At 36.1% G+C, this 65414-nt stretch overlaps 1 protein-coding gene, 2 long non-coding RNA genes and 1 pseudogene across 6 annotated transcripts; 2 read left to right on the top strand and 2 right to left on the bottom strand.

Annotated features, from left to right (window-relative positions):
• NDUFAF4P2 (NADH:ubiquinone oxidoreductase complex assembly factor 4 pseudogene 2) lies at positions 6227 to 7014 on the top strand (annotated as a pseudogene).
• A 7634-nt stretch (positions 7015 to 14648) lies between these two features.
• LOC124901811 (uncharacterized) lies at positions 14649 to 24235 on the bottom strand. 2 transcript variants are annotated; one of them, XR_007060640.1, is made up of 2 exons: positions 24017 to 24235; positions 14649 to 19120 (listed from the first exon to the last, which is right to left on the bottom strand). It is a non-coding gene; the product is annotated as an uncharacterized LOC124901811 (long non-coding RNA). The 2 variants fall into 2 exon arrangements; XR_007060639.1 differs by having other exon boundaries at positions 14649 to 20414.
• Positions 46898 to 52255, bottom strand: TFPI2 (tissue factor pathway inhibitor 2). Of its 3 annotated transcripts, none has more exons than NM_001271003.2 (5): positions 52093 to 52255; positions 51639 to 51788; positions 50537 to 50725; positions 48763 to 48933; positions 46898 to 48398 (listed from the first exon to the last, which is right to left on the bottom strand). In NM_001271003.2, exons 1-5 carry the CDS (start codon positions 52178 to 52180, stop codon positions 48322 to 48324), a joined length of 675 nt encoding a protein of 224 aa, NP_001257932.1. In that variant the 5' UTR covers positions 52181 to 52255; the 3' UTR covers positions 46898 to 48321. The 3 variants fall into 3 exon arrangements, with proteins under 3 accessions (NP_001257932.1, NP_001257933.1, NP_006519.1); NM_001271004.2 differs by having other exon boundaries at positions 48763 to 48857; positions 51639 to 51821; NM_006528.4 differs by having other exon boundaries at positions 51639 to 51821.
• Positions 52396 to 55090, top strand: TFPI2-DT (TFPI2 divergent transcript). Its single transcript, NR_134235.1, has 2 exons — positions 52396 to 52581; positions 54744 to 55090. It is a non-coding gene; the product is annotated as a TFPI2 divergent transcript (long non-coding RNA).

Below are 65414 nucleotides of genomic sequence, written 5' to 3' on the forward strand. Positions count from 1 at the left end.
CCTCAGTCAAGCAGGTTGCTGTTCATTGCCTCATATGAGCGGATGTACCCAAAGAGGAGAAAAACATACAATCTCTCCCCTATCATGCTGTGTCAAATGTATTATCAGTGCCTTCTGCATTTTCCTAAATTCAAGATTGCAGGTTGCATTACAACTCCTGTTATACTGTTTGACTTTAGTTAATTTTTTATAATTTGTAAGTAAGTTTTGGAAATGCTGATTTTGATCATTGAAATTTTCCCTTTGCATTTTTATGTATGGGCATGATATGGATTCAATCATAAAATTATTTTGCTTTGCTTGAGGGAAGTAGTATTATATGTATATATCTATATAATAATTTCAACAGAGAATTTTGCTTTGAATACTGTATAGACCAGCTTGGAGATATGGAAATAATACCTAAGAATTGAGATGTGTGAGTATCTTTTTTGATTGGATACTAAAGCCTCTGCCTACCAGTCATCTACTGTGACTACTAGATGTTTGGAGAAAGCCAAGCAAGTATGCAAGCAAACTTTGTTTTCACCTGTAAGCCATGTAAACCAGGGGGATGGCTTCTCCTGGGATTGTCTCTTCAAGGACTACTTTGCAGATGCAATAATGTTTGCCAGACAACTGCTCCTGAGAGCTAAGTTTTAAAATCTTTTCTACTTTCTATTTTTGTTTTGTGGAAAAGATCCAGACAGCCAAATATTTGTGCTGGAATTATTTCCTTGTCCTGCTCCGGCTGAACACAAAAGCCAAGAAAACATTCTATTTGCTTGCTCCAAAGGAAACATATATAGATGACTAAATGGCAGGCACTGAGCTATATGAAAAACAAAGCAGTTTATGTGACAAAGGAGAGAGTGAGACAAAGAAAAGAGTAAGAAAATAAATCTTTGTCTCACTATTTCACTTGAAGACAATATTAAATACTCAACATTTTTAAACCTTCCTATTAGTTTTAGGTGACCACCTTTGCAAGAAAATATAATATTTCTGTGTTCTCCAATACACATTTCTATTTTAGTTTGAGATGGTAGAAAATACAACCACGAGCTAGTAGAACACCCTCCCATTCCCCCAACCCCCACCCAACAAACCAGCAACAACAATAACAAGAAACGATTTTCATATACACAATGTTCAGAACTGTTAGATAAATATTCCAATTTTGAGCTCTAAGTACACAGATGCTATTATCCTCTGATTTGAAGAGTAAATATTTTTCCAAACTGTCTTATTTGAGAAAGAAAATTACGATATAGATGCAATTTTGTGCTTACATCATTCTACACTGTTTGAAAATAATAAAAATAGCCTGTGTTAGGAATTTTTTAACCTTCTACATCAAGTTCGATGCCTTTCTTTGTAAGTACCTTATTAAATAAAATAAAAGCCTCTGAGATCCAGGGAATGACTGATCTAGGCTTGGGGAAGGAGGATCATGAGGGTTGCTGATGAGATTGCTTATCAAGAATACTCTCCCTATTTGGAAACTGCCAACATAACTATTGGTAGGACATCTCCAACTACATGCTCAAGATTTTAACGAGTGAGGTCGGTGTGAAGAAGTGTGAAAAGCACCTCCCAGATAAAATTGAAAATGGAGGAAATCCTTCAGGATGAAAGACAGAACATTACAAAAAAAAATGAAGAATTCTCTCCTTCCTCTAAACAACTAAGGCACTACATTAGATAGGAGTGGTGCAGGGACAAAGAAATGCTATGTAGGATTTTATATGGGAAAAAGGAATTTCAGCTATAGTAATTGGGAAACCACTGGATTAGATAGTATATGTGGTCTCTTTCAACTGTACAGTTCTGTGATGTAGGTATTATATGAGCAGAATGTTTACTGCAGTATTATTCATTATAGTGAAAACTATTGTGCCCTAGGCAGAACATCATGATTGTCAGAATAATATGAACATGTACATGCTTATCGTCTAGGCTTTTCATATGGTTAGACATAAGTGTCCTCTTCATTGGCCCTTGTCAGCCTCAAGCCCTTTGCCTGGGAGGTGTCTGGTTTTGCTGAGAGCCCAGTAATTTTCCAATGGGAAATTTTCCTCTTGGGTAAGCAGCCCCTGATTGATATCACCAAGTCACATCATCTCTCAGAAACATTGTTTCAATGGGAAAGAATTTGCAGGAAGGAGAGAAATTAAACAAATGACTAGCCTAATAATATTAAAATCTTAAAAGCCCACAGAAAAGGAAAATAGACCAATCAAGAAAATGCCATGATGGTACTGTTTGAGATTACACGGAAGTCTGATGGCCTGATGTCCTAACATCCTAACCCAGGCAATCACCCAAAGCAGCAGTTAATTAATAGTTGTCAATATGAAGTGAAAATCTAGCGACAGAATTTTGTCTATTTTAATGGACACCTTACATTTCCTTTTCTTCAACCAGGCATGGTTCCTGTTTTTTGCAGGGGGAAATTTGGTCATCCACAGACTAATACTTCGTGAAATTATACCCGTCAGACTTTATTTGGAAACAGGATCTGTCAATCTTGCTTGTGATTTTTATGCTTACAGAGAATCTTCTGCAGAACCACACTCTTCATTCTATTAATGACAGATTCTAACAGGTGTTATTTTCTTGTCAAACTTTTCATTCCTCTCGTGACTGTTAGACAGAGACCACTTCCAAACTCAATTCTGAAGATTCACAGTTTGTCTTCTATTTTTCCACCCTCTCCTCTCCCTACTCCCACATGAATCTTCAGATTCCTTTCTGAAGTGGATATTCCGACCTTAAACCTTCATTCTATGTCTTTCTATTGTCCCAACTTCCTACAGACATTTTGCAGTTTGTATTCTTTCTGTCTCCATGTTAAAAATTTCTTTTCCTTCATAACCCTAAACATGATGTATTAGGTGACACCCTTCTGATAGTAGTTAATTCTTTATAAAATATTAATGTCTTTCTTTTCCCAGGCTATAAACATTTTCTAACCTAGACTCGTGACTTTAATTATGGGAATGACAGCCTCAGTGGCATTCAGGTAGGAAAATACTTTCAAAAAATCACTAAAACTATTCACCCAAAGTTGTGATGGACCTTCTTAAGGTTATATTTGAGATTTTTCTCCCCTGTAGGAATCTATCATGTAGAATAACTTTTCTACTAAACCATTTTTATAATTTATAGAGTGTTTCTTCCCAAATTGAATAAGTTATTTGGCAAATATCTGGTTTATATATAATGATGATAAAATATTGATTTGGGTGACCCTTCCTAAAATGGACTTTTGTCCCAAATTATCCAACTTGGTTGTACTCACACCTGAATTTTTTACCCAAAGTGCAAGACTTTTCTTCACTTTTAGCATTATAATGTGGCTTGTGCAGTTTTGTTATTTTTTTTTTTTTTTGGAATTTAGGCTGCTACATATTTGCTAATATGCCTTATAAGAATGTGGTCATGCAAAGTAATAAGTCTACTGAAAGATTTCCAGGTTGCCATGAACAAGAGGCATTGCCTGTGTATGTACACAGGCAACACAGCTTGATCTAATCTCATTAAATCCACTCTGTAAGGAGGAGTTGTTGCATCACTGCCTATTAGCCTCTCTTAATTTTCATCAGACACACACTGGTAACAATTGTTGGCATAAAAAATTCCCCAAAGCAAAAAGTCTATTCTGTAGGTATAATTTCATTAGGAAGTTACATGTAAAACAACAAAATCGTAACATATGTTCTATTATTTACTAACATCCATTTGAATATTTCATCCGAATAGTTCAAAGTGTTTAAACAGTTTTAAAATAGATAGAAGTCAAATTTCCCTTAAGAAATCTATTTTAAAATATTATGAGCACATGTCTGGTGTGTTTACAAGGAAACTAAGTTATAGTATCTACTAGTTAATTGATCTTAAATTTGATGTATATCTTATCATATCAAAGGTAAATTGAAAAATGAATATATAACTAGTTCATCTTTTTATCTTTGGATAAATTTTTCTCTAGACTCGTGACTAAAAAATAATTTTCATGATTTTTGCTCAGTCTGTTTATTAGGGGACTTAGTACCCTTACAAGTGATTTACTCAACATGGACAATTATGTATATCTTAAGCATTCCTATTCACATATGTTCTGGGACTTTCTGAAAGATAACCTCATGCCATGTTAATTAGACCAAAATTTAAAATCCCACCAGAAACATAATGTCATGTTCCCAAAATTCATCTCATTTTCTTTCTTGGAGTATGTACAAAAAGACTTACCATGCTTCTACATGCAGTAATGAGACTTTTAGACAAACTAATCTTCAGTTGTTTGTTCTTGGTGTCTAAGGCAGCTTTTGTCTAGAAAACTATTAACCTCTTTCAGCAGTCCCAGTAATGCTTCAATCACTCTTGGAAGGCTTAATATGAACATAACTCTGTGTGTGTGTGTGTGTGTGTGTGTGTGTGTGTGTGTGTGTGTGTGTGTTTGTGTGTGACTGATTCCTTCAAAAATATTAAAAAATCATTAAGTTGCTTTGTAGGAAGTTGGATGAGAAGCAGCTCCATGAGCCTCCGGAAAGCACAGTGATCTCTTCAGAGGGGATTATAGTGTACTCCCTTCTGATATTACGTAGCAATTTATATCTCTTTCTCTTTGGCACTGCTATGTAATTTCCACTGGAATTAGATTTACAAGTTAGTTATTTAGATTATTTTGGTGGTATACAATTAATTTTTTTTATGTTCTCTTGTTTTTGGTAATTTTTGTTCTTTGATTTTTTTGGATTTGTGGATGCTGATCTAAGTTAACTCCTATAGTTATCAAAATTCCTTAGGATAATGTGGTAATCTCCTTGCTGCATTTTGCATTCCTCTTCTTCAATTTAGGGTAACTGGCCCTTGAGAATAAATGGACACGAAGCTTTTAGGTATTTTTCCACCTCCTTGCATTTTCTTTAGCCTTGAGTTCAACCCAAATTTTGCATTTGGTTTGGTCTTTAAAGTATTTTGCATTCTTGGGTTAGGAAGACTGTGAATGCTGAATAATGACTCACTCTCCTATATTCAGGCTTAAAGTATTCCAATTAACTTCATCTTGAAAAGACAGAAAGTGCACAGCAAGGAGATTTCTAGATCTCCAGAAAAATCTTCAACCTCTGCATTGACTCAGTATAGCCATCTGTAATGAACTAAGGTTCAGAATTTTAAAAAACATGGCAAGGCCAATTCTAGTTACTGGGTAAAGCATATAACTTTCTGGAAATATAAAGGCATGACTCCATGGCTATATCTTAGGGTGATACGTACACTTATGAGATTTGTCATTATAGCTATTAGAGAACTCCCAAAGGAAATCTCTATAATGAGTTGTTTTCTATGCTGTGAGTGTATTCAGAGAAGAATAATTTACTCCTTTGGGATGTTTCTGGAAACTTTCCTACACTTTACTATTATGGCAACCACAACAGTTATTATAATTTTGTTCTTTCTTTTCTTTGGGGCTGCCATCTTTTGCTCACCCAATATTGTCAGAAATAGCAATTGCACTTTTATGTCTTTGTTTCATAATTTTGTCTTCAAAGCAGATTCAAAGAAAAAATAGACGTAGAATTTTCTCTTGCCCAATAAGTCTTTCCCATCCAATAAAATAAATAATGCTACTACTCCCTTGATATGCTGTGTAAATCAACTTCAGAAAATTATATTATCATCTTAGACATGAAATTATGAAGCACAAAACAAGACCTGTTTTAAGGAAGAGGAACTAATTATATACAAGGATGTGCTTGAAAGTAAGCAGCAATCATGAAAAGTTGTTTGTGTGTTGCAATCGAATCCTTCTCAGTTTCAATGAATTTAGAGTTTATTGGCACCCACATAATTTACTCTGGAGATAATGATATAACAAGCAAACCATTTTATTTTCTCTTTCTTAGCTGAGTGAATATAGTTAACAAAAAAATTTTATCTTAACCATAGAAAGAGTCTGAGAATGAAATTTCTCTTTTCCCCAAAAGATGTTCAAAACCTGAGATATTGAAAGAGAAAACCCGATTATTTCAAATTAGTTGTTTTCCAAAAATTAAATAATGGGTGAATGGTTGATTTTAGGATACACAAGATGGTATGTTACAAGGATTAGTCGTTTTTGTCAGCTTTGCTATTTTTAGAGTGGCTTAAATTAAGGTATTGAATATAATTCTTACAAATGATGGCACAATATTAAAAGACCAGTTAATTTCATAAGATATTATAAGAATTCTCAGTTTCGCCGGAGGTTTACTGTGTCGGTGTTCCCTTGCGCGGCGTGAATCTGAGGGCATCGTGTTGAGGAGATGGGGGCTGCGGTGACTCGCGGGATCAGGAATTTCAACCTAGAGAACCCAGCGGAACGGGAAATCAGCAAGATGAAGCCCTCTCCCACTCCCGGTTACCCCTCTACCAACAGCCTCCTGCAAGAGCAGATTAGTCTCTATCCAGAAATTAAGGTAGAGATTGCTCGTAAAGATGACAAGATGCTGCCATTTCTAAAAGATGTATATGTTGATTCCAAAGATCCTGTGTCTTCCGTGCAGGTAAAAGCTGCTGAAACACGTCAAGAGCCAGAGGAATTCAGATTGCCCAAAGGCTATCACTTTGATATAATAAATATTAAGAGCATTCCCAAAGGCAAAATTTCCATTATAGAAGCATTGACTTTTCTCAATAATCATAAACTTTATCAAGAAACATGGACCGCTGAGAAAATAGCGCAAGAATACCATTTAGAACAGAAAGATGTGAGTTCCCCTCTTATTTTGTTACTTTTGAACTCAAAATCTTCCCTCATGAAGACAAGAAAGCAATACAATCAAAATGAAGAAAATCGCAAAAATTTCCTATGTGTACTCCTCATCCCTCATCCTGTATATTATCTCATTTTTTGCATGTTAAATTATGTTAACTACCAAATGTTTAATTCTCTCATTGTGAGAGCATATTCTTAATATTTATTGAGCTTCCTGACTTTTCAAGATTGCCATAGAATGTATTTTGTTTTCTTTTAATTTGGTTTGGGCATATTTCATATGTACATGTCAGCATGACTAATCAGCACATCTGTACATTTATTATAAGTAAAAGAATTAATTTGTTATTTTAGGCACATCATACCAACTTTTAAATTGATCATATGACCCCTTGGGAAACGTCCCTGAATCCCTCATTTAAGTTTTACTTTCCAAGTTAGGTGTTTAGTTCATTCTTCATATGTGATAGTGAAAGTAAAAGCTTTCCTGACTCTTAAGACTGACATTTTCTTGTTAGGGAAAGAGATACAATAGAAAGGTAGACTAACAGTATTTCCCAAATAAAGGCACACAGTAGAAAGCAATGAATCTATAGAATCTAGTTAAAATTACTACTCCAGGGAATAAGAAGTACTGAGGATTTATTTTATTTTGAATTGGTTTTAAGTATAGAATAATTGTCTTTACAGTTATAAAAGGTAATTAGCGATATTTGCAAAATGTTGAAAATTTCTGCTTCAACAAACAAATAGGTAAGTCCCATGGCCTTCAGAGAGGCAGGCAACAGCAGAAATTTTCGAAAAAGTAACATTTTTCTGGATTTAACATGGAAATAGAAAAATTTAAAGAATAATTAAATCCAAAAACCATGGTAAATGAAATTTGGTGATTATATATAGTTTCGGATGTTAATGCTAGTTGAGAGAAGAGAGAACAAATAGCAAGTAGAAGCAGAGAAGAGGATCACTGGAAGGGACCTGAGAAATTGCCACTTCATCCATTTTAGCAAACTTATTAGCACGGCATGTATCAGTCCTGGGATCTGCGTGAGAGTGTGTGAGTTTAGCTCCGCCTATGACATTACTACTTGTGGGATCTTTGGCAGACTATATCCTCTTTAATATTGAATTTCTTCTTTAAAACAAGAATAATGCTACCTTACTTAAATTTAAGGGTTATCACGAAGATAAATGAAATAGTAAAGGACTACAAAGGACCAAGCAAATATGAATTTTTTTTTTGCAGTGGAGAAACAAGCACCTGGGGAGAATATATGACATAAGGTTTCTGTAGTTTATGACCTAACCAGGCCCAAAACTTAGTTTCTCAAATCCTGGTAGTGTGTTTTTTTCTTTTGTGCCTAAAAGCAGCACACCTCAGAGAAGGGAAAAGGTATAAATTGTGGTATATTGGGGTTGTCAGTGCTTCTGAGGGAAGATAGGCATCATTACTTCCCAGAGATGCCCCTGGAAATGATATAGAAGATGCTGAGGAATTCAACATGATGACGGAATGAGGCATTTGTAGTAATGCTGAGAACAGAAAAATAGACTAAGTGGAAAATGTGTAAGCATGTCTTTGAATGTAGATTTGTTATGTGAACAAACTACTAGTTAATTTTTAGTTCAATACAATAATTGTTTTAAGAAAGCATGACATAAATTCTCAATATAAAATGCATTTTAAAACTCCTGTAAATCAGTCAAAACTTTATTCCTTTTATCATAATGGTCACTAACTGAGTCACTAACACTAGTAAACTATTTCTGAGCCATCTTTTCTACTCATATCTGCATTGTATGGTTAGGCAGCTGTTATGTGGCGTCACATGATAAAATAAAGGACTTCTTCCCATACCATTAAAAAAAAAAAAAGAATTCTTAGTTTCACAAGAGACTTCTGAGAGACTAATTAAGAAATTATCTCAAATGTATTATTGAACAAAATAATTATTTATCATAAGTGTTACCACAAAGACTCTAACCATTAGGTATAGATGCACTTTTCTGAATGTTGAAAGATTGATTGTATTAACAAATGAAAAAAATCATTTATTTCATTTTATTTCTGAAGAGGAAGTAGTCTCTCCTTTGGCATTTCTTTTTTGCTTCCTAGTCAGATTTAACTTGAAGTCAAATTAATTCAAATAAATGAAAATAGTTAATAGTTAAACGTCATACAATTAAAGCATAAGGGAAGATAGCATGAACAATGGATACATGAAGGATTTGTCAATGGAACTTTTGTTTTTTTTTTTTGGAGACAGAGTCTCACCCTGTCACCCAGGTTGGAGTGAAGTGGAAGCATTACAGATCACTGCAGCCTTGAACTCCTGGGCTAAAGCAATCCTCCTGCTTCAGCCTTCTGAGTAGCTGGGACCACAGGCATGCAGCACCATGCCGGCTGATTTTGTCTATTTTTTTGTAGAGACAGGGCTTCACTTTGCTGCCCAGGAGTTTGCCTGGTCTCAAACTCCTGGGCTCAAGTGATCCTTCCACGTTGGCCTCCCAAAATGCTAGTATTATAGGTATGAGCCACCGTGCATAGCCAGTGGAATTTTTTAAAAGGCTATTGGAAAATACAAATTTAAAAATTGGTACAAATGAAGAAAGACTTTCTTGGCTAAATTTACATGAATCTATATACTATGGAAGCACATGTGATTTAATGATTTCAAGGTAAAATGTACCATTTAATTACACACATTTGGAACTGGAACTTTCTAACACCCTACCACCTCTGTAGCTATGTAAACTTGCTATGATGACTAAAACAGTTTGAATCAATACAGGTGAATAGCATCTACGTTTTTATTTGCTTATCTATTTATATTCTGTCTCATCCATTTGACATAAACTTATTGAGCATGTGCCATATGTCATACTAATCCTTTTTGGTTTCAATTAACTTTGAGAGTGTATTGGTACTCACATAATTTACTCTGGAGATAATGATATAACAAGCAAACCATTTTATTTTCTCTTGCTTAGCTGAGTGAATATAGTCCTCCTGTATTAGGCGCTAGGGGAGAGACAAAGATCAATAAAACACAAACTTACCCTTCATTAGCTCACAGAGTCACTGGAGAAAGTAACATGTAAATAGTATCATAAGAGCAATAACAGAAGTATGTATAAAAATCAGTGTTCTTACAGAATAGGGGTTGATTTGCTCTAAACAAGACCAGGAAAGAATTAATCTGAGCTGGGCTTTTTCTTTTTTAGTTTTAGTTTATTGACAATAATTGCATATATTTATGGGGTACAATGTGATGCTTTAATAAATATATACATTTTGGAATGAGCAAATCAAGCTAATTAACATCTCTATCGCCTCCTATACCTATTGTTTCTTTGTGGTGAGAACACCTAAATCAATTTTTAGCAATTTTAAATATACAATATATTATTATTAACTATAGTCATCTTGCTGTACGATAGATTACCAGAACTCATTCTTGGTGTCTAACTAAAGCTTTGCACCTTTTGACCAACATTTCCCCTTTTCACACCCATTCCCTGTGCTCAGCCTCTGGTAATCACCATTCTACCCTCTATTTCTATGAGTTCAAATTTTTATATATTTTTACTTTTATTTTTTTCATTTTTAATTTTTGTGGGTACATGGTAGGTATATATATTTATGGGGTACATGAGATGTTTTGATACAGGCATGCAAGGCATAATAATCACATCATGGAGAACGGGGTATCTATCCCTTCAAGCATTTATCCTTGGAATTACAAACAACCCAATTACACTCTTTCAGTTCTTTTTAAATGTACAATTAAGTTATTATTGACTATAGTCACCCTGTTGTGCTATCAAATTCTAAGTCTAATCCATTCTTTCTATTATTTTTGTACCCATTAGCCATCCCCGCCTGCCCCCTACTTCTCCCATCCTTCCCAGCTTTTGGTAACCATCGAGTTCAATTTTTTAGATTCTACATATAAGTGAGATCATGCTTCAAAGCATCATTAACAGGAACTGACAGCCAACTGAATCTTGAAAGGCCTATGTGAGTGTGACAGACAAAACTTCAAGAAGGTGTAGGATGAAAAAATGCATAGAAACATGGAAATAAATTGGTTTATTCAGTGAGAGAGAAAACATAAGAAAAGAGTGTCAAGAATAGACCCCTGGGAATCACCAGTATCTCAGGGAACTAAGCAAATAGAGAAAGAGGCGTCAGAGAAACAGAAAACCAGGATAGAGCCATGTCTGAAGCCAAGGGAGGAGAAAATGGTCAGAACGAAGTAGGCAATATCTCAATGCTGGCGAAATGGCAAATAAGATAAGCTTAAAAATTATCTGTTATGCACAGCATTAGGAGACCAGCAGTGTTTTTCCAAGGGCAGTTTTAGGAGAGTGAAGAGGGCCAGGTCGCTAACTTCATTTCCTGTTTTTAAAGAAAACTGAAGATAAAGATAAGACATCCACCATTAGAAATTTACTCAACTTCTATTTAGGGACCTAAAATATAAGTACATTTATTATATGAGTTAGCCCTGTGCTACTACACAGTTAGCATTATGCAGTGGTAACTATAAATAGAAAGGATAAGTTTTGACGGAGGCTGGCAGAGGGGTAATGACAATATGGGGCTCTCTACAGATAAGAGGCCCCAAGACTGAGAAAGGGACACTGTGGAAACTGTATGAACGAGTATAATATGAACTTTACAATTTCACTAAGTGTAATCGAGCATAAGCACAATCTTTATAAATGAAAGCACTTGGGGATTACTCTATTTCGAGGGTGACATTCTATCACCTCTAAACAGGGAGAATGCTTTTCCATCAGGGCAGTTCCATGAAAGTTGAAACAACTGACATGACAGAAAAGAGAAAATTTGGAAAATCAAGGATGTTGAGAATATTTAGATGCATTTAAGTATTTAGCATTCTGTGATGTTGGTTTTTTTTTAACATTACTTTCTCCTTAGAAATCAAAAAATTATATACATTCAATGAGATGTCATTCTATAATACTATTTGCAAATATGTCATGCAGCCAATTTTATTTTCTGGATATCAGCAGAAATTACTGGTCCTGAGAGTGATTCTCTTTTGTTAAACTTGGTCTTAAGTATGTTTCTAATAAGATGGATGTTGTTATCAAGGAAACCATTGTATTCTTACTATTTTACTCACTGCATCCCTACTCAGGTCCCTGCATTCTTTGACTTCCACAACAGAAATAAGTGTGGGCTCACACATTATTTTCTATAATTTAAAAGACCCAATAAAAGTTATATATTTAGCTGTCATAGGACAACACAAACTACTGTCTAGCAAATGCAGTTTGTTGTGCCAAAAAAAACCCCTCTTAAAGCACAAGTTTATGAGAGAAACAAATAATGGTAAAAGGGTACTTTTTTGGAGGAAAAGCTTGGGAAAACAACATTTTATGCTATTTAAAATTCATGCTAACAAACAAAAATCAATAGCTTGACAGACTCAAAGTTCAAATCAACAGGAGAGGTGATTTAAGTTACATCTATCTACATTTAGGGCATTTGGCAATTTAGTATCTCTGTTTCCAATAAAGGTCAGTAAAATTCCTTTTCCAAATTAAAAAACAAGATTAGGAAAGAAAAGAGACTATTGACTGAACTATAAACTCTTGCACATGTTTCTAAGAAATGGGGAATTAATAAAACCTTCTTAAAATTTAATGAAATATTATATTTAATAGAGAAAAGGGCACTAACTCAAAATTCAACCAGTCTCTTTTCCTGAATTCAATTCACACATAGAAACTAAATAATATGAGACTGTGCATTAAGGAAAGATCATGTGAAATGCTTTGAAAAGGTACATTGCCCGATGTATACATTTTTTACACTATTTATCTATATTTCTTGTCTTCCATTAGCAAGCAGGACAGGATGTACAAACATAAAGATATATTAATATGTTCTGATCACCATCAGTGCAGGTAACTAATAACTATCTGTCCTTGGACAAAAAATGACTCTGATTATACATCAAAGATAACTGAATATCTGTTGATCTAACAGTAGATCTCTCAATTGTATTCCACTCCTGGTGAAAGGTGAGATTTACCTAAACAGAAATAACCATAAAAGCTGAATTTGGTCTATTCTTCCTAATGTTCTTTGCATCCTTTAACACTTTCTGCAGTCGCCACTGGAGCTGTATAGCAGCAAATCAAATTCAATGGACTGTATACGAAAAAAAATCAGCAGATCAGAAATTTATATAGAATTCTCCACTTCTACTTTGTAATATATTACTCATTGCTCTTTCAACTTGGTTTCACCTTGGTTTCCAGTCTTCATCCCATATCCATAGAAAGGTAACGTAATTTGAATGTTTACCCTGCCTCTTATGGTACATTCCTAAAAAAACACTGCATTGGCTCCTTGTGTGTGGACAATGTGTACCTCAATCCACAGGAACTCAGACATGAAATTTCCAGCACAAACAACATTATTTAGTAGGTTAATTCCAGTTCCAGATGAGTACCCAGCCCAGGAATGGAATGGTTTTAATTTGTAAGAGGAAAATACCAAACCGGCTATAACTCTTCTCCATTCAGTTTCAGGTACTCACTGCCACTAATCTGAGTCAACTTTGGTTATTTTGATAACTAGTCTTGCATGAGCTGTTCAATCTTAAAAGTTTTGGCATGGGCATATAGAAGTTTTCTTATTTTAATAGAGGAGTAGTTTGTATCAGCATAACCACCCCGCAGATACTAACTATAAACTCTGGACAAAACAGGAAAAAAAATCACTAATTTTGACTTTTCTTCACAGGTCAGGTCATTAAACCCTGTGGGAGTCAAACTATAGAGTTTGTGGCAGTCATTATAACTGGAAAGTAAGGGACAAACCCCCAGATGAGAAAGCCACAAGAGGAAAGCACAAAAACATAAAGTGGACACCTGAACCATGTGCATAGGAGAGATTGCAGGAAGCCCTCTGTAAATACCAGTTGAAAATCTGAAAGAAATAAGTGGATATTTTAACTCCTGCCCTCCACAGAGGAGACAAAAATGGAGACTGAGGCCAGCTAAGTTGTCTTTCTGTTAGAACAAAATCAATATTTTTTTTCAGAAATAAATAACCTAAGGTCTCTATAGCATATCATACATACTACTAACATTAAAAAGACGGACAATGCCAAGTCTTGGTGAGAATGTTGTGCAGCTAGAAGTCTCATACACTGATAAATGGATTATAAAGTGAAGCAACCACTTTGGAGAACAGTTTTGTAGTTTCCTAAAAAGTTGAACATACAACTACCATATGACTCAGCCACTCCCTTGCTATGTATTTACAGAAGAGAAAAATATATATGTGTACATACAAAATTTGTAAACAAATGTCCATAGAAGTTTTACCGTAATAACCCCCAAATCAGAAATGTTCCAAATGTCTATCAACAGGTGAATGGATAAATTGTGGCATATCCATACACACAAAAACATAGATGAACATCAAGATAAAAATGCTGAGTGAAAAAAGATAAAGAATAATATACTGTATGATTTTATATATACATGTGTACACACACATACACACTCACGCACACATTTCATATATTTCTAGATAATACAAAACAACCCATAGTGGGGGAAAAAAGCAGATTTGTAATTCCTTGGGGAAGCAGAGCAGTGGATGGATGGATAGACTGATAGATTACAAAGAATCATATAGAAAGAAAACAAAGGTAGTAGATATGATGAGTAGATATTATGTTGATTGTGGTGATAGTTTTATATGTGTTTATATGTATATATTAGAATACCATAAATATGTGCAGTTTATTGAATGTCAATTACACTTCAATAAAGTTATAAACGATTACTACAAACATCATAAAAAATATATAAGGACTGAAATTAATTAAGTATAAAACAGAGAAACAATGGATACAATTAAGAAAGCCAGAAATTTATTCCTTGAAAATATTTATAACATGTCTAAATATATAGGAAGTTTGATTTTAAAAGAAAGAGAGCAAATACAAATAACCATTATCAGGAATAACAAACAAGATTCTGCAGGCACTCTAAGGATGGTAAGAAAATATTATAAACAGTTTTATGCCAATAAATTCTACCATTTATATGAAATAGAACATGTTTTAAACACCATTTACCAAAACTCTTTCAAAAAGGAATAACCAAAAAAGGTCTCAACAAAACATAGGAGATGGTCTTTACCATCAAGGAGTATGAAAAGATTTTTTAGTCTGGAAACAGAAAATTAAAAAAAATAAAAGAAAAAATGATAAATTAGACTTAATTGACAATAAAACTTACACTTATCAAAAGACATTATTAAGAAAATGAGTAGTCAAGCCACAGACTGGGAGAAAATACTTGCATAACATATATCTGACAATGGATTTATATCCAGGATATATTTTAAAACTCCTGCAACTCAATAATAGAAAGACAAACAACTTAATTTAAAAGGGAAAAAGACTTGAACAAGCATTTCATATAAGAAGATATAAAAATGGCCCAAAAGCCCATGGAAAATTGCTCAATAACATTGATCATTAGGGAAATGCCAATTAAAAGCATAGTGAGATAGTGCTACTAGAATGACCAAAATTAAAAAGATTAACAACTTTAAGTGTTGGCAAAAATGTAAAGTAATCAAAATTTTTGTATGTTGCTGAGGGTATAAAAAAATAAAGCCATGCTGGAGTACTGTTTGGCAGTTTTTGAAATAATTTTGAACATTCACCAATAACCCAACAATTCTCTTCCTAAAGTTTTCCCAAAAGAAATAAAACTTACCCTTTAAATACTGGCACAGATTATTCACAGCAGATTTATTCAAAGTAGCCAAACACAGGAAATAATATAAATGTCCATCAACAAGGGAGCGGAAAAATAAATTGTAGAATATTCATATGATGGAATAGTACTCAACAATGAAAAATGACTCATATACACTATCTCACAGATACTATGTTAAGTAAAAGAAGCTGGACACAAAAGAGTGCATACTGTATGGCTCCATTTCATGAAGTTCTAGAAAAAGGAAACTAGAGGGGAAAATATCACATCACTGGTATACTAGGGAGGGTGTAATCATGTGGTAAGGTCTAGAAAAATAACATTTTTGGATGATAAAAATATTTTCATCTTCATAGAGGTATGAATTACATGATTCAACTGATTTATCAAAACTTATTACATTATACTCTATAGAGTTATGCATTTCATTTTATATGAACCTTACCTGAAAAAAACTGGAAACAAAAATAAATGAATAAATACAAGAGTAGGTCTTACATCGTGAAGACAATAAATATACATCTGTGAATGATTAAAACTGTCATGATGCTATGCAAATGGATACCTGTAGCTTAGGATAAGCTATTCAATGACCACACTACCCATGGATTAACTGTGCTACTTCTCAAACTGGACAGAAGTGGAAATGATGCAATATGACCAATGTAATTGATTCAAAACATGCTTCCTAGAAAGACACCAATTTTGTAGATGTGAAGAGTTTGAAGAATTGTTTCATGAGATATAAGTAGAAAAAAATATTTGCAAGCATCTATATAAACTTATTCACCCTGCATCTTCTTAAATAAGAAAATAATTCAAATGTTTCTAGAAAGGGTAAGGCTGTGTGCTGCAATTATCCAATTTTATGACAGGTCAACCTTGAGTATTCATTTTCCTAAGAATCTATCTTTAGAGACATTTCCCAGGAGAAAAATTTTAAAAGTGGGATTTTTTTTTCTCTGATCTTCAGTCTCTTTCTTCTCCAGTCATACTGGCATGAGAGATGGAGGCAGAGCTCATCCCTTCCCCACTTCTGATGTTTTCCCTTCCTGCTAGAGCAATGATGTTTCAGCATGTTTCACACCTGAGTCCCTGCGGACTGCGCATCACTCAGGGAAAGCTCTGGCCCAAGAGGTAAGCATCACCCCAGAAGTCTGTCTGAACTGAATAAAGCATATCCTGATGCTCTAGCTGGAGGTTTACAAGTGGTCCCTCCCAGTGGACATGCTTCTTACATTCACCACCACTCTCAGGGCAATTTTCTATTTGGCATTAGTCTGCTACATGACGAAAGGTACTAATCTGCATAATTACCTAAAATTCTTTGGCACCACTGGATAACTGCTGTTACCATCCTCCTGACACACTAATGCTGCATCCAAACATAAATGGGACCTGCGTCTGTCATATGCCTCTGGTAGAGGCAGGAGGAGGCCCTAGGTGAGATGCTTTTCAGACTCCCTTGCTTAGCAGGAATTTGGTGATACCTGTGCTGTCTATGATGGTCTCCTACCCAAGTAGTAGATGGAGCATTAAAGGCTTTCCCCCTTTCCTTATATGAGAATGCAAACTAATCCCTTCACCAAGAATTGGCTAATAAATATTAACTCATGTTCATTCATACCTACATGCCTTCAGTGTCTGACCTCCCTGAATCTATGCCAGCACCAGGTGCATTTGTTTCCAAAGTACCACCTTTATCAGGAAGACATATATCCATTCCTGTGAAATTGCACAAATATACCACCCTAAAACACTGGAGAATCTTGTCCCAGGGCTTCATAAAATCTTGTCCCAGAACTTCTCACTCCACCTGAAAGTGCCCCTCATCATGCCTTCTCATTGCCCTTCTCTCTGGGAGGGTGGATGCATCAGCCACTCCCCTTCAGTCCAACCCATTTCAGGCTTGTTTTACAACTAAGAAAAGCTGACTGCTCCGTAACATCTGAACCCATGGCCTTGCAAGCTGAACAAACTGATCTAAGATGATTATGCTACCACACCATTAAATAATGCAAAACTCACTGATCTACAAAACATGATTTATGCATTGGGAAGTAGGAGCCTCAGCATGAGCAATCTAAATCTCTCTTTAATTATACTTGATATTACAAAGAAAGAAAAGATATTTTTCCCTTTTTAACATAAGAAAAAATGTTATTCTAAAAGAACAAAGTTGATTTTTTCTCCTAACAAATGTAGTTTTGCAATTTCTATAGAAAATCAAAGTAACTATTTGTAATCATCCACTATTCATAGTCTAGGAAAAGCTTTAATAAGAAAAGGCAAAAAGCAATCATTATTACATGCTAACTTGTACTTCCTAACTCCCTTTCCCTTTGAACCTTCATTATAAACCTAACAAATCTGAAACTCTATAGAATTTATACTGATCTCTCTCCTTCTGTGTGATTGATGGTCATGAACTTGACATTTCCTGTTCTGATTTCTCTCAGGAAGAAAGAATGTTTGTAGCATTTGATTCATAAGTTTCATAGAGAACAAGCACTATCTGTGCAAGCTTCTGTGGTTCAGGTAGTGATGATTAATCTCTAGATAAGAATGAAAACATGGCACATAGAGGAAGCCAAACTAGTTATTTCTTGCTCAAAATAAGTAACTATAATGAATAAGCAAGAAGCAACACACTTTGACATAAATAAGCTTCTGCTTTTTATTCCCCCAAAAGGAATATTTGGCCATTTACATGACGAGGTAATTGTCCCTTAAATATATGATTTTCAATTCTTATTTACAAACCAATGAATTCGACCTGAAATAAAACAGACTATAATATAACCAGATGATGAAGATTTGAAATGTGACTGCTTCATAGAAATTCATTTATTTATTCATTCAAAGAATAGGTATTGATTGCTAATAATTTATATGGCACTATTCTAAGCACTTAAATTTACAGGGAAAAACAGAAACAATAAGAAAGCTTTCAGTGCATATGATGGAAATTTCTAAAACCCTCAGAAAAGACGGCTAGGTTATGAAGAATAAAGTCTAGGCCCTACTGGCCAAACTTTAATAGATTATGTAATCTATACTTTAATTCCTTCATCACAAAATGGTTTAATAATTTATTTGATATACACCTCTGAGGAATTTACATATTTCAAAAAGAAATACAAATCTGTATAATTATACAATGAAGTGACTTACAAGATATCATAATAAATGAGATACAGAGCAACTAGAATTCTTACACTGCTAATGGTGGTGCAAATTGTTACCACCTCTTAGAAAACAAATGGTAATTATCTTGCAAAATTGAACATAAGCAGTCTGTACAACCTAGCTGCAGCAGAACTCACTAACAGAACCAATAAATATTTATGCTCCATTTCTATAGTGTACATGTGTGGTTGGGAAACTGCTGTCCAGCCAGAAACTAGGTTTCCCAGCTTTCTCACATCTAGTCAGGATCATGAGATTACTTCCAGCCAATTGAGTGTGAACAGAATCTGTAAGTGTCATTTCTGAGCCAAAGTGGTGATCTTCTGTGTCTTCTTCAGGATGTCTTCCAAGGTTACTATAACACCAAGTGCTGAGGATTTTAGCAGCACAATTTGTGGCAATCTGTCCAAGAGAATCAATTAACCAGGAATATTCACATGGGGTTTGCAGTGAGTTAGAAGCAATGTTTGTAGCGTTAAGTTAGTGAGATTTTGCAATAGTTTCTATCAGCAGCTGATCTACCCTAAGATACACTGAGCAATTCCATTCTTAGCTTTGCCTCTGAGAAGCTCTTGTGTATGTGAAGGAGAAGACATGTTGAAGAATATTTATAGTAATATTGTTTGTAATAGCCAAAATATGAAAAAAATTTAAATGCTCTTTATAAGAAAATAGATAAATAATTGTCATGTATTTATATAAAATTCTATACGGTAGTGGAAATACATGAATTCATTCAAATGCATCACCTTGGATGAAAAAAGAAGATAAATGTTGAGCGAAAAACTTTGTTGAAGAATAGATACAGTATAATTCCATTTAAAAAACATTCAAAAACATGCAAAACTAAACAAAATTTAGAGGTACATCCAAATGTAGTGAATTATAAAGAAAAAAGGTAGAATAATGAACACAACATTATGAAAGTAGTTATAACTGAGAGGAGAGAAAATGAACAGAATTGGGAAGAGGCACACAAAGGACTTGGGAGTCAATGGTAACATTCTTTCTGAATTCCCTCTGTAATCAGGTCATAGAACTTAATCTTAGCATCTTGGAGTTCACCTAACTTTTTCTCAGGTTGTATCCAAGCTGCTGGAGGCTCATATCATCCCAGAGTCTTAGAAGGGGCACCTCTGATCTCCATGGTTATGAACAGCTATGCATTGCCCTGCTGAGATTTCCTTATTCTTCGGTGGTTCCCAACTGCCAGCCACATGGATCCCTTTGAATCATTCCTCATTGCTACTGCAAGGTGTCAGATTGGGCTCTGTTCCTCACATTTTAGTCCCATTCCTCGGTGCAGTGAAATCATTAGCTGTTCCCGTAAGATATGAGGCTATCTAAAGTTTTGTGTTTCTTTTAGGAGTTGGAAGTCTAACTCTGCCTCACTGCATTCTTTTTCTATAGTTATGAGTTATCTCAGGGCCCAGACTTTTGAAACAATAAAACTCTTTTTCTCATTTTTTGTTGTAACACCTATTCCTGAAAATGTCACACAATCTAGCTCCTGTGAATGGGGAGAAAGATCAAGGTAAAAGAATGTGTGAATATTTCCAAATAGTATCCCATCAGAGTTGTTTCGATGGTGTGATTGTATTAATGAGACAATACTCCTTGTGAGGAACAAACATTTCCCCAAGCCACATTCTGGAGATGAACGGTGAAGGGCCATGTGAAGACACATTGACAGTAACTGAAAAGGAAAAGATGTTTAAGTTTCTAAGCAGCTCTGCAGATGGGATTTTTATCAATCTCTCTATCTTGCCTCTCATAAACTCCTTTATTATTTCTACTCTCTTCTTCATGTTTGTACCAACTTTTATAACTGCTGATTATACAGTTTTATACAAATTCTCTGCTCAAAATTTTTAGACGGAACCAATCTGATTGATTTAAGAAATTTCTCCATTGAGTAATGCTCTTCCATATTTGACCAATACAGTCAATTATCTACATTTAGACTCCTCTTTGTCTGGATATGCCTTTGTTAAACCAGTGGGCACCCTGCCACAAAGAGCAGCCCAACACTGCACATTTTCTGAATAAATAGGAAGTATAGTTTCAGGTAGACCGAGAGAAAATTATTTTAGGTACCATGTCAAGGGCCGCAGACAGATCATGAAATCAAGAGTAGATGAATGAGACTAAGTTTAGACAAGGTGACATGGATCCATTTCTCCCTGCTCCTTTCTGCTAAGCACAAGTATAATCCCTTTGATAATATGAGGAGCAACTAAAGGAAGCCCTGAAAGGTGGTATGAAGAAAGCAAGATGGTTTAGGGACCTGGGATTAGAGGAATTACACAGCAACAGGTACATAAATCCATTCCAAGCAACAAACGAGGATAAATCAGACCCATTATTTCCTGAATTCCAACTTTCCAACGGAAGGCAGCTCATGAAGTTTCATTCTTTTGTGAAATTTAATAGAAATCCCTTTAACATCAGGTTAGCCTGACAATACTTACAAATAGAATTGACCAGGCAACCATAAGTGGCTTCCAGGGTAATTATAGAACTAACAGTACAATAACAAAAAGAAATAATTCTGAACTGGGAGGCAGAGCTTGCGGTGAGCCGAGATTGTGCCATTGCACTCCAGCCTGGGCCAAAGGGCAAGACTCCATCTCAACAACAACAAAAAAATACAAAAAAAACCCCCACAAATAATTCACTGGATGGACTCAGTAGTACAGTGGATATGAAAGAGCATAGAATCAATAAACGTGAAAACAGATTAATAGAATTCACCCCATCTGAAAAATACAGAGAAAACAGACTAAAAAGATAAACAGAGCCTCAGAGACCTGTGGGTCCATAATGAAAGATACAAATTTCATATCATTGGAATCTAGGAAGGAAGGAGAGCAAGACTGAAAGAATATTTGAAGAAACAATGGCTCAAAACTTCTCACATTTGGTAAAAGCATGAACAGATGCTTCATGCTTGAACAGATGCTTCATGCTTGAACAGATGAACAGATTCAAGAAGCTAAGGAATTCCAAACAAGATAAATGCAAAGAAATCCATACTACCACAATAAGCTTCTGAAAACTAAAGACAAAACATCTCAAAAGGAAATATTGTCCACATGGAACATCAGTTTGTGTGACAAAGGATTACTTATCTAAAACCATGGAGGCCAGAAGAAAGTAGGACTGCTCCTGACTTCTCTTAGGAAGAAAAATTGTTTGTAGTATTTGACTCATAAGTTTCACAAGGCAACAAGCACTATCTGTACAAGCCTCTGTGGTTCAGGTAGTGATAACTAATCCCTAGGTAAGAATGAAAACATGGCACATAGAGGAAGCCAAACAAGTTATTTCTTGCACAAAATAAATAACTATACTGAATAAGCGAGAAGAAACACACCTCTTAGCAATGTGTTTTAGGTGCTGAAAGAAAATAACTTTCAAATGCAACTTCTATATCCAGAAAATTATCCTTTATAAATTAAAGAAAAATAAAGTCATCTCAGATGAAGAAAAACTAGAATTTTTTTCCTAGCAGACCTACCCTTAAAGACTGGCTAATGCATATACTTCAGATATAAAGGAAATCATCTAAAAAAAGAATCCTAGAGTATCAGGAAGGAAGAAGTAACAACAGAAAGAGAAGAAATAGTATATATAAAAAACTATCATTCCCCCTCATCAATTTTATAAATCACATTTGATAATTGAAACAAAAATTATAATACCATCTGATGCTCAAGACAGTTACAGTCAGTCTTCTGTATTTGTGGGTTCCTTATCCATGAATTCAACCAAACAAGAATCAAAAATATTTGCGGGAAAAAAAAGGATGGTTGTGTCTATACTGAACATATAAAGACTTTTTTCTTGTCATTATTCACTAAATAATATAGTATAACAAGTATTTATATAGTATTTACATTGTATTTTGCATTAAGTTATCTGGAGATGATTTAAAGTCGACAGGAGAATGTGCAAAGGTTATATGCAAATACTAAACCACTTTACATAAGGGATTTGAGTGTCCATGGATTTTTATATCTGCAGGGGCAGTCCTGGAACAAATCCCCTACAGACACCAAGGAACAACTCTATATTTAGAAGTGAGGAAACTAAAGGGACTTAATTAGAAATAAATTTCTCACATTTCATTTGAAGTGATAAAATGTTGCTACTAGTAGACCATGGTAAGTCACATATGTATATTGCAATACCCAAAGCAACCACTAAGGAAACTATACAAAGAGTTATACTCAAAAGTACCTTTAATAACAATAATTACCTTGAATGTAAATAATCTAAATATACTGAGCAAAGATCAGATATTGGAAAAGTGAAAAAATTAAACAAACCATGACCCAACTATATACTATTGATAGAAAACTCACTTCAAATTAAATGACACAGGTAGGTTGAAAGTAAGGGGATGGAAAAGACCTAGCATTCGAACATGAAATTTTTTGAAAAGAAAGAAAGCACGGTTATATTAATGTCTGATAAAATAGAATTCGAAGCAAAGAAAATTGCTAGAGAGAAAAAAGGGCATTATATGATGGTGAAAAGATCAATGTACTGGAAACATGCAGTGAAGCTAAATGTGTGCACACCAAACAAAAGACTTTCAAAATACATGAAGCAAAAACGGGTGAAACTGAAAAAAGAAACAGACAATTTTATAATCATAGTTGGTGAATGTGCACCAAGATACCATATCCTGACCCATAAAACAAATATCAATAAAGTTAAAATAATTTAAATCATATGCAATCTATTTTATTATAGGAATTCTTCATCAAAATTGAGTTGCACTAACAAATCTTGCTATAGATTTTCCCAAATGGTCACAAAAATATCTAGGAATAAAGAAAGATAATGACACTGAAATAATGACACTGAAAACCGAAATTGTTAGAAAATCTGTTTTCAGGTTCTGAGAGAAATTTGGACTAATTGCAAAACTAAAGGAGCTAGATTGGAAAACAAACCCCTCCCCACTTGTGCAGCCATGCTGGAAGAGAGAAAACTCTCTCTTTTTTATTTTTTATTTTTTCAGAAGGAGACTTTATTTCTCTGTCAATCTCTGTTTCCTGGTTTAGAAAAACTGGGGGGATTTCTTGGCTCAGTCACCGCAAAACTTGTCAAATATCTGTATACTTGGTGTGTTCTCATTTTTGAGACAAGCAAAAATATTTTTCTTCATTCCTATATGAGTTACATTTTGCCCCCATAACAAATTATCTCAGAATTTAGCATCTTAAAATAACAATCATTTCTCATCTCACACAGTTTTTGAGTGTCAGGAATCTAGGAGTGGCTCACCTGGATGGTTTTGGTTCAGCATCTCTCATCAGATTACAGTCAACGGGTCAGCCAGGGCATCAGTTATCTCAAAGCTTCACTGGTGCTGGTGAACCCACTCCTAAGCTCACTCGAGTGGCTGCTGGCAAGCTTCTATTCCTTATCAAAGGCGTTTCTCCATAGGCTGCCTGAGTGTCTTCAAGATGCCACAATTGGCCTCAACCCTAATGAGAATCCAGGAAAGAGAGAGAAGAGAGGGAAAAAATATTCAAGATGGAAACTTTAGTAATCTCAGAAATTACATCCCATTTTTTCTGCTATATGTTATCTACTATATGAATCAATCCTTGTACAGTGTAGGAAGGGATTGCACAATGGGGTAAATACTAAGGAACAGGGAGTATTGGGGCTGCCCTGGAGGCAGAATACTACAATCCCTTATTAGTAACACTCTTTCTACAGCCAGTTAGAGCCTGTGATTCCCAATAAACAATGCGGAAGGAAGTGGAGAAGGGAGAAGAGGGATGATCATAGAACATTGCATCTTGAAAGCTATGGTTCTTCAAGTAAATGCTATCAGCAAACCCGAGAGAAGAGCCACAGCATTAGGTTTTTTGGTTTTGTTTTGTCTTTGTTTGTTTTTAATTCCAAGTCAGAATGTTAGGAAGCATCTTAAAGTTGGAAAATAAGAATACCTGTATCAGTGCAGCAAATCTGTGCCAGTTTATTTTCTGACAAACTTTAATAATTGCTTTAGGTACATAAATCCATCTCTAGCTGCAGTTCTGAGGTGGGAATTTGAGCACTAAAAAGAGTAATAGTGAATAGCGCTAAGGGTAGTCTACACACACTATCTTAATGGATTGACTTGATTTCTTTTCATGTCAAAAGGCATAAAATGTAAAATCAGCATGCACACTATGAAACTAGGCAGAAAATTCATGTTACAGAAATGTATTTTTAAATACTCAAAGTAAAAGCAAACATTTGAAAACGATTTAGTGCAGAAAAAATGTTTAGCAAATAGAATGCTATATAGCAATATACAGACTTTCTGAAAAACAACAAAAAAATCAAAATATATACAACAGACTATAATGAGAAGAACAAAGAATCTAATTAGCAGAGAGGTAAGATGGAAGGTAAGTTAAGAGTATAAGAAAACTAACAATAAAATATTAGAATTTCAGTGAAAATTGGAAGAAGAAAATAAAAGGATAGAAAGTGACAAAATAAAATGAATAAAAAGGAGGATAAGCTATGTAAGCTTTTTAGAATGTGAAAAAAGGAGAGAGTGGTGAATAGACAAGCAAGAAGAGAAATGTTATGCATATACAGATTTCTTCTTAGAATTATAGGTACACATTTGGCAAAAAGCCTTCTGAAGTATGTGGATGGGAAAGCTCCTAAATTGCTGCAATATTAACCAACAGAGATCCACATATGCAGATTTCTTCTCTGAGATGCTAAATGACAAAAGCAATCAAATAACGTCTACATGATTAGGAAGGGAATTATATCACAGCCATGTTCTTCCTCATATATGAAGACAAAGACATTCAGAGTTTTTCAGAAAACATACCACTGAAATAACCTTCCTGGAAAAAAAATGTTATCAAGATATAATCTATCTCCTGAACATATGTGATGAATAAACATGTGAAAATAAATGAATAAATAAAGAATAGTGTCAGAATTGGTTATTTTCCATCTTCCTGGAATCTATCATATAATAAAGTGAGGGTAAGGTAAAGTTTTGTTTTTGTTTTCTTACAACTCCAAAGAGACAGAAAGAGAAGTTAAATACACTCCTATTCAGGAGGTATGTTAAAGGAAGGTCAAACTTGATAGATAGAAAAGCCTGAGACCAATATCTTGAAGTTACTTCACTCAGAGGACCCATTCTTACCCCAGCCCTCCTTAGGCTCACAGAACCCAAAGACTACCTTCCACCTCCACCTTGGGATCCCTTCAGGAACACAGCCATATGCAACTCAATGATTATGAACTAGAACTGAAGGCCACAGCTAGAAGGCAAGACACTGAGGTGGGGAAAGGTTTTATTGCAACTGGGACCATGAGAAAAGGAGTTTCCAAGAAGAAAACGTTTCATAGTGACCCCAGTGAGGAGGCTACAACTCATGTCCCAACAGTCAAGAACACTGGGAGAGATTCTCCTGAAACACCGTGTCCTGTGGAGTTGCAGGTATTGGAAATAATTGTCATGGTACAGCGGCAGCTTTATTGTGATCCTGATGAAGACTAAGATTCAGGGCTTTTCATTTGCTTTGGGCCTGTGAATAGTGGGTACTGTTGGGAGTTATAGAAAGTTCTTGGAGGGAAGGGGCTGGGTGCGGTGGCTCACGCCTGTAATCCCGGAACTTTGGGAGGCTGAGGCAGGCGGATCACGAGGTTAGGAGATCGAGACCATCCTGGCTAACACGGTGAAACCCGATCTCTACTAAAAATACAAAAAATAAGCCGAGTGTGGTGGCAGGCGCCTGTAGTTCCAGCTACTCGGGAGGCTGAGGCAGGAGAATGGCATGAACCCGGGAGGCGGAGCTTGCAGTGAGCCAAGATGGCACCACTGCACTCCAGCCCGGGCAACAGAGTGAGACTCCGTCTCAAAAAAAAAAAGAAAAAAAAAAAAATTATTGGGGGGAAGGGAAGCCAGGATGGAGTCGGGAATATCTGTATAGGTATTTCTCATGAGTTTCCTAGAGACCTCAGAAAAAGGAATTTGAATCTCCAAGGCTCTAATATTTTACTGGGATTTCTTTTCTCATTCTAAACATATACTTTCATATCGAATTTTTCATTTTTAGGTTGTCTTCTTTATCTAAAGATGTTCTCAAAAACTCTGTAAGTTTCAGATATGTCATATGAAAAACATAATTTAGGAAACCCTGGAGAAAACTGGAACCAAAGTAAAAAGCTGTTCTGTACATTCTGCTGGCTTCACATGTGTGATTGACTGGTTACTTACTACCCACTCCACCATCTCTTATAATTTCAGCTGTTTTGAAAGTTGATGCTGTTATAGGTGCATTGGTATTCATAACTGCTACATCTTCATTGTGAATCATATCGCTTAACGTTATGTTATATTCTTCGTCTCATTTAAACCTATTTTGACCTTTAATTGTACCATGTCTCACACTAAGAACACAATCTATTTTCCTTTTATCTGCCTTTACTTCTCTTTTTATTTTTAACATTAAATCAGATTACTTTTGCTTTGTCTCCTGTGTATAGTACAGAGGTAGGTTTTTCTTTGTGATCTGATCTTTTCTTTTCCATGTGATTTAAATCAAGTTACCTTCATTGCTATGACAGATATGTTTGAATTCTTTCATAGTTTATTATATTATTTATTTTGTTTTTTAATTAATCAAATTTATGTTTTAGAGAAGTTCTAGAGTTGCAGAACAATTGAGCAGATAGTATAGTACAGAGGGTGCCCTTTTGTTTCTTCTTTCCCTGCACGCAGATTCCCCCATTATTAACATCTTGCATTGGTGTGGTATATTTGTTACAATTGATTAACCAGTATTGATACATTATTATTAACTGAAGTCCATAGTTTATATTTGGGTTCACTATTTGTGTTTTACAGTTAAATTGGTTTTTACAAATATGTAATTTCATGTATCCACCATTACAATATCATACAGAATAGTTTCACCAATCTAAAGTTTCATTATGCCTTATCTATTTATCCCTCCCTCTCTCCTCTCAAACCCCTGGTAACCACTGATATTTTTTACTGTCTCTTTAGTTTTATCTTTTCCAGAGTTCCATATAGTTAGAATCATAAAGTATATAGTCTTTTCAGATTGGCTTTTTCATTTAGTATTATGCATTTAAGTTTCCTCCATGTCTGTTCATGGCATGATAGTTCCTTTCTTTTTATTGTTGAGTTACCTGCTATACTCCAATCTCTGGATGTACCACGGTTTGTTTATGCATTCAGTTATTTTTTGCTGTTCTTTATTTTTGTTACGAGACAGGGTCTCACTCTGCCATCCAGGCTAGTGTACAGTGGCATGATCACAGCTCACTGCAGCCTTGACCTCCCTGGCCTCAAAGGATCCTCCCACCTCAGGCTCCCGAATTGCTTGGATTACAAGCATGAGCCACCATACCTAGCTAATTTTTTTTTAATTTTTTGTAGAGATGGGGTCTGGCTATGTTGCCTATGACTAGGTTGGTCTCGAACTCCTGGGCTCAGGCAATCTACCCACCTCGGCCTCCCAAAGTAATAGGATTACAGGCATGAGCCACCATGCCCAGCCCCATTCATTTATTAAAGGCCGTCTTGATTGCTTCCAATGTTTGGCAAATATAAGGAAATCGATTATAAAGATTTGTGTGGTGTTTATTCCATGACATAGTTTTCGACTCATTGGGTAAATATCTAGGAGCATAAATGCTAGATTATACAGTTAAATTATATTTCAGTTTGTATGGCTGGACATCTAGGATTTTTTAATCTCTCAAACTAGTCCATGCTCAGTCTCCAGCAATTAATCAATTACCATTTAAGTGCTGGCTTCAGATGTGGACTTCTGCTCCTTGGCCTTTGCTCCTGGGAAGCTGTGATTCTGAGTATCCGCCTTTCTTTTCAGTCGTCAAGGTGGCAATTTCCCCTATAAACTCAATTCTCTGCTCTAAGAAGAGTTGTTGATTTTCAGTTGTTCTTTTGTATTTTTATTTTTTCATCCTATTGTGAAGACAGATGAAATAACTTTCATGTTCTTTGTCAGACTGGAAGCTAGAAGTATCTTCTTTTTTATAAATATATGTATTTCACTGTGTTCTATAATCTTTGCTTTTTATTTCAGCTCTCTGGTATTTCAGAGATTTTGTATTTTTTTCTACTGGGTATTTTGTAATTTCACTTTTATAAAGTGCTCTTGGTGCTCTCTTTCCTTAGGTTCTATGTAGCTGTTCCCTACTATGGGCTACAATAAAATTAACTCCTATCTTCTACCCTCTGCTAGTAGCTTACTGCATACTTTTATGTACTTGTATTTGTGAATGTGTTGAAATTCCAAGGACTTCATTTGTCAGCCTTAGGTGATATTCTTTGACTCCAGCTATCACAGAAGATTCTGCCCTTTGTCTTCTCTTTCCTTTGCCTCCTGATTTTTGTTAGTCGTTTCATTTCTACATGAACTGAACATGTAATAAATCATTCCATTCTCTTATTCTTACCTTTTCTTTGAGTCTTACTTTTACATTTTAGTTTCATTTTTTTTTAGTCTTACTTTTCCATTTTACGGCTAATAACATGCATAGCTTCAACAATCCTTATTCTCAAGTCTCTCAGTCAGGACTTCATTGGCTGCAGATTCTCCTCTAGCACTGCATCCATTCAACTGAAGATTTCTGATTTAATGGCATAACAATTGTGGCAAATATACTTTTATTATCCTTGGAATATCTTCACATCTGTACATTTGTCGTTTTACATTGACTGTATTTGTCTTCATTCTGATGTTGTTAATCTTGCCAGAAGTTTATCAGTTTTACTAATATTTTCAATTAACCAGGGTTGGTTGGTTGGTTGATTGGTTGGTTGGTTGGTTGGTTTGGCATTGTTTTTCTCTTCATTTTATCTTTGTTTCTACTTCATTAATTCTTGTATTGTTTTTTCAGCTTTATTCCGTTGTTCTGACTCTAGTTTCTTCATATAAAAATTGATTAAAATATCAGGTCTGCAATGCATTTAGTCCTCCTGGCTGGAGGGGGAGACCCCACCATAAAAAAAAGAAGGTAGTCTTATCTCTCCTTGTAAATATACAAGTGACAGACTTGTATATTGTATACAGACTTGTCACTTGTATACAACTGACAGACTTCATACCAAATTAAATGGTTTTGTAGAAAGAAAGGCCTTATCTACAAAAGGCTCAGCAAGGTGTCCTTGGTTGTTTAGAATTGCTTAAAGAAACTTGAAATCTATAGATTTATAGGATGTGAAAGCTTGGGGAATATCATGTAAGCTACAACCATATGAGTATAAAGCAGAGATGGTTTATGACTTAAATAATTCCTTCAGTGTAGGTATTCTGGGCCAGAGAACTTTGGATGCAGAAAAAAAAAAAAAAAAAAAAAAGCCGGTAGCGGTGGCTCACACCTGTAATCCCAGCACTTTGGGAGGCCAAGGTGCGCAGATCACTTGAAGCCAGGATTTGAGATCAGCCTGGCCAACCTGGCAAAACCCCTTCTCTACTAAAAATACAAAAATTAGCTGTGCATGGTGGTGCACACCTGCAATCCCAGCTGCTAGAGAGGCTGAGGAGGAACATCACTTGAACCTGGGAGACAGATGTTGCAGTGAGCCGAGATCACTCCACTGCACTCCAGCCTGGGCAACAGAGGGAGACTCTGTCTCAAAATAAATAAATAAATAAATATTAATAAGTAAAGAAATAATAAAAGACTCAGAATGCCCAGCTAAGTGTTCTCGACCTCTCCATGATTTGACTGTATTCTTTATTTGTATTCTTGATATGATTAATAAAGCTTTATCTCTTATTCGTGGGAATCTTATTTGACAATCTAATTCTTTTTTAAAATAATCTCAATTCTTAGATACTTAACTTATTAAAGTTAAGCCTTTCATATTTTCTAATATACGCATTAAATGCTAACAGTTTTTCTCTACGTACCTTCTTAGCTGCCTTCTACAAGTTTTGATAAGTAATATTTTCATTGTTATTCAGTTCAAAATATTTTCTAATTTCCAACAATTTCTTTCTGACCCATGAGTGTTTTTCTAAATTCCCAAACAAAAATGATTTTCTAGTTACCTTCTTATTGCTGATAATAAACCTAATTGCATTGCTGTCAAAGAATGTAACTTTTGTGATACCAATATTTTCAAATTGGTCCAGTCTTGCTTTATGGTTAGCTGATAATTTTTTTTTTTTCTTTTTGAGATGGAGTCTTACTCTGTCGCCCAGGCTGAAGTGCAGTGGCATGATCTTGGCTCACTGCAACCTTTGCCTCCAGGGTTCAAGCGATTCTCCTGCCTCAGCCTCCTGAGTAGCTGGGATTACAGGCACATGCCACCACGCCCAGCTAATTTTTTGTATTTTTATTAGAGATGGGGTTTCACCATGATGGTTAGGCTGGTCTGGAACTCCTGACCTCGTGATCTGCCTGCCTTGGCCTCCCAAAGTGCTGGAATTACAGGCTTGAGCCAGCGCCTGGCCTAGGTGATAATTTTATTAATATTCAATGTATATTTTAGAGCAGAGATCAGCCAACTATGGCCCACAGTCTAAATCTAGCCAGACACCTGCTTCTGTAAATAAAGTTTTATTGAAACATAGCCACATATATTTATTTATGTATGGTTTTATTGTGGGATCTGGCCAGCAGCCCACAATGCAACGGGGCTCTCTCTTTGCTCCTAGGCGGATCGGCAGGTTGAGAAATAATAGACACACACAAGATAGTGAAAGCTGGGTACAGGGGGGTCACCGCCTTCTGGTCCCACGGTGCCAACAATGCACTGGATATACCAGCATTTATTATTAAGTTTAGTGAGGGCGGGGGTAGGTTAGTGAGGGATTTAGGGTCATTTGATTATGAGGTGAGATGGTCACATGGGGATGAAGTAATTCTTTAACATAACATTTGTATGTAGAAGTACAGTACATTTGTATGTAGTACAGTATACAGAGATAAGAATTTACAATATAGTGTGTGCGTCAGTAATTTCTAACAGAGCCTTAGAACAGAAACACAGTCTATCCATAACCTATGATTAGCAAGATATTAATCAGCAGTAACAATTGCAACAAAAGCTGGTTACAAACAATCCACGGAAACAGGACGTTAAGCTAGACAACTGGTTAGACCAGAAATTCTCAGAAGGGAGTATGCTTTAACCCTAAAGAGGCCTAGAAGAGCCGTGGCAAGATGAGGCCGTTTATAGCCCTATCTTATCCATATGGACAGGCGCCCCCCATGCATCCGTTTATAGGCTTTCCACAAGGGTCGCATTCCATTCCCAGAGCTATGAACGTCTGCTTTTCTGGGATAGGAATCTTGGTGATGTGAAACCTCCCTGACTGCACGTCCATTCATAGGCTCTCTGCAGGTGGAAGCACATCACGCACTGTTGGCTTGTTCTGGCAGTCCAACTTGGCATTGTCTTTACACAATCCTGCATGCAATTTTGTATTTACAATAATCAGGAGCATTTCATCTTTTATTCCATAGCAATAGTTTCAGGGGGTCTCCCTACATGGTCTGTGGCTGCTTTTACACTACAATGGTAGGATTGAGCAACCTATCAGAGACTGCATGTCCTGGAAAGCCTTTATCATCTGGTTTTTGCAGAGAAAGTGAGCTGAGTAATCCCAGCACTTTGGGAGGCCGAGGCGGGCCGATCACGAGGTCAGGAGATCGAGACCATCCTAGCTAACACGGTGAAACCCCGCCTGTACTAAAAATACAAAAAATTAGCTGGGCGTGGTGGTGGGCACCAGTAGTCCCAGCTACTCAGGAGGCTGAGGCAGGAGAGTGGCCAGAACTCGGGAGGCGGAGCTCGCAGTGAGCAGAGATCGCACCCCTGCACTCCAGCCTGGGCAACAGAGCGAGACTCTGTCTCAAAAAAACAAAAAAGAAAGTCTGCTGAGTCTTACTTTAGAAGAACATGTATTCTACTGTTTGGGGACAATGTTCTATGTATCCATTGGATAAAACTTCTATTAACTTTGAGTTATTTAAATAGTCAACATGCTCTTAGGGATTTTTTTTTCTGTCTTGATTTATCAATTACTGAGAGAAGTGTATCAAGATTTATTGCTATGGTGGTATATTTGTTAACTTAGCCTTACAATTCTATTAGTTTTGCTAGAGATAGATCCATAGATAGATTAAAAATCTGTTCTTAGGTAGACAGAAATTCAGAATAGTTACATTTTCCTGGTGACTTTATTTTGCAAATTTGAATATTAAATGGAATTCTATCTATATTAGTGGCCTTTTAATGGTTGGCATTTGCCAACTTGTTGGTTTAGTATTTGCCTGGTATGTATTTAATTACTTTTATTGTCAATTTTTTTTTTGTTTTTTGTTTTACATATATCTCTGTTGAACAGCAAAGAGCTAGGGTTTATTATTTATTCCAGAAAAATAATATGTGTATTTAGAATTTCTTCCATGGGCATTTAATATAGTTGCTATTATATTTAAATTTATTTCTATAAGCTTATATTGTGCTTTCTATTTGTCCCGGCTTTTGTATCTATTGACTCTTTTATTTCTCCTTTCTTGCCCTCTTTTGAATTGATTATATTCTAATTTTATTTTTCATCTTTAATAATTTAGAAATGACATGATATATACTTACTTTTAGTAATTATATTTAACCTAACAAAATCAAGTATCAATAAATATAATTGCTCTCCTAGAATCTCTCATTACAATCAGTTTCTTTTCCACTTAAACATTATTTTTCAATTTTAGTTCTATCATAATTTAACCTTCCTCCATAAAATTGGTATTATTGCTTATTACATGAGTTTATTTGATTTTAACCACATATTTCCACTTTTTTAGCTCGTTTATTATTACATTTCAAACTTTCAGTTGAGGCCACTTCAACTAAGAGAAAAACCAAGAGAACTTAAATAAACAAGATGGTGAATTTAAAAAGGATAAAATTTTAAAATCTGCTTATAACAAAACTTAAAAACAGTAGAATTATGTTTAAGCATTTGTTTAAAAGTCTAATAAAATAGACAAAGCTATTATCCAGAATAAAATTATGAAAAATTCCATTTACAAGGTATGACATAATTTGAAACACTACTGATCTACTTTACAGAAAAAAAAAAATTGATCACCAAAATCTACTGTAGAAGACATAGCAAAACCAAGTATATAAAGACCCATAAATAAAATGGAAGAAGTTAGCACAAAACTTTCTCTAAAATAGTACTATACTGAGCAAATCTAATATGTGAGTTATTAAAATACACCAAAAATCAAATAAATAATTCTTAGTGTATTATACAATCCCAGAGCATAGAAAAAGATGGAATGTTTAGAATATATATATATTTTTTTGTCTAGCAATGGGCTAAAGCCAAAATTTGACAGAGCATTAAGAAGAGAAAAACTGAGATTCTAGGCCATATTTATTTAAAAATTAACAAATTCAACTCAGCACTATACTAAAAGTTCTAACCTCCATATAAAATTTACCTGAGGAATTTATAGATAAATCCATATTGAGATATCTATTAGTTGATTTGTCATATCAAAAGGTAAAAAGAAATCACATTTATATGCTGAAAATCTATCTAAATTCATGAGCTATTCTTGATTTAAGGAAAAACCTCCTAGCAAATTAGGAACATTATTATACATCATTGATCTGATAAGTAATTTTTATTTTAAACCTGTGACCAATGGCATAGTTAGCTATAAGACATAAAAAGTATTTTTCTAAAAGTCAAGAATAAACAAAAATACTTTCCCCATTATTATGTACCATTATTTCTGGAAATTTCAGCCAATGTGACAAGACAAAGAAAAAAGAATAAGGAGTTGAGATATTGCCAACAGGAGATACAATTGTTATTTGCAAAATTTGCAACTCTGCCTATGGAAACACTAAGAAAAAACTGAAAGAGAAATATAACTTATAAGAAAAGTTTACTATTTGGCTAATCAGAAGATAATTAGGCCAAAAACATAGCTTTCTTATTTCATAGCAATCACCAGAGTGTATAGTTTACAAAACAGTTCTATTAACAAAAACAATAAAACATTAAACTAATGAAAGTTATATCTTAAATATTAAATATTTGAATGAAAAGTAATGTACCCAGGTGATATGATTTGGCTGTGTCCCCACTCAAATCTCATCTTGAATTCTAGCTCCCATAATTACCATGTGTTGTGGGAAGGACCCAATGGGAGATAACTGAATCATGAGGGCAGTTTCCCCCATACTGTTCTCATGGTAATGAATAAGTCTCACAAGATCTGATGGTTTTATAAGTGGAAACCCCTTTCATCTCACTCTCATTGTCTCTTGCCTGCCACCAAGTAAGATGTGCCTTTCACTTTCACCATGATTGTGAGGCCTCCCCAGCCATGTGGAACTGTGAGTTCATTAAACCTCTTTTTCTTTATAAATTATCCAGTCTCTGATATGTCTTTGTCAGCAACCTGAAAATGGACTAATACAGTAAATTGGTAGCAGTAGTGAGGAACTTCCGTAAAGATACCCAAAAATGTGGAAGTGAATTTGGAACTGGGTAACAGGCAGAGGTTAGAACAGTTTGTAAGGCTCAGAAGAAGATAGAAAAATGTGGGAAATTTGGAACTTCCTGGAGACGGAGGGCTCAGAAGACAGGAAGATGTAGAAAAGTTTGAAACTTTCTAGAGCTGTGTTTGGCTTTAACCAAAATGTTGATAATGATATGGACAATAAAATCCAAGCTGAGGTGGTCTTAGATGGAGATGAGGAACTCATTAGGAACTAGAGTAAAGGTCTTTGCTATGCAAAGAGACTGGTGGTATTTTGCCCCTGCCCTAGAGATCTATGGAACGTTGAACTTGAGATGATTTTAGGTATCTGGTGGAAGAAATTTCTAAGAACCAAAGCATTCAAGAGGTGACAAAGCATAAAAGTTTGGAAAGTTTGCAGCCTGATGATGCAATAGAAAAGAAAAATCCATTTTCTGGGGAGAAATTCAAGCTGGCTGCAGAAGTTTGCATAAGAAATGAGAAGCCAAATGCTAATCACCAAGACAAAAGGGAAAATGTCTCCAGGGCATGTCAGAAACCTTCAAGGCAACCACTCCCATCATAGGCCCAGAGGCCTAGAAGGAAAATAATGGTCTCATAGGGCAGGCCCAGGGCCCCCCTGCTGTGTGCAGCCTAGGGACTTTGTGCCCTGTATCCCAGCAGCTCTAGCCATGGCTAAAAGGGACAAGGTACAGCTCAGGCCATGGCTTCAGAGGGTGTAAGCCCTAAGCCTTGGCAGCTTCCATGGGGTATTGAGCCTGTGGGCACAAAGAAGTCAAGAATTGAGGTTTGGGAAGCTCCATCTAGATGTGTGGAAATGCCTGGATGTCCACGCAGAAGTTTGCTACAGGGGTGGGGCCCTCGTGGAGAACCTCTGCTAGGGTAGTGCAATTATCTCCCAGTTGGAGATAACTGAATCATGGGGGCAGTTTCCCATATCTGTTCTCATGGTAGTGAATAAGTGTCATAAGATCTGATGATTTTGTAGGGGTAAACCCCTTTCACTTGACTCTCATTGTCTCTCTTACCTGCCGCCATGTAAGATATGCCTTTCACCTTCCACCATGATTGCAAGGCCTCCCCAGCCATGTGGAACTGTGAATCCATTAAACCTCTTTTGCTTTATAAGTTACCCAGTCTTGGGTATGTCTTTATCAGCAATGTGAAAATGGACTAATACACCAGGAAAGATGTGGTTCTGAGAATGTGTCCTACCAGAAATGTTCATTTATGTTTTACCCCTTTCTTCACCTTTAAGACAGTAAAGAGAACTTGTGTTTGAAGAATGCAGGTAGGTATTCCAGTTGCCAGTCCTGGAAAGGAATGAGAACCATGGATTTATTGCAACCATCCTTATAATGTTGGGCCTAACCCCACTGCAGGGAAAGACTGTCAGCCTTTTATATCCACAAGGCTTAACAAATAAAACATGGAATCCTGGGAAATTACTGACACAGGCAAAAGGGCAAGGGTTATAGGTGTTGTGATCAAAACATGACTCCTCTCAGACTTAGCACCTCCAAGACATATCTCAGAAGATGGTGGCTGTGAGTGAGCTGATAAGGCTCAGATGTGTCTGAATGAGGAACATCTTGGCAGCAAAATACCAGGGAGAATATGGATTCAAGGTGGGCCTACATTCCTCTGAAGGACCAGCTGATTTAGAGAAGTGGCTTAGCAAAACAACCCTATCACAGCACAGAGGAGTAAAACTTCCCACAGGTGAAGGTAATTACTTGATAGTACATCCTATTTCATGAAAGAAAAAAAGAGGTACTATTGACAGAGAGAAGAGTTCTCCTTATCTCTAAAGCTGGATGTTCAGAGCTTTCATTTGTAATCAAATATGTCTCCTAGCTCAAAGTAAACTATCCAAGTGAAGCAAAAGCATTATCTTACATTGGTACTAAACCTTCCATTGGTCTTAGAATGGTAGAATACAAAAGTTTGTAATTTGGTAAATAATAAATAATGTGATAAAATAGAGAAGACAGAAATATAACCCTAACTGTATCCTTTGTATTATTAATTTCTTACATTAGAGATAATGATCATTTTGTGAAGGAAACATAGATATTATACACATCCATTTAGTGGGATGTTATTGTTTTTAACTTGAAAACAGATCATAAAGTAAACCTGAATGAATGTTTCCATATGGTTAAGAAATTACTCTTAAAGAGAAATAAAACACTGTAATATTGCAAAAATCAATACAAATCCTAGAAAAAGAAAGTCAATAAATAACCATTTGCTTATTTTTCAAAAAGGGAAAATACCTGTTATTAGCAGTTAAATGTTTGTTTTAACATTTGTTAGGACTATTAACTTAATAATTTTGAAATATCCTTATTTTAAACATAATTGCCTCCTTGGAGCATAACACTTAAGCTTGAGGTTAAACTACCGTGATTATTAATTATGAGAAATGACATTTTCCCACAAAAGTCAGATTCAGAAAAAAATATTTTACATTTTATTATAGACAGAAATATTGTTAAAAAGTGATAAATTGCTTACTCACTTAAAACTGTAGACTGTATTCGAAACACATTTGTTTTTACTATGTAATAATTAAACTGATGATATACTAACATTTATCTACCTTTAATGGACTCAATAAATAAAAAAGGACTGAGACTATATTTTTAAAATGAAAACCTATAGCTAAGAACTCTATGTGAAAAAAGAATTTGTATTTTACAAGTAAAAATAAAGTTATCCTAAAAGATTAATTTTTTTTTTTTTTTTGAGACGGAGTCTTGCTCTTTCGCCCAGGCTGGACTGCAGTGGCGCTATCTCGGCTTACTGGAAACTCCGCCTCCCAGGTTCATGCCATTCTCCTGCCTCGGCCTCCCGAGTAGCTGGGACTACAGGTGCCCGCCACCGCCCCCGGCTAATTTTTTTTTTTGTATTTTTAGTAGAGAAGGGGTTTCACCGTGTTAGCCAGGATGGTCTCGATCTCCTGACCTCGTGATCCACCTCCCTCGGCCTCCCAAAGTGCTGGGATTACAGGCTTGAGCCACCACGCCCAGCTGAAAGATTAATTTTAATATGCAATGCATAATATCAATTTGTCATGAGAATTATAGTACAGTGATTCAGATAAAAAATTCCCAGGAGAGGATGGCTAAGAACAGAGGGCAGACCTCTTCATTATCAAATATCAAAAGAGCTGGCTAAGCAAACGATGCAAGATTAATATGAGATTAACCTCCATTTTAGACTTAGAGGGAAGCAGCTGGCCTCTATTGAAAAACTGTAGTCTAGAACCATATCAGTTTGTGTCTTAGCATCAAATAACAGGTAAGATACAGTTACAAATGCATGCATAGGTTAAGGAGCCTGGGTTCTAAAGGTAGTGTCAACATATAATTTCTATTTTGTATGCCTTAAGAGATATGAATATAAAATCAGATTAGGTTACAAAAAGAGAAAAATCAATCCATGGTCTTTAAAACTTCAAAGAAAATTTTAACACGTTGTTTGAGACTTCCAATTTCCCTAAGAAAATAATGTATATATACAGTAATAATAATCTTTTCACGTAACTTTCCAAACCATACAGATTCATCAGGAGATCTTAATAAAACCACCCATAAGTTACTTATAGAGCAAAACTAAGAAAAAGAGAAAACATAGACTTCTATTTACACATAACTGAGGAAATAATATAAAAATTATGTGAAAAAGAAGAGAATGCAGTAGGGTCCCAGACTTGGTGAAACACAGATAATGTTACCCCAAGGAAAACACTCTTTTTCTTTGGTGTTTTCTTTGGGATAAGACAAGACCTTACTCCAACTAAGGTGTGTGGCCTGGTGGACCAAAGCAATGGCTATTGAGGAATTGGGGGAAGTGGGAGAGGCATGAAAATTGCAGGACCGGAGAGGTGGCAACCTTGTGAGAAGGCATTGCTTAGGGTGGAGTGTGAGGCAACCTAAAAAAAGTAGATATCCTTTGGAAAGAGACTTGATAGTGAATGGAAAGAAGAAATAAAGTGGTGAAAAGTAAGGATCTCATAGAAAGTTAAAAAAGAAAATAATAGAAGTGGAAGACACATCAACTCGTAAAAAAGGCATCATTTATTAAAGGCAGTGTACTTCCATGCACCCTCAGAAGAGAGTGCTCTTGAACTAAGCAACCTAGCAAGCTGCCGAAACCCCTCATAATGCACCATAGGAATGCTTGTTGTTGCTAATCCTGGAAAATCCAAGACACTTTAGAATGGACAGAAAGTCAGGCAACATTTACGTATAACTAGTGTAAGAAAAAGAAAGTGAAACTCAATTGTTTAATTTGATGAAAATAGTCCTAAAATATGCAACAGAGAAAAATGTTGATGCAACATTCAAATATAAAGTCTGTAATCTTTAACAAGCACTGGCAGATATATACATATTTGGATATATGTATATATATTTTAAATAATAAGTGTAAAATTGAACTTAACATGTATAAATAATAAATATATATTCCAATGAAAGCAATATCATTTCTTCTTAATAGGACATGAAAATTGATCTTACATGAAGTCACAAAGAAAATCTCAATAACAACTTGAATGTAGAAATAATGTAAGATCATTTATTCATAAATTATGTATATTTTTATATAAAAATGATTTTACGTATAAATGTTATATATAAATGATTTTATACATAAATGAAAATAATGTAGAAAACTTCTTTGATAGTTCAATAAAAAGAAAAATATAACAAATAGTAAGAACATAATGATAAAAGTTGCAGTTCACTGTGAATACATCTAACAATGTTATATATGAGTATAGATTCAATATACTTAAAATGTAACCAACAAAATCTAGCAATGCATTTAAAAAATAATATACAAATAGGTCATATCATTCAAATACAAGAATGGTATAATATCAGAAGAAGTTTTACATATTTTCCACAGATTATCTTATAAAAACTGTCTGACCATCTTGATTTCTTTTACAGATAGATCATTATTGATGTAAATAAATGCAACTGATTTTTGATGTTGATTTTGTGTCCTGCTACTTTACTGAATTCGATCATTAGTTCTAACAATTTTTGTGACATTTTAAGGATTTTCTACACAGAGGATCATATCATCTGCAAACAAAGATAATTTTGCTTCCTTTTGCATTTGGATGGCTTCTATTTATTTTTCTTATCTGATTGTCCTTGCTAGTATTTCCAGCAATTTTAATAGAACTGTTGAATAGAAGTGCAGAGGGTGGGCATCTTTGTACCTTGCCTTGTACTGTATCTTAGAGGAAAACCTTTCCATCTTTTAGCATCAAATAACAGGTAAGATACAGTTACAAATGCATGTATAGGTTAAGGAGCCTGGACTCTAAAGGTAGTGTCAACATATAATTTCTATTGTGTATGCCTTAACAGATATGAATATAAAAATCAGATTAGGCTACATAAAGAGAAAAATCGATCCATGGTCTTTAAAACTTCAAAGAAAATTATGTTGGCAGTTGGCTTTTTATAAATGGCTTTAGTTATGTTGAGGAAATTTTCTTCTATATGTATTTTGTTGAGAGTTTGTATCATGAAAACATGTTGAACTTTGTTAAGTATTTTTCTGCATCTATTGAGATAATCATATAATTTTTATATTTTATTCCCTTAATATAGGATATTACATTAATTTGTGTATGTTGGCACAGGTACATATAAAGACAATAAAGGATTTTTATTACTATAAATACAGTTAGTAAATCTATTAATGAAGGCAAGAACAACAAAGTTGGAGGCATCACATGTTCTTATTTCAAATTATACAACAAAGCAATAGTAATCAAAACAGTATGGCATAGGCATGAAACACACACATAGACCAGTGGAACAGAATAGGCAGCCCAGAAATAAACCCAAGCACATGTGGTCAACTAATTTCCAACAAGGCCACCAAGAAGAAATGATGAGGAAAGATTAGTTTTTTTTTCAATAAATGGAGTTGAGAAAACTGGATATCCATACATCAGAATCAACTCTAAATGGATTAAATACCTAAACATAAGGCCAGAAACAAACAAACAAAAAACTCGTAGAAGAAAACATAGGGGAAAATCTTGTTGCTATTGGCCTTGGCAATAATTTCCTGAACATCAACCCAAAAGATTAACCAACAAAAGCAAAAATAAATAGGTGGTGCTACATCAAACTAAAAGGTTTTTGCACAGCAAAGGAAGCAATCAACAAAATGAAAAGTAAGCCTACAGATGGGAAGAAAATATTTGTGAAACATATACTTCATGGGGTTAATATCCAAAATATGTAACAACTCAAAGCTATAGTAAAAACAAAAACCAAATAACCTAGTAAAAAATGGGCAAAAGAGCTAAACAGACATTTTTCCAAAGAAGACATAAAAATAGCCAACAAGAATATAAAAATGTGCTTAACATCATTAACTATGGAGGGAAATGCAAATCAAAACCACTATAAGATATCAATTCTGCTGTGCAGAAGCTCTTTAGCACTATTCACAATAGCAAAGACATGGAATCAACCTAAATGCCCATCAGTGATAGACTGGATAAAGAAAATATGGTACATATACACCATGGAATACCATGCAGCCATAAAAAAAGGATGAGATCATGTCCTTTCCAGGGACGTGGATGAAGCTGGAGGCCATTATCCTTAGCAAACTAACACAGAAACAGAAACCCAAATACCACGTTCTCACTTATAAGTGGGAGATAAATGATAAGAATGCATAGACACACAGAGGGAACAACACATACTGGGGCCTTTTGGAGGATGTAGGGCAGAGGAAGGGGAGGATCAGCAAAAACAACTAATGGGTACTACGCTTAATACCTGGGTGATGAAATAATCTGTACCACAAACCCCCATGACACAAGTTTACCCATGTAACAAACCTGCACTTGTACCCCTGGACTTTAAAAAAAATTTTTAATTAAAAAATAACCATAATAAATAAAGATATCACTTTATGCTTGTTAGGATGGCTATTATCAGAAAGTCAAGAGGTGTTTGGAAGGATGTGAAGAAATGGGAACCCTTGTATACTGTTGGGAATTTAAATTGGTACAGACATAGTAGAAAATAATATGGATGTTCCTCAAAAAAATGAAAATAGAACCACCATATGACCAAGCAATCTCTCTTCTGGGGATATACACAAAACACATGAAGTCAGTACTTCAGAAAGATATCTGCACTCCCATGTTCACTGCATTATTCACAATAGCCAAGATAGGAAAACAATCTAAGTGCCCATCCATGAATAAGTAGATAAAGAAGTTGTGAGATATGTATACACATACAGGCATACACTTACACATATATACATACACATGTATATATACAATAAAATATTATTCAGTCTTATAAAAGGATATACTGCCATTTGCAACAACAAGTATGAATCTGGAGGGTACTATACTAAGTGAAATAAGCCAGATACAGATAGAAAAATACTGCACAATCTCACTTATGTGTGGAATGAAAAAAAAACAGTTGAATATATAGAAACAGTAGAGTAGTGGTTACCAGGGATAGGGAAGGGGAGAAAAATGAGACAATGTTGATTAAAAGGTACCAACTTGCAGTTATGTTAAGATAAATAAGTCTGGAGATCTAATGTCAGCAGGAAGACTACAGTTATTAATACTACATGTTGACAATTTGCTCAAGAGTAGATTTTAGGTGCTCTTGCCAAAAAGTAAAGATAGAAAAGAGCAACTAGCAACTATAGAACATGATGGACATGTTAAAATTGCTTACCTGTAGTAGTAATTTCCCTATAAATATGTATATCAAAATACCATTTTGTACACCTTAAATTTACACAATTAAAAAAGTTCAACGTTTGTAATAATCTTGGAAATACCAAATAAAACAATGATAAAATAAAATACCATTTTATTAAAATGAAGTGATTTATTAATATTTTTCTGTTTATACCTAATGTATTGGCCATTTTCATATATTTTTAGTTGGGGATAGATTGATATAATTTGTAATGCACTTTCTCAGTATAAACTAAGGACATTAAAACGTGTATATCTCTTTACTAAGTTATTTCCACCTTAAGAGATCAGAAATGGAGTTATTAATCACTTGGTGGTAAAATTCTGCATTGCTTTTATTTTTAACCTTATGTATTTTATTTTCTATACAGTATACAATTAGCTTAATAATATATTTTGAAATGAAAAAAATAACATTAATTTTACATGAAAAAACTTAGATCTCCTAAGAATAAAACTTCAAGGAAAATAATTAAATACTGCAATAGTACAACTAGGAAGTTGCTCCAGGTTTAGGCAAGCCCATAGGATAAATGATTAAACCTGCTTCAGGTTGGGCAAGGAATACCTCATCAACAAGGAGAAGATTCAACTTGCCAAATAGTTGCAAGGAGGGAATGATATTTTTTTCAAAGAAAGAAACTTATGGTAAGGCTTAAAAAAAGTGTTCCTTAAAGTGCGATGTAACATCGATGTAAAGTGCGATGTAAATTCCTTAAAGTGCGATGATGATTAGGATGTACATCCTAATCATCTGGAGTTGTTGTTTAAAATGTGCATCTTTGAGTGCCAACTCAAACCCACTACGTAAAAACCCCTGGGCACAGGGCATAAAAGCCTGCTGTGTACCTGGTTCTACAGATGGTTCTCATGCACAAAATTTCAGAACCACATTGTAGAAAAGTAAAGCAGTATGACATGCTTTGGAAACTGCAGATAATTTAGTGCAACTGTATTACAGGTTACAGATAATAAGAGATGAATCTGGAAAAGAAAAGAATGTTATGGTACATGCATAAGAATTCTTAAATGACACACAAGGGGCTTGGACAGTATGTGAAGATTCCACAGGAAACCACTGAAGAGTTTTAAGCAAAGGGGTAACCTGATCATATTTTTTTTTCCAGGATTACCCTGGCATCAGTGTGGATGACTGTATATGAGGCAGACATAGATTGGAAGAAAAACTCTGGAGTGTTTTAATTTTTCTGGTATAAGAAGAGGATTAGGAAAGGCTTACTTAGGTACACTTGGTGAATAATTGATTATGTGGATGAAGGGAGAAGAAATAATTTTGGATGATTCTGATACCCATGTTTGCCTGCTTCCATATGTAAGTTTATAACAATATATAGGGGCAAAAGATATTTTAAAGCTACAACTCTGTACTTTTCTACTTTTCCTTATTTTTAATCACAGGACCTAAATTTTACTGGAAACATGAAGCTTATAAAGATAAGTTCCTGCCACTGCAGTAAGTCCATCAGGTCATAAGAAGGCTGATGAAGGATCAAGAGACATCCTTCTCACATTGATTATTTTAGGTCAACTCCTTGGGGACACCCTAGAGATTTATCTCTAGATGCAACAGAGCTAAAATGTCTACAGACATTATTACAATATATGGACAGACATTCCATAGGATATTCTCTGATTGGATAAGATTGTTGGCTAAAAGTCTAACACGACTGTTGGGGGAGACAGCATGCACACTTGGGGGTGCTGTGATCCAGGCAATTTGGAGGCCTCCATTGCAGTTTCTATGGTTAAATATTGTGACAATGTGTGTGCACAGGGGACACATGAGTGATAGTCCAGGGTAATTTTAAAAATACTGTCTTATTAAAAGCCATCCCATTTCTATTTTGACTTTTTGTGTCACAGAATGAGACATTCCTTTTAACCACAGCTGTGATTTGCCTTCACATTGATTGTGGTAAGGAGGAATTTTCCCTTGACTGCAGAATGTCTTGTGACCACTTTATATATTTCTTAATTAAACTAACATGGCAGAGGTAATAGGGCATTAGAATAATTTTATCCAAAATATCTACTTCCTACCCATGCTGATCAAAGAGGTGCAAATGTAGGCTGAGTTGGATCCATGATCCCCTAAGAGCTTTGGCTACATGGGAGACGAAGGGAGCAAATACCAAATCCAGCTTCCCTTTGGGGTTACTAGGAGCCCCCAGAATCCTCAAAGGCTCTGAATCACTCACTCTTCACCTCCATAACACACACAAGATCCTTCTCCTATAATTATTCCCACCAAAAACAGTCATAAATTCAGGCCTTAACCAACCGTTTAATGGCATGCTGCTTTTTGTCATTGCTATCTATTATTTTTTCTTAAAGCACTGCCTCCTCTCTGCCATTTTTAAAAATTTTTATTGACTTGTATGGAGAAACCAAGGTATTTGTCCTGTAGAGTGCCCAACATTATGGATTTACTTTCCTTGGTTTCTTTTAACTTGTTCCCATATCCCCAGTATTTCTCTATAATCTGGCAATATGATAGTGATATCTACAGTCTTGACTATCTTTGGGTTTACTGTGTTTTATTTCTCCAAAAATACTTGATGGGGAGGGTGCACTTATTATTGTATCATATCAGGAAGCAAATAATGTCTATGACTAAACTATTATGGATGTCAAAATGATCTGTGAGTTCAGAGACATTAGCCTGATTTCCCATGAGACTGTCCCCAAAAACTTTTCATACAATTGTTTCAGCACCCAATGGTGAGGGATGCCTATATTCATACTTTTGTTAGGAGTATTTTCTAACATTTTAATGCATGTATTAGGTGGAATTCTATGAATGACATCCATATACTATTTTCCCTGTGGTACAGTTTTTAAAAAATAAACAAAAAAAGGATAAATGCTTTATTCTTTCTGTTAATTCATCGTTTTCAAATGAATGAGATAATGCCCTAGAAACCTCCAAAAGGTACCAAGGAGGTGAGTGTGTGTATATAATCATAAACTCAGATTTCTATATATTTATATACATTGTGGTCATTATTTGTTTTGATGGCCATATTGTCTCATTTTAGGTTAGTGGGAGCTCCTTAATATTGCTCCCGTTTTTGTGACATGATTCATTAGTCTTTGATAGCTTCCTTGATTTCTGGAGTAAGATGGCCCAAGTTTATTTTACATATTTCCTGCCCCAGACCTGGATTCAGCTATTCTCCTAAGAGCACTGGTTCTTAGGAACCAGTGAGTAATAGTATGGAGAGACCACAGTCTTGATGTTCATTGTAACTACTGCTACTGAGTTGTCATTACTTCAAGGACTTTTCAATGGAAAAGTGGGAAATACAGATTTTTTGATAGAGAAAATCAGTTATTAATTTATATGAATATTTCTAATTCCAATTTAAGTCAAAGATTTTTACTTAATTTCTTTCATTGTATACTTGTATCTCATTTTCTCTTAACACTGAAAATCCTGACTTCTAAAGAAATGTAACTACTTGTTTTCTTACAACATAGTATTCTAGATACAATAGGTTCAAAATAACACCAGTATTACCATTAACAATGAGACTACTAAATGCATTTTCACAGTGCACTAAAATCTCAGAATTCACTGCAATATAATTCATCCATGTAATAAAAAACCACTTGTAACTCCAAAACTATTCAAATAAAAAGTAATAACAAATTTAAAAATGCATTTTGAGATTTCTTCAGAATTTTTTCACCTTTATATTCCCCAAAAGACATTCTCATATTAATTTGTGAAGTCATTGAAAATAAGTATATATCTTTTGTGTAGTTTTGCCACTATTTGGTATTCAGTTGGGTTTGAATGCTTAAAGAAATGCTTTTTCTTTTTTATTTAATTTTGATTATTAATTATGTCAAATATTTACATGGTCCAAGATAAAAACTATATCACAGTTATATTTACACAAATATTATCTCCACAACTGTCCACCCCTCTGTTCTCTCCAAACCTCTATAGGTAAACATTTTTAATATCTTTAGTATCTTCTGTGATGTTTGTGTATATGTGTGTTTATTCATACTGTTCTAGGCCCTGTGTTTCTTATGTATCCTGGGAGTCAGAAGATATGCATATATAGATATTTTGCTAACTCCTCATCCATAAAATCTTCAACCAGTCCCTGACTGAAGAGTACCTGGTTTGCTTCTAGCTTTCAGCATCATTCAAAGTTCTCAGGCATATACCTATTTGTCAAAATAACTGGGATAAATTTTTAAATGAAAGATTGTTCAAGCAAAAGGTAAACGCATTTGTCATTTTGCATATTTAATTTGTAATTAAATATGTTAATCTTGCTATGAAAACATAAGAATTTAGAAAAATTGTTTTATTACAGAGAAAGAAAAAACCTATTTCATTGGTATGACCATATTTAATCAATGATAATTTACTGGTGAAATTTAAATTATTAAATTTATGCATGGTTTCTCATGCATGGTTTATATAAATAAACACCTTAAACAGTATAAACATTTGAAAAACTTTACTTTCCTTGGTTTTTTATAAGTTTAGTGGTCTCCAACCCACAATGTCTTAGGAAATAATTTAACAATAGGAAAACCCTTAAAACCATCTATCTCTATGTAAACACAAACATATACATGTGAGTGGGGATTGGTAGATAAATAGATAGAAATTGCTTTCCCAGAGGAGAACATTTCTGGCTTTAATAAATTGATTAGCTTTTTAAATCAGTCAAGAAAGTTAAGATCTTTTAAATAAATCCCCTTATTCATTCATTGTACTGCAATCTAACACAATAAAATGGGAGTAATATTTTTAAAGTGTTGTTAATCTGCGACTTTGTCTTCTTGGGACTAAAATATAATCCAACTTTTAAATGCAAAATGAGTTTTATTTGCTAGTCCTTTTTATTCTCAAATATGTTAAAAGCACATGATTATATTGTCTTATGTTGTTTCAGTTATGATCCTCTTCTGAAATCAGGAATACGACCCCAAGAAATGAGTGAGTCATATTTGCTTTTATATCTTATGCATTGCAAGAATTCAGTCTCACAAACAGTTGAACCATAAATTAAAAATGGTAGACTCACATTTGAATAGCAGCTAGTTATATATAAAAAAATCCAAATTTTTTAAAAAGTGACTTGTATTAATAAAAACTGGTGAATAAATCACCAATGATTTGTTTCCTCATGCTGTCATATTATTCTTCAGATACAACCATAAAGGCAAATAAGCCATAAAGACAAACAAGATGACATATTAAGAATGTTTAAAATTGCTTCTTCCGAATTTTCCGGATTCTACTGGCAAAGCGAAGCTTTGGCATCTTCTTTTTCTTTTTCAAAGCTAAAATCAATAAAACGACAATGAAAATCATACATCTCCAGTCTGTAGGCTCACTATAAATCACTATTTCTGATAAGGTTATTGAGCTCACTTCATCTTATTTTTAAGGACTGTGAAGTCAAAACTCATTATACACTCAGTTAATAATATTTTACCTTTAAGATATGAAGATACAGCTACCGTCTACTGCAGCTAGCCAGTAAAAGCATTTTGACAAAACTGATTAACACTACGGAGATACTTATGTAGAAGTAGTCTAGAAACAGCAATTTGCTATTAGTAAAATGGATAAATAAAAATATAATTTTTCTGATAAGTTATTTATAAAGTTTATCTAAAGGTGGAATAAGAAAACATTCACTACCTTTTGCACATGCACGTTTGCAATCCTCCCTGCTAACAAAGTTATTGTCATTCCCTCCACAGCCAGTATAGGTGAAAGCATCACAGGTTCTGTATCTTGGATTAAAATAATAGCGAGTCACATTGGCAGAGCACAGTCCCTCATCTTTTGGACTGTAGCAAAATGATGGAACTTTATAAAAAAGAGAAGAAAATTAGAAATGTTATAATACCAGAATTTTTAAATTATGGTGATTACTGAAGTAACTGAAGAAAATCTAATCCCATAGAAGCCTCAGTCTGAATCCAAAATATCATACTAAACCTTTAAAAAGATGTGCTTCAAATTGCAGGTAAGCTTACATGCTATATTTTGGTAATTCTAAATTTTTGTAAACTGGATAGAATTTCTTCTGAAGCTACATCTTTGTATCCTTTAAATGTAAAAAGAAGTTAAACCCAAATACCAGATATGGTTAGGTAAAAATGGGGTAAGTTTCAAGGACAATATGTGGCATGATTTGGTAAATTTTGTCGTGTTGGTAGTTTTGCTTTAATGTTTTTAACAGCTCTCATTCCATTATTAATCAATAATATATGCATACTAATTTCCAGGTAACCACTGGAGCAAACATTTATATGTACACAAACAAGAGAACATCCACAGTAACCATCACCACATTAACTCAAGATTTTGCATATTCAACACAGTACAGCTATAAAGCTTTATCAAATTCTCTGCCAAAGCAAGTTTTCCTTGTTTGTTGAACTTTTCAAAAATCTCTGTGTCTGGGGGAAATGCCTGTATTGTCTCCCTCTGCAAACATTAAATACTACTCAAGAGACTATCATTTCAAGGATTCAGGGGTGGTGGTGGGAGAGGTAACAAATGGATAGGACAGAAACGTGTGGAGATGTTTGTGCTGCAATTTGCAATTACTGAAGAATACAGAAATCTAACCGAAAACTTTAGAAAGAAATTTTCAAGTTTCACCATCTTAATTCTGTATATATTCCACTATCTCACATGTATAACTTATTGTGTACAAATCTGAGGTCATAACATTCATTAATGAATACTTTAATCTTTTATGCATAAATTGAGTAGCTGAGAAATAGTTCTAAAGAAACAATTCAGGGCTGGGCGTGGTGGCTTACACCTGTAATCCCAGCATTTTGGGAGGCCGAGGTGGGCAGATCATGAGGTCAGGAGATCAAGACCATCCTGGCTTACACGGTGACACCCCGTCGAAAGAAAAAAGAAAGAAAGAAAGAAAAGAAAGAAAGAAGGAAGGAAGGAAGGAAAGAAGGAAGGAAGGAAGGAAGGAAGGAAGGAAGGAAGGAAGGAAAGAGAAAGAAAGAAAGAAAGAGAAAAAGAAAGGAGAGAAAGGAAGGAAGGAGAGAAAGAAAGAGAAAGAGAAAGAAGAAAAAAAAAAAAATTAGCTGGGCATGGTGGCGGGCGCCTGTAGTCCCAGCTACTCAGGAGGCTGAGGCAGGAGAATCGCTTGAACCCGGGAGGCAGAGGTTGCAGAGAGCCGAGATTGTGCCACTGCACTCCAGCCTGGGCAACAGGGCGAGAGTCCGTCTCAAAAACAACAAATCAGAAGAGGCAGAAAGCAAAAATTTGAATCATGGCTTTGTCACTTTCCAGTCCTAAGAACTTGACAAGTCACTAACTTGTCAAGTAATGTGAAATCATGAAAATGCACATGTTAATTTCGCATCAAATTGAGTTTTTTCCACCCAAATGTCTTTTCAAAAAAGTGAAATAGAAATACCATAAAAATCGTATTTACTTTTCTTTGGTGCGCAGAAGCCCATACAAGTAGCTTCATCTGGAAACCTGTTCTCAATCCGGTTCCGGTGACACCCACCGGAAAAGAATTTTTCACATGTCATGGAACTTAGATTAAAGAAATACTTTTCTGTGGACCCCTCACACTGGTCGTCCACACTCACTTGCAGCCGGCAAACTTTGGGAACTTCTAGGAAAAGGAGGGTAATAGAACAATGTTAGTCAAAAGTAGCCTTCTTATTAAACCATCACTGTATTTTCAGCAACATTTTGTGGGGGGAGAGAAGTTGTATTAGTGTTGGGATAGTAAATACCCAGAATACTCCCATGAATCCAGATATTTACTTTTTTTTTTTCTAACAGTGTATTCAGAGCTGACTCAGCTGTGATGTATCTTTCAAGTTCAGTAGAAAGACTCTCTGTTTTCTCTGGGTGTTCTCTGATTGTACATATGCAGTGAATCAAAGCTTATTCACATGAATACGCATTTTCCCCTGGCTCAGTTCCTTGAATGGAAAAGCCCCATGTTCTCTTACAGGCCTTAACCGATATAATTTAAAAATTAAAAATAAATTAAAATATAACAGTATTATGAATCTCCACCATGTCCCGCAACTAATCCAACACATGTTTGGGTATCGGGACAAAAGTAGAGTTATATAATGAGCTAAGTCACACTTCAATAATAAAATCCACTAAAAATATTTCAGATTGATGGATAATCGACAGAAGGAAATGATGTACTCCAGGAGAGATAAAAATCATAGGTTTGGAATTAATGAAAAATACAGAGAAGCACTTACGTTGTACCTAACACGTTATTCTCTTGCATTTATTATACCCCATGGTGAGGGAACAAATCTTTCCCTGAGTCCGCACAGGCACTGAATTATGATCAATGTCAGTTGGGAGACAGGAAATGTGTTAGTGGTTGTAAATTTGTGATTACTTTTAAGAAACTGAAAACCATGAGGTTTGCTTAACACTTGAGAAAACCCAGGCTAAAACTTCCTGTAGAAAGCGAGACGTGGGAAACTGGCGAAGCTGCTACCAGCCGCCGGCGCAAGGAGCGCGAGAGTCCTGGGTGCGCGCAGGGCACTTACTTTCTATCCTCCAGCAAGCATCGTCGCAAGCCTCCCAGGTGTAGAAATTGTTGGCGTTGCCCTCGCAGCCCCCGTACAGGAACTGGCGGCAGCTCTGCGTGTACCTGTCGTAGTAGTAACGGAGAAGTAGGGCCCGGCAGGGTCCGTAGTCTAGGGGCAGGAGACAGATCTCCGCGTTATTTCCTGAAGAAGGGGCAGAAGGAGAGCAAAAGAGAGGGAAAGTGGTCAGGCGTAGCTCCTAGGAGGAAAGAACATCCCGGGGAGTTCTGTCCCCTTCCGAGCGGAGGGGCCTCTGCAGAGAAAGTGCAAACTTGGGAGCGAGTCCCCCCTGCCAGCGGAGCGCGCGGCAGGGACCTGGAGAAAGCGAGGCTTGGAGGGCGCCTACACGGGGCCCCATGGCCCGCTGCGCCCTCTCCGCCGGTTGGGGAGAGAAGCTCCTGGAGCGGCCAGATACCTGTTGGCTCCTGAGCAGCATCGCCCAGTGCAGCCTCCGTCAGGAAAAGCAGCAGAATCGACAGCCCCAGGGGGCGAGCGGGGTCCATGGTGCAGGGGGTCGGGCGGCCCGCTGGGCAAGGCGTCCGAGAAAGCGCCTGGCGGGAGGAGGTGCGCGGCTTTCTGCTCCAGGCGGCCCGGGTGCCCGCTTTATGCGGGGCGAGCGTCCGGCCGACCCCCGCCGGGGCGGAGCCTGAGGGGTGGCTGATTCATGCACGGGGACTGTCACCCCGCCGCCCCCGCGCTGCAAACTGTGTAAGAGGGAGAGGAATTCCCCGCCAAGTTGAAAAGTTGAACCTGCCTCCCAAACTTTCTCCTGTAGTCCAGACGGGGACGCCCTGAGGGAGCGTTTGTGTCAGTAATGGGAAATCTGCAAGCTAGACGGAAATGACCTGCTAGTGATTGCGCTGTAAAGAAGCCGGAATCCACCTCTTGAAGGCATGAAGTTCAGGTATTTGAAAGGCTGGTGGAGAGAAAGTGCGGAGTTCTTGGGTCAGAGCGGAGCGGGATTCGTTGCAATGGACCTTCAGATTAGATTAGAAATGTAAATAAGTGTATATTTATATTTATACACACAGATTTCAATCGAGTTCTAATTTACATTTAATACAGGCTTATAATATATCGTAGGTGGACAGTTTGATAAATTTTGACAACTGTGTAGCCACCAATAAAGAATTAGAACATTTTGGCTGGGCGCGGTAGCTCGCGCCTGTAATCCCAGCACTTTGGGAGGCCAAGGCGGGTGGATCACCTGAAATCAGGAGTTCGAGACTAGCCTGGCCAACATGGCGAAACCCCGTCTCTATTAAAAACACAAAAAATTAGCCGGGCGTGGTGGCGGGCACCTGTAGTCCCAGCCCCTCGGGAGGCTGAGGCAGGAGAATGGCTTGAACCCAGGAGGCGGAGGCTGCAGTGAGCCCAGATGGCGCCACTGCACTCCAGTCTGGGCGGCAGAGTGGAACTCCGTCTCGAAACGAAGAAAAAGAAGAAGAAGAAGAAAAAAAAAAGAGTTAGAACATTTCCATCACTCCAGAAAGCTCCTGCAGACTTTTTCCTAAATCAATCCTTCCATCCTTAGGCCAGGGGCAAACACTCTTCTCATTTCGATTACCATAGATTAGATTTGCCTATTCTTGAATTTCATATAAACGGAATTATAAAGTATTCACTGTGTAGTATTTCTTTCTCACACTTCCTGTTTTTGAGATACGCCCAGGTCACTGCATCAATAGTCTGTTTCTTTTAATTCCTGCGTAGTCCAAGGTATGAATTTACCAAAACGTATGAATATCCCACAATGTATAAATATGTTGCTGTGTGTATCAATAGTCTGTTCCTTTAAATCATTGAGTAATATTCTAATATATCACAAATGTCTTATTACTGGAATTTGTGTTGTTTCTAGTTTGTTTGGGGGCTCTTATGAAAAAAGCTGCTTTGTGTGGACCTGCAATTTTTATTACTCTTGGATAAAATACTTAGAAATGTTAGACACTGCCAAAGGATTTTTTCAAGATGATTGTACCATTTTACACCCCAACCAAGCATGTATGAAGCTATGTTTTTGTATGTATCTATGTTTTTGGAGAAGAACCATAGCAGCCCAGAGAGATAGCCTTGGGGAGTTCTGAAGATTTGACCAGATCAGTGTATTCCCACACATTTCCTAATGTCAGTGCATCCATTAAAGTTCCCTGTTCCTTTGACATATTAGCTTGTGATCCACTTTTTTTTTTAATACAAACAATTACCTACAGTGAAATTTTACATAAAATATTAAAGATATTTTTGAAGACATTTTAATATACTTGTCTTCCCTTCCCCTTTTCTCTTGTTGTATTCAACATTCTCAAGTAAATAATTATTCTTGACTTCTGAGGATACTGGGGGTAGTTTACAGAAGTTCTCTTTCAAGTTTTCAGGAAGCCCTGAAAAGTATAGGACACACTTGCTCAAAGTGGGTTAATAATCTGAGGTATTTTGCACATTATATCCTTGTGCCAGTTTTCAGTCATTCTGATGTCATGTTACAAGGTCACAGTCCTAGGAAAACCAGCCTGATCTGGAAATGCTGTCAGCTTTGATTAGCAGATGTCTATGATTAAGAATGATAGTTGAAACTATAAGGATAAATGTTTAATTATCACCTCTCCAGTAGGGAAAAATAAATGGGATGGGGATGCTTTGTATAGTTAACTGATTTCTGTGATGTAAATGTGCTCACTAAGGTCAATTTCAAGCTGCCACTGCAGAATCACTGAATGCCGAGGTGGGAAAAGATCTCCAAGAGCCAGAGCTCCCCATGGCCAAAATCTGTGTGAGCTGGCTCTAATGCACCAACCACTGAGACAGACAGCCAGTTTTGGAATGACACATTCAGAGTAAAGTCAGATTAGACCCTCCCAGTTCCTTCAAAATATTATTAGGGGAGGGAATTTTACCACTCATTTACCGAGAATCATATTCAGGAGAAAAGTTGACTCAACTTCAAACTTACCTATATCTATCTTCTGAATAAAATTAAATATATCTTTAGACTAAAATAAAATTCAAGGACTGATACTCAGTTTTCATGGAGCACTGACTACTGCCATTTCTCTTTGTTCTCAGGTGCTGGACACTTTTTGATTGTCTTTCGCTCATACAAAAAAAAAAATGAACCACTGGACACAATGGCTTCTGCTAGTAATCCCAACACTTTGGGAGGCTGAGACAGGAGGATCGCTTGAGGCCAGGAGTCAGAGACAAACCTGGGCAACATAGTGTGATTCCATCTTTACAAAAAAAAAAATTTTAACTTAGCTGGGCATGGTTGTGTACACCTGTAGTCCCAGCTATATGGGAGGTTGAGATGGAAGGATTGGTTAAGCCCAGGAGTTTGAATTTGCAGTGAACTATGGTCGTGCCACAGCACTCCAGCCTGGATGACAGAGTGAGACTCTGAATCTGACTAAAAAGAAAAAAAAAAAAAGATTAGCCCTTTTGTATCAAGACAGACATTTTGGGAAATTGCATCGTGCCATGGAAAAATAGAGTTGGAATTCAGAGGATACCTGGATTTTATTCCTTGCTACATTGGACAAGTTACTTAAAACTCTCTGAGCCTCAGTTTCCTTTTCTAATAGACATAATAACTCTACCTCGCAGATGTGTTATGAGGATTAAATGGAAAATGCCTATGCATTCAAAGATATTGTTTTAGCCCCTCACACAATGGCACAAACTTCATCCAGATCATCCCATATCCTACTTCCCATTGAGAGCCTTGGCACACAATTTTGAGATGGAGCATCAAACTCCCATCAGGAAACAGAGCAACATGAAATGGCCTTATAGAATTAAAGCCCATGTCCTTGCTCCTGTCAGCTCTTCTCTTAACTAAGCTCAGAGACCACCTCTCTGCCCATGAAGTTGTCACACTTTCTGGTAGTCTCTTCTAGGGAAATGAGCTTCAAGGGGATTTCAGAGCAGAATCCTCAGCCCACTCAGGGCTGCTGTATAAGGCATGTAGTGGAAATGGGAGGGGGGCAAAAACAGGCCTCTCACCCTTCTGTGGTGTGGTCTGTAGATGCAGGTTGGAATCAGTCCCGAGAGATGCTCTAGAAATGCTGGTTTCCTTCTACTTTTCTATGCCAAACAGGGTGCATCCTTAAAACCTCTATGACCACAGATGGAGAAAGGAGAATTAAAGAAGTGGAATTGGCAGAAGTTTGAGATTACTAACCCAGGTTATTACAAAAAAAGTATTCCTCTTAATTGCATAAATAATTGAGTATTTTTATATCCATGAAAAAGACATCTTCCAATATAAGGGTAATCTGAATTTCCTGGAGACTACTTTGACGTTACTGAATTTACATTTAGAATATTTTGGAAGGAGCAACATGACCACCACAATCAGCCTCCAAAGGGATGTCATAGCACTTCTATCTCCTTAATCCAGTGTCTAGCCCAAAATGCTGCCTCAAGGCTGAGGAAAGTAATTCCTTTGTCCAAAGTCAACAGGAAGTGCAAGGCTAGAGATAACTGGGAAAAACAGTCATCCAGATTGATTTGTCATTGCTACACCAATTGACAGTTAAATTGTCTGTGGCTAAAGACAAAGGCTCAAAATAGTCTGGAGTTCTGTAAAAATAAGGCATGGAGTTGTAATTTGAATGCTGAATGGAACTATAAGTATGTTCACTTTACACAAGTGTGAACTGAGATCTAGAAAGGTTAAGCATCTGGTCATGTTTACCTGCCATGGTTGTTGGCAGACCTGAGACTAGAATCCACAGTTCTGGATTCTTAGTCCTATATTCTTTCTATCACACCTAGACCTAAGTTCTTTCTACCATACCAAGACCTTAAAGCAGAATATGAAATACCAGAATTTAAAAATGCAAAAGCTGCAGTGAGTCCAGGAGCGCCTCTGCATGTGTCAGATTGCTGCCTCTGATCTTTCTCACCACCACACCCCTGGACCCCACAACAAATGAAGTTGATTTTGACCTGTTTAGCCCCTCCCATGCCTTGAGTATGATACTGTATCCTCTGAGAGCCCTGCCGTCTCGGTAGGTGAACCAAGAATTTAAGAAATGGACTGTGGCAGATGGTCTTCCTCTCTCTCAGACACCTTAGAGAGAGGTAGCATGTCTGGCTTATGAGTGAATGATGAGAATTAATTGAGCCCAGTGATTTGGGGATACATATTATGTAACATAGGTATTTAAGGAGTTACACTGATAACTCCTTAATAAACAAAGACAGTTTTTGCTGCCTCTTAGTTTAAGCCCTGCCAAAATAAAACTTGAAATGAGTCCAGCTGGCACTAATGAGTTTACACATCTGCTAAGAAAGATAGTTAATCTCTTCTGAGCAGTAAATGGTCATGAGGGTTTTGCTAAAGTTTAAGCAACTCCTTCACCAACTAGGTATTTTTCTAACCAGCTGGGCCATGTAAGAAACATTTATTCTAATGCACCCTCTGTCAGGCACAGAGTGCATTTGAGAGTGCTATATAATAAGATGAAGCCACATGAAAGGATGGGGTATCCTCTGTGCCTAATTTTATGAATCCCCTTCCCCCTAGAAAGAAAGAGATAATGAGGGTATATAACGTATCTCTTACTGTGTTCATTCCTTCATTAATCTACTTTAAAGGGAGCTGATTAAATGTTTGAAGTGTGACAAACTTTATGCTAGACATTTGGGATACAAATATGAGGGACCTCATAACATAATAGGGTAGATGAATGAACACTGTATAACCCAGTTACATTACAATGTTCTTAGTACAACATCAAAAATATGTACTAGGTTGTATAGGATTATAGAGGAGGAAGTAAATAAAAGGTAGGCAAAGCTCAATTCCAAATAAAATCCACTCTATGCAAACATACCTGACACTATATCTTCTAGGCCTATGCAATACAGAGACTCATTCCTTCATCTATTTGTTTTGGTTGGCTATTTTAGGTGCTGTGGTTGTAACAAAGTATTGCCTTCTGCTAGAGGAGCAGAATCTCAGAAACCACTTTTCTCTACTTCCTGGATGTACATTCCCTCAAGTGTCATTATGTCTACTTGCGATGCAGACCATCTTTTCTCTCACTCAGATTGCTACATCTTTAACTGTGTATGGCATCCAGAAGATTATGGCAAATTTTAGATGATTTTTATCCGAGACCTCCCAACTCAGTGCTGCCTCACCACCTAGCCAAAATTCTAGCCTTGGTTACTAAGCCTCTGGCACATCAAGAGTGGAGAAAGGAAGAGGAATGTTCCCCTAATCCCTGTATATCATGTGGAAATCTCCTTGGCAATCACAATACTAGTGGACATAACAGTGAAAGTTTGCATTATGCCTTGAATTTATTAGCTCATTAAATCCCGCACAATAACGACTTGAGGGAGATATGTTACTCTCCCTACTCTGCAATGAGAAAGCTGAAACTTTTGATAGATATATGACTTTCCCAAAGCTATTCAGTTAGCACAGGCAGTCTAAATCCTGATCCCCTGGTCTCACTGACTGTATACACAGTCTTTTTTTCCACATTAACAGAGGCCAAAGTCAAGCTTATTATATATACTTTCATGACCCTGGTTCAGTACCTGGACAACGCTGTATCAGTTTTCTTTTCTATGCAAACATAAAGTTCATAATTCATTCATAGGGCAAACAGATAGCTACAATTTAAATACATTGCCATAATGCTCTAAGAAGAACAGCTGCCAAAACTGATAATCAGATTAGAGGATTGAGAAATTTAATCACTAAAGTCCTCATTTTCACGGTTATATTTAGCAGAAAGTAATGGACCTTGACCTTTCAAATGTAAAGACACATTTTCTTTCAAATATATTGTCTTTTTATAAAGTGGCCAAAATCTCGTGTTAGTTATACATTGATTACTGCAGTGCCATATGCTCTCCAAATGCTCATTTTTTCTGGCTTACGTTGAAAAGCTTTTGTATCTTAAATCACACATGAGGGACAATCTGCCAGTTGGGGCAGGAAGAGGCAATAGCTGAAGTTTGAAAGGAACACACATCTCCTAGGACTCTCACTATGTGTTTTCTCTTATTGACTATTAGCTGAGGAAAAACTGAGTGGAGCTGAAAAGTTTACATTAGAAGAGAGTTGAATATGTTAACCTCGACTACATATTCTGAACCAGCCAGGGAAGGGTGAGTTAGTTGTTTCTGTTGGTCAACTGAATCTCAGGTATCTTTGGTCTTCCTTTCTCTTACAATGGAAGTAATGTTCAGGACCTATCTGAGACCAGTCCCTTGTCTACTGCTCTTCATCCTTTTTTCTCTTGTTTTCTCAATGGCTTTACTCCTTCCTCTCTTCAACAGCATCAGCTCTGCCCCCTCTTACTCTTTGGCAAAGACACCCAGATTTTAATAATTTCCATCTGGAATGCTTTGTCTCTGACTTTTCAACCCAAAGTTAAAATTTATATTTGACTCTATATCCTTCTCCTGTTAGTGTTGCCACTTTACTGCTCCCTTTTCTAGCCAAATTTATCAAAAATTTTACCTCTACTCTCTTCCTCCACTTCCTCATCTCCTGTTTTTCCCAGATCACTCCAATTAAACTTCCTTTTGGGAAGAGGAAGAACAGGAAGTGCTATTGTCAAGAGCAAACTTGACACGTGCTACTAGACCTCTCAATATATGACACCCAAAGCAACTGTCCTTTAAAATCACCCAACATCACATTTTCCATTAACATCTTATCTAAATTCTTTTTAGTATTTGACAAATACTTCCTCGTTCTTTAAATGTTTTCTCTCAGTCTTCATAACACCACATTCTTTTGTTTGTTTCCTGCTTTGTTGACTGCTCCTTCTCAATCAATCTGTCCTTTTCTGGCTAACCATTAAAGGCTAGGTGACTCAAGGCTCAACCCTGAGAATTCTTTTCTAACCATATTATTTTCTGATTTCATTTCAAATACATATACATATAAACCTTGCACGCACATATACACATGCACATACATACGCATGTATTTGTGTGTGGTCTTGATCTTTTCTCAAAATTTCAGACATTCATGTCTATTTAGTATCTCCACTTGAATGTGTAATAGAAACTCAAACATTTTATGTCCTAAACTGAAGTCTTTTTTATATATCCCCAGTCTTCCTCCTTTCTGTAAATGACCCTTCTACTTAGATTCTCAAGGCAAAATCTCTGGAGTCATTCTTGAGAGCTACCACTGCTTAATTATGCAATTCATCAACAGTCCTTTCAATTCTACCTCCAAATCACTTTTTTTTTTTTTTTAAATACAGAGTTTCGCTCTTGTTTTCCAGGCTAGAGTGCAATGGCGCAATCTCAGCTCACTGCAACCTCTGCCTCCTTGGTTCAAGCGATTCTCCTGCCTCAACCTCCCAAGCAGTGGGGATTACAGGCACCTACCACCATGCCCAGCTAATTTTTGTATTTTTAGTAGAGACAGGGTTTCGCCATGTTAGCCAGTCTGGTCTCAAACTCCTGACCTCAGGTGATCTACCCACTTCAACCTCCCAAAGTGCTGGGATGACAGCCAAATCACATTTTTAATCTGCTCATGTCTCTTTATAGCCACAACAGCCAATGTAGTTCAAGTCTGCAATTTCTGAGGAACCATTACCTAAGCTCCTTGTTTTCACCTTTGTTTCCCATTTAACCCCACACAGAACGTGGAGTACCTTTAGTATATCAAACAATTAAAAAAATGCATGTTTTACTTGTCTGATCCTCTCACTGTTACATAAGCTCTGTGGGAGCATAAAGCTTACCTGTGTTATTTACCACTATATCACAGAGCCAAGAATGAGACCTGGAAAGTAGGCTCTCATGAACATCTGTGAAATAAACCAATGACTTTCTATTACCACTATCCTTTTTCTTTACAAATGTCTTGAAAACTCAAATGGCACAGTGGAAACAGAGAAACAGAGTAGTTCTGGGAAAGAAAGTGAGTTGTCATAGAATATATTTGGTTGTCTGTAAGTCACGTGCACCTTGAAAATAAGCTAACATGTTGAGAAAGAATGGTATCCATGTAATAAAATAGCAACTGATACAAAAGCAACTGGCTTTCAAAAAATGAACTATGATAAAATTTATGATCAACCTGACCAGTTGGAAAAAAATAAATAAAACTACCTTTTATTTGACCATAAAAATTCAACTGAAAAAAAATGATATATACTGAGGAGTTATGGACACGGCAAGAAATAAGAAAGCTGAATTTGCTGCTTTAACCTCAAGCAATCAAATGAGTGCCTAGCTTATGGTAATTACATAATAAATATTTGATGAATAAATGAATACTATTTGAGCTTCTATCACATTATTGGCGCTGGTAGAAAGACAGAGAGAAAAAAGAGTAGATTCATGGAGATAAAGGCATTGCATGTTAAGTATTTATCAGAGTGTCTATTACATGATGAATGTTCCAAAATAGCTAATATCATCTCATTTAGTCCTCAGGACAGGAAACTCACTGTCCTTTGTAAATTTCAACTCATCTCCCTCACTTTCGAGTGCTACAAAGTTTAGTCCTTTGTTCTCTTCTCTTTCCTATTTACCTTTGGTGTTCTCCGCTGTTCTCATGGTTCCCCCCAACTCTGGCCTCTCCCCTAAACTCCAGACCACCTACTCAATGAATGGCTAACAAGTATCTGAGACTCGGTATTCCCTTTTTATAGTCTCTGATCTCAGGAAACAGCAAATCCCTTCTTTTGGTTGCTCTGGCAAAAAAAAAAAAAAAAAAATAGCGTCATCTTGATTTTTTTCTTTTCTCTTTTTATTTTTCATTCTACATCTGATCAGTCAGCACATCCTGATGTCTCTGCTTTTAAAATGTATTTAGCATCTCAGCACTTGTCCCTACCTCCACTCGCACCACACTGGTTTGAACCGCCCTCATATTTCACCTTGACTGCAATTGCCCCTTCTCTGCTTCCACCCTTGCCCCCATGAGCTAGCCTCCAACAGCTGCCAGAGTGACCCTGTTAAATTATATGATAGATAATGTCACTCTGTTACTCAGAATCCTCCAATCTTCCCTAAGTCACTCAGAGTAAAGCAAGAGTCTTCACAGTGGCCTGTAAGACCTATACGGTCACTGGTTTCATATACTACTTCTCCCTTGAATTCACTGGGCTCCTTATATTCATACTTGTCTACTGTTGCTTGTACTTGCTGTTCCTCAGAATGATTTTCTCTTTGATACCTACAAAGCCCACTCTCATAGCCCTCAGATCTTCACTCAAGTAGCATTGTCAACAGAAAGGGCTCCTTTGGTCGTCCTCTCTGTAACTGAAACATTGCTAACACTGTTCTTATTCCTTTCCTGCTTTATTTTTCTCCTTAGCACTTATCTCAATCAAAATTTGGTATATTTTTCTTTTGTACCTTTGTTAGTGCCTGTCTCCTTTACTATAATGTAAGTTCCTTGAGGGGAAAGGTTTTCATCTGTTTATTTCCCTCTGCTGTACCTCAAGCACCTAGAATCATATCTGGCGCACAATAGGTATTCAACAAAAATTCTTAGCTGTTATCTTTTTATAATGCCAAGTAAAATGTCAGGATAAAAAAGAATAGTATAGAATGAGTAAGTTTACATCTATATGCTTACAAGCTTATTGTGCATAATACAGTGGATTTGTTTCTGAAAAATTGTCAGAATTACATGTGTATAAATATAGTTTCATGTCAAACTACATGTTTATAAATCAAATAATTAAAGTGTGCTGGCAACATTGCTATTTCAAAGAATCTGTAATTAATCCTCTATAAAAACAAATAAGTTTTTTAAATAATTTGAATAATTTCTCCCTTATCTAGCCCTTTATAAATTAAATATTTTATTTATCAGGTATTTCTACTTCAAAATACACTTACGGATAATGTGTAAAAACAAACAGAAAAAAAACAGGTGGCCTTTTAACTTTACCTCAGCTCATTTTAATTCTAGAATAAATTAGCAAGAAATGTAATGGAAGCTCTGAAAGACATCATGAGATACTTAACCTACTCTATAGAGTTCTATCTTCCCAAAGTGTTTAACAAACACTAAAACGTGGTACATTTAAGGAAGCTTCCTACCCCTCTATTTATGACCTCCATGATGTGCTTGCATTGCTAAGCATATCTACCTTTCTTTTTTACACTTTGTCAATGCAACAGTGTTTTCTGAGAATGCTCAATGTATTGAGATGTAAGCATTAAAAGTGATTTATGTTTTTACAGAAATTGCATCAGCAACTATGCTATGTTGAATTGCCATTTCCTAATGAGTAGCTACTCTTTAACAATCATTTAAACTGATATCATCATTGTGGGTCATATTTGGCTAATAAAAACTCATTCTAATATTTAAGACCAAGAAAAGTCAAGACAATGTACATTTCCTCTACCACTTCTGGGGCTCTATGACCATGAATTTCATCTAATCCAGAGTCTCATTTGTACAAGAAGTATTTTGTAATGGCCTGTTTAAAACCATCAATATAGTGAGGCTAAGGCAGGAGGATCACTTCAGCTCAGGAGTAAGTTTATGGATCTATGGATGGGATACAACTCAGAAATACTTCTCCTACTCCCGCCCTCTTCTTCCCTGATCAGCCTGGGCAACATGGCGAGATCCCATCTCTATTAAAAAATTAAGTTAGCTGGACGTGGTGGCGTATGTCTGTAGTCGCAGCTACTCAGGAGGTGAGGTGGGAGGATCACTAGGGCCTGAGAGGTCAAGACTGCAGTGAGCAGTGATTGCACCACTGCACTCCAGCCTGGGTGACAGAGTGAGACCCTGTCTCAAAAAAAACTCACCAAACCCATCAGTATGGTACCTGTATTAGTCAGGGTTCTCTAGAGGGACAGAACTAATAATTAAACTAAATAATTAAACTAATTGTTTAATTTATATATATATCATATATATATGACATATATATGATATATATATAAAGTGGAGCTTATTAAGGAGTATTAACTGACACAATCACAAAGTCCCACAATAGGCTCTCTGCAAGCTGAGGAGCAAGGAAGCCAGTCTGAATCCCAAAGCTAAAGAACTTGAAGTCAGGTGTTCAAGGGCAGGTAGCATCCAGCACAGGAGAAAGATGTAGGCTGGGAAGCTAAGCCAGTCTAGCCTTTTCACCTTCTTCTGCCTGCTTTTTAATCTGCCTGCACTGGCAGCTGACTAGATTGTGCCCGCCCAGATTAAAGATGGGTCTGCCTTTTTCAGCCCACTGACTCAAGTGTTAATCTCCTTTGGCAACACCCTCACAGACACACTCAGGATCAATACTTTGCATCCTTCAATCCAATCAAGTTGACATTCAGTATTAGCCATCACAGTACCTAAATTATATTTATAAAATACAAAAAATCAGCAAATTATATAGACTAAATACAATATGAAAATATTCACCATGACTATACATAATGAAATAGATTTATGTATAGAATTACCACGGACATAGCAGCCGAGAATAGATACACATATATCAAGCCCATGCCTACATAGAGTGATATGATTTTCTGAAAGAGAAACAAAAATTATTGGTTAATGGTCTTCCTTTTATTTATATGCATTATTGTAAAAAGTGTATATAATAACCAAGAAAAATATTTTGTTTCTATGTAAAATGAAGTGAGTTTCAAGGTTCAAAGAACTATAAATATGGCTTTTGCATATGTGGAAGCCTGGCATATCTGACAGTCATGCTGAATGTGTCACATTTCATCTTATGCTGCAGGATCCCAGAAAATGCAAGATATCTGACATTCCTTATCCATACCCACAAAAATTATGGAATACTGTTATAAACAAGCTGACATATTTTCATGAGGGCCCCTAGGGGGCAGTATTGCCCCCATTGAGAACCAGGGATCTATGGATGGGATACAACTCAGAAATACTTCCCCCACTCCCACCCTCCTCCTGCCTTTTATTGGACCTTAGATACTCTGATGGTAGTGCAGGATGGAGGAAGAAGTGAAAGGGCAAACATCTCCTTAACTAGGGTATGCTTTCCCCCAGGCTGGCTGTAATAGCAGTCTTAGCTTGTTTGTCTATAGATCTTCACTCTTCCCCTTAAATTTTGACTAAAGTTGGGGTGGGGATGTTTGGCAATAGGGATAATAATCTGACCTAGTCTCTTAGGACTTTTTTGTGGAGAAGTGGACCAACCTGAAAGCTTAGAATATGAGGGGCAGCTTTAGTGCTATTTGTCATCAACTCCGGACTTTCTATGTAATTCTGGGGTATGAAGAAAGAAATCCACTCCTTTACACTAGTTTGAGAGAGACGTGCTGGAATGAAAAACACCTCAGTTCAGACATGCTGGAATGAAAAACAAACACCTGTATTGTAACCTCAGCTCCACTGCCTCTCATTGTTTAATTTAGGGCATTCAAACTCCCTGGAATGCCTTTGCCTCATCTGCAAAATGGAATAGGGAGTAAAGTAGATGATATTAAATTTGAATTATTTGAACCATTGACTTCAATATAACACTAAACATTTGGAATCTCCATGCAGACAATATTCACTGTTCTTCTTTGTGTCCTTGAAATAAGTGAAAATTTTGGTCCTCTTTTTTTCTCATATAAGACCTGTGCCATCAAATTTGGTAAGAATTCTAGAATCTTCTAATAATATGTTTGCCCTAAATAAAGTGTTTTAAATGTTTAATATTATTGAGCATGGTGAATCACAGCATTTTAGAGTTAAGAAATCATTTATTGATAAAATGAAGTTAGAAAAATTGGATGTTTTTCTATGTTTAG

Source organism: Homo sapiens, chromosome 7 (assembly GCF_000001405.40).
Source record: "Homo sapiens chromosome 7, GRCh38.p14 Primary Assembly".
Taxonomy (NCBI): Eukaryota; Metazoa; Chordata; class Mammalia; order Primates; family Hominidae; genus Homo; species Homo sapiens.

Bases quoted from the DNA above. Each gene is read 5' to 3' on its own strand.
- TFPI2 (NM_006528.4), bottom strand. From the start codon at position 52,180: ATGGACCCCGCTCGCCCCCTGGGGCTGTCGATTCTGCTGCTTTTCCTG. The intron at 51,822-52,092 runs GTATCTGGCCGC...CCCCTTCTTCAG, and splicing joins TGCTGCTCAGGAGCCAACAG to GAAATAACGCGGAGATCTGT. The intron at 48,399-48,762 runs GTAGTGAATGTT...TATTGATTTTAG, and splicing joins CAAACGTGCATGTGCAAAAG to CTTTGAAAAAGAAAAAGAAG.